Consider the following 67022-nt stretch of genomic DNA (forward strand, 5'->3'; position numbering starts at 1 on the left):
TTGCAAATTAAAGAAATCCATCTATGGGCTCAAGCAAGCTTCCCATCAATGGTATCACAAATTTCATCAGGTCATTATCTCATTTGGTTTTGAGGTAAATGTCGTTGATGATTGTGTGTATCACAAGTTTAGTGGGAGTAAGCATGTTTTCCTGGTTTTGTATGTTGATGACATACTGCTTGCCACTAACGATATAGGCATGTTGCACGAAACCAAGAGATTTTTATCAAAGAATTTTGAGATGAAAGATCTTGGTGACGCCTCTTTTGTATTAGGGATTCAGATACATCGGGATCGTTTTCGAGGTATTCTTGGACTGTCACAAAAGAGCTATATCGATAAAGTACTTAAGAGGTTTGGCATGCAAGACTGTAAACCAGGTGACACCCCTGTCGCTAAGGGAGACAAATTTAGTCTCAAACAGTGCTCACAAAATGACCTTGAAGCTAAGGAAATGCAGAAGATTCCTTATGCATTAGCTATTGGGAGTCTAATGTATGCTCAAGTATGTACACGCCTAGACATAGCATTTATTCTTGGAATGCTAGGCAGATATTTAAGCAACCCTGGGATGGATCATTGGAAGGCAGCCAAAAGGGTTATAAGGTATCTAAAGAGAACAAAGGATTATATGCTCACATATAGCAGATCAGATCAGTTAGAGATCATAGGGTACTCCGATTCTGATTTTGCTGGATGCCAAGATAGTAGAAGATCCACATCAGGTTATATTTATCTGCTAGCTGGAGGAGCTATTTTCTGGAAGAGTACCAAGCAGACATTCATAGCTTCTTTTACCATGGCAGCAGAGTTTGTAGCATGCTATGAGGCATCTAATCATGGAATATGGCTGCGAAATTTTGTCACTGGGCTGCGCATTCTGAATGGCATAGAAAGACCACTAAAGTTGTATTGTGACAACAACTCAGCAGTTCTATATTCTAACAACAACAGGAGCTCATCTAAATCAAAACATATTGACATTAAGTTCCTGGTTGTGAAGGAAAGAGTACAGAGTTGACAGATTTCTATAGAGCACATTGGAACAAACTCCATGATTGCGGATCCGCTTACTAAGGGATTACCACCCAAGGTCTTTCATGAGCACACCGCTCATATGGGTGTTGTACTTTTTGAGGATATCATGTTTTAGTGAGAGTTTGTATTCTTATTGCTTTATATATCTTTAGTTCTTTGAACACATTTATGTATTTGGATATTTTCTGTACAGAAATAAAGTATTCAGTTCATTCCACTCTATTATTATGTTCAGTATTGATCTCACTTAAGAAATAAGGTTGGACCAGTTGGAAATAGACATGTTCGGATCACATAACATGTAATTTCCATGCTACACTCCCATAATTGATCTATGTCATTTGGTTGTATGGGTATACGTGACCATTGATGGATTTAGTCACGCTAAATGTGACGAAAATCGCTTTGATCCTACATCGATGTAACTAATGGACGAGATTGTTTGGAAATACCTTTAATAACTATAGCACAATTTTGAGCTCATAAGTCTGTGCACATTTATAATGTAACATGTTTGGCCCAGTGGGAGATTGTTGGAAAAAATTTCAACTTTGGGGGCCACACATGTACATTTATTAGAATGTGTGGTGCTATTTTAAAGTAAATATAGTCGATAAAGTGATCCATTGAATTTAATTTTGGACTAATGAGTATTAAATTTTATGGGATTAAAGTGTAGAGACCATAAGGTGTTATTTTGAATTGATGAAGGGCCGATTTGAAATAACTTAAAGTTAATAACTGCCAATAGCAGTTATTTTAAAAGTGGTTACGGTCCCCAATTTGAACGTGATTCTTTTTATGGTATCTCTGCATCCCCATCAATTCAGACTTTTTAAGAAAACCAAAAGGAAGGAAAATCACGTATCAATTGGAAGATCAAAACCCAATTAAAGCAGTAAGATTCATGGATCAAGGTATGTTTCCGCACTTTTTGTTGTCTCTTTGATTTCAACATGGAATTTATGATTTTATGAAAGGATTTTATGAATATAGTTCCTTTCAAATTTATGCAACATATTGAAGATAATGGTGAGGAAGAAGCCGATTCATTGCTTGGACTACGACTATTAACCATATCTTTTTGAATCAAATCCTGTAAACCCCTTTGTTCATTTGATTGACCCTTTGCAAGAGGGCACTTGCTGCATTCATTGGCAATGGTAGGAACTTCTTCCTAAGTTCAGAATTCGACGCCAAAAGAGAATGCAACTGCATAATCAAACTAATTGCCAGAGCCTCTCTAGTTTCGACACTCAATTTTTCAAAATAAAAAATTTTCTAGTTTGCTCACTATCGGGTTGAACTGAAACGGGATATCCAATTTCTCTGCTTCTTCAGTCAATATGTAAGCCATTTGTTCCAAAACTTCCTTTTGTTGATGAATCCTCATTATTCTCAAATGCTGCGGACCTTCCGACGGCCGGAAGTAGCAAGCTTAGTTTTGGAGTGAGTAAGATGAGGAAGACGATGATTTTAAATTTTATTTCTTTTCTGTTTTTTATTTTATTTCTAGTTTTTAAAATTATTTTATGTGTGTAATAGCAAATTTACCATTTTACCCATTTCAGTTTGGTCAAAATCAATCAAAGTCCACTTGTCTTGGTCAACTAACAGTTTTATCCATTTGAATTTCAGGTGCATATTTTTGAAATGTTTGGAACTGTGGGTAACACAAGTTGAGAGTTAAGGTAAAGTTTGCTAAAAAACAAAGTTTTGGGACCGCTGCTGCAATTATCCCTTTATATTTATATTGTTTCCCCTTTTCTGTTGAATTCCTAATTGATTTGTAGACTTGATTTTCATTTTCTTAATTCATAACATTGTGATTGTTCATCTAGTTTATATAGCTGTGTAATTTTTGTAGACATACATGATGATTGTTTTTAAAATCTTATCATATAAATATTGCATTTAAAAAAGTTTTGGATTTTGGTTCTATACTAAAATGAAATTTTCATGTTAGTCTTATTTTATTTGGTTTCTTAACATTCCAGAAATCTATTATGGACCTTTATTAAGTTGTTTCAACCTTTGTTTTATGATTTTATTTTAGTTAGTATTGTTTTTAGACATTTATCTTTTTAATATATTTTATAATTAATATTTAATAGAATCTTCCCATCCTCAATTCGATTCAAGATTGCGATCTTGACAACCTTGATAATCTATATGAACATTTGTGCTTTTAAATTGTGAAGTTTATTAGTTGACTTGTAAAAGAAAAATATTTTAAAAATTATAATAACTCATACTGCACTGTGCAATGTTTAAGATTCTCATAGTCGAGCATAATGCCGAGCAAAACTCCTGAACCGAACTAAACCTAGCAATTCTTTTTAAATTAAATATTCGACGGGTATTTGAATCGAGAACCGACAGATTCGATTCAATTCTCGATTCTAGATCAAGAATCGAAGAACCAAATAAGAACATAATCTTCCTAATTGTTTTAATTTATTTATTTTAAATAAGTCAAGTTATTTTATTTTTTCTAAATAAATTTGATAACTAGTTAATTTAGCTCAAACTTAAAAATATGATTTTCCTATTTTTGATTTTCACTCTAAGCCCAACTTAATCAAATTGACATAAATTTTACCTAAATCTGTTATTCTACTGTAGTGTCATTTCTACCATTCTGAAAAAATCGAATTGAAAATCAACAACACATCTTTTAATTATTGTGAGCTCGTTAACTTCCTCTTCTTATGATTTTAACAATTAAAATTATGAAAAACTCAGCAAAAAGAGACGCATAAGATTTGACTACATTATTTTGTAAGAGTTAAAATTGAGCATGTCATTGGTAGAATTATAGAAGCTTTGCAAATATTAAAAAAATTAATTATAGTACAGGACCTGAAAACCGAACCAAACACAATGGAACCAAGCCCGAGTAGCTCCATAATTAAATTTGAACCCGACGATTTCACTTACTAAATACCTGAAAATTTTGAATTTGGTTCGATTCTCGTTAAAATGGAACCGAATGGGACTATATCCAGTCCTAATTGAGCATGCCAATCCTCACTCTGGGGGAGGCAGCCTTAACTATATGGCATACCTATATTAAATGAGCCATGATGTGAAAAGTGGGACGATTTAAGAATGAGAAGAAATCATAACTACCATATTCTAAGAATTTATTTTCAAAAATATGAAATTTGTAGAATAAGTTCAAAAATCAGATCATAAATCAATTCTTTATTTAAATATATGAATTTATATAAAGAATAATGTGACTTAAATAGAGATTTATCAAGGGATCGTTGAGGATATTTTCTCTCATCTTATCACTTTCTGGAACCAAAAAAAAAAAAAAAAAAGATGATTAATTATCTAACTTTCCAATCTTCTCACACATCATAAAATAGAAAACAAAATCTCGTGCATCCATGGCGTGAATTTTTCAAAAAAGATAAAGAATTTGGCCACAATTTTCCCAACGTGATTTCTTCAGGATAAAATTTCCATCTTGTTCCAACAGTTCTTCACCGTTTTTCCTTTTATTGGTGAAACGAAGAAATGAATAAGCTTTATAAGCAATTATTTTGGTCATCGACATCAACCACTATTTTTAGGTCATCTGAAAAACTGAATTGCACTTAGATCTCCCCACAATTTGTAGCCTTTATTTTTAATACCTTATATGACTGTCACTATCGTATAAAATTTGTGACATTCTTTTGTCACGTATATCTCTAATGCATTTGTGCAAAAATTATGACTCGATTTGAAAGGAGAAAACTTCATTTAAGGCCTGTTTGGGAGGAATTTTGAGAATTGATTTTTTGACCGTTAGAATAAAAGTAGGGTCCACATGTGAGAGAAGAAGTCAAAAATTATGACTGGAATAGTGAAATAACGGTCAAAAAATCAATTTTTTGAGATAAAAAAATCCCTTCCAAACAGGCTGTTTAGAGAAGGAAAATATTAAATGTGGTTGCAAAATATCCATCAACTAACGAATGAATTCTCTCCCCTAATATTTTTTGATCTTGAGATCAGATAATGACGATAATTAGCCTTAAAATTCAAGATTAGTTTGATAATTTACATGCTTATAATACATATATTATTTGATAATACAGTTTTAAATATATTAAAATATTTATTTACAAAATTATAATTATTTAACATCTAATTTTTAAATAAAATTGTAATGACTTGATTAATGATAATGAAATCTTAAAACTACGATTTAACTAATTTCCTCTCTAAAGAATTCTTCCATATTTCTCATCTTCTTCAACCATAGGTATAAATAGAATGCATTAATTCCGTTTACCCAGTGCGAACTCGAAGGGTAGGCTGTGGGTTCACTCGTCATAAAAAAAAAAAAAAAAGGGATAGAATGTATTAATTCCATCGAATGTGGCCCGTCACACTTTTATGACTACTTAAATTATATGGATAGTGTATCAAATAAATAAATAATTTTCTAAAAAAATTCTATAAATACCTAACTTCATCCTCATTTAATTTATCTTTTGCTCTGCCACAAGTCAATTATTTGTTAATGAATATATAGCAATATTTTGTGGAGCTTATTAAATAAAATAAAATAAAAAAGCCATAGAAGAAGATCGTGTGCCTCCCTTTTGTATGTGATAGAGCTGTTAATCATGATTTCAAAATTAATGTACTTGTAACATAATTCTTAAAATAATGGCGTCTGATGACATTTGTAGGTTCTCTTTTAAAAGTCAAGATAATTACAATTTGTTTGGTGCCTTTAATCAATGCGTTGTGTTTGAAAAGTCAAAATAAACTATTCATAAAGAAAATGTGACACAGTAAATCTGGAAAACGGTAAGAAAATAGGACATTCCAAATAGAGAAAATTACGTCCTTGTCCCCCAACTTATTATTCCAATTCCAAATTGGTCCTAAGCTTTAATTATAGTTAGACAATCATTCTTCAATGACTTAAAAGTGATTCAAATTTTCATTAAATCATAACATAACAATCGTGAAAAAGCGTCTTGCAATGAATTTTAAAGGACTTAACTTCAAAATGGTGGGCATGCATGTTGATTTTTGCCATTATCTAGCAATCAACTGTACGACAAATCAAAAATCGAAATTTGCAATTTTTCCTTCTAGGCATTCCATTTGATTTTTGGATATACATTCGAAACTCATGAACGCATCATCAAAGCACAATTAAGTTTACATTATTATTAAAGTTTCATAATTTTATACCTGCCCCAAATGATTTTTAGAGGCTAGGAAGTTAAAATCTCTTTCTATAAGGTAAGAAGAACAATTATCAAATAATATGATTCATCCATAGTCAGGGCTCCACATAAAGATTTCAAACATTTGAAATATTTTTTACTGTAAATACAAGAATGGTGATTAACAATTAATGACAGCACGATGCTTAGCTGCCTTAGACTTTAATGAATGATTTTAATGCACGATACTGTCATTAATTGTTAATTATTAATGTAAAATAAGATCGGTGATAATATTTTTCATTGAAAAATGCTATAGATACATCAATTTTCACAATTTTTTTCACAGTACACACACTTGCAAGTGGGTGGGAGTCCATAATTTTAATCGTGGACCCACCTTTGTGAGATAGCTGTGAAAAAAACTGTCAAACAAATGCTGTACAAACAGCAATTTTCTTTTTTATTAAATCCATGTAATATTAAGGTCAGTTTGGCATAATAAGTCAAAAGCTATTTTTGAAATTAAGAAATTGCTTTTAAATATGTTTTGATGATTTTTTGAAAGTACTTTTAGAGAAGCTAACAAAAGGTAGCTTTCTTTGAAAACTATTTTATCAAAAGTAGAAGCAAAAGTAGAAACAAAAGTACAAGTTCGAGAATCAAATGAACCCTTAAGCCAATTGTCAATGAAAACATTTCTAGCTAGTTAACTCATTTTTAGAAAATTATTCAATCATGTTCAAGCAATTTATTCAACTCATAAATAACTTCGAATTTTGTAAAAGCCCTGCCAAACGGATTGTAAGAAAACTTAGAAAACTCTTATACAATAGAGTAATATTATTCGTAATCACTCATCACAATAATCGCCCTATGTGATATATACATGGCAGGTGATTCTTTGATGCATTAATGTGGTAGTATTTTATTGAATCGTGCATCAAATAACATATCTCCTGTAATAAGTGAGTGCTAATAGCATTATTCTATACAGTAAGTATAAGCAAAAACAGAAACTTCGACAAACGGGCAACATATCAAACGTGCAAGAAAAAATTAACTTGAAACAAATCAAGATTCAATTAACCATGCTCAAAGAAAATTGAACCACAAAATATCAATCCCACAAAACTTTTCATTTCCAAATATCATTTATTTCTTCCATCAACTTAATGAAAGCACTGGACTCCGACCATCGATAGTGTTTCCATCTCCATACATCACTACTCCTTAATTAAATGAAAACACAAAATTTGCTGCTTCTTCATCATATGATCCTCATATTTAAATAGATGTAGGTATAGAGAGTGAGAGAGAGAGAATAGAGAGAGATATAAAAGTTTTAAAAAATACTGCGTTTTCCGGGATGATCAGCAACCTTGAGAGTCTTGTCAATGAGCTGTCGAGCTTTTTTGCTGCGGATTTCAACCTTAACACTGGCACTCTTGTCCATTTTTACATAAGGCTTCTTCGATTTCTTTAAGGATCTTACCTTTGACTTTATAGACTGCACCAAATTCTCCAACTGAATAGCCATGTTTCACCTCAAAACCCACAAAAAACTGGGTTCTTGAATCTGAGGAGAATATCTATGTAAAGTGATTGTTTTTCTTTGGTTTCAAGTATAAGTACTATGAAACTTTTGTGGGGTTTTCAATTCAAAATTAAGGGGGTTGGGTAGGTCGGTTGCGTGGGGCTGCTGAAATCTGATGTGTGCAGCTGTTGAGATTAATGATTTGATGATTTCAAGGAAGAGAGAATTCACACAATTAATGGGCAGTTTCGTGTTCAGATTGACTGATGGAAAATGGCTAACGAGGTTTAGTATTTGATGAATTTTCTAATGTATCCGCTGGCTGCTATTTTTCATTTTTAAATTTCAGTGATTGTTTGAATAAAATTTACTCCAATTATTATTCTCTATTTATTTTCAATATAATTTTGCATGAAATATAATATTGGATAAAAGAACTAATTTCTTTCTATTTAAAATTTTGTGAATAATAAATAATAAATTTTTCGTTAATATGACTTCTGTTAAATTTTAAATATTCAAAATAGTGACGTGTACTTGAATATAAGCCAGTTTATATAGAGAGTCAAATAAGAAACTATATTTTTAAAATTATTTTTCTTGAGTAGAATAGATTTATTTCTTTTTTTTTATTATTTCTCCATTTTCTCCCAGGAGGCTCAAATTCAAATCAATGACTTTTATTCTTATCTTGACCTCAACTTAGAAAAATATTATTTGTTGGATAAATGAAAGAGAAAACTAAGCCTAATTAATTAATTGAGTGTACAAATATTTAAGGCCATATGAAGAAACTTAGTTAAAATAAATCATAATTTTATTAGACAATGAATCAGGGATTCACTCTCATCAAATATGAGTGATAAACCTACTAGTGATGAATAACGTTATTCATTTGAAAGAGGGTATAACGTTTTATTATTGACCTTCTTTTTGGAGTATATTTTGTATATTTAAGCGAACAACATTGCAAGTAAACACTACGCAGTACGAAGGGTGTAATCAGTATCGACAACTTCGTTAAGCAATGCTCAGATGATAAGATTTTAAGCTACTTATTAGTTAAATTTCTGGAAATTTTCATAAATATATATTTACGTTATAATAAACAATATCTCACATAATAAAGTCAAATTAAAGACCTTGAAATCACTATCGAAATACAATTTTAATTTCCAGACTTATAATTTTTAAGGCAGCATAAATAAATTGATAATGAGAAGTCAAATTTGACAGCCACAAATATTCAACTTTGTGCTCATCTCAACAGTGTCACAAGTGCAGTGCCGGTCAACAATAAAACACATAACAAACAAATTAACTTCACACCAATCCATCATTCTATGCAGAAAATATAATTATGTATGCACATATTTATAAATAATAATAGAGAAAATTTAAAAAGACATTTATCGAGGTAACTAATTATTACATATGCGTTTTCTTGAATTTTAAAAATTCTTTTTTGAAATTTATTTTGCATGACATTTTTCCTAAATAGATTTTCATTTATTCATGAGATGGAAGAGTACGTTGAATGAATTCCTCGTTAAGATAATAGACTTTTACAGAGAATTTTATTATTTAAAATGAGCGTGGAGATTTCAAAAACAATAATAAGTCATTGTTCGGTTAGGATTAAAATTAATTTTTTAATAGATTTTGATAAAATTTAATAAAATGTGTTTAAAAAATTATGAGTCTCATGAAATATGTGGTTGAAATCAATTATTAATTTTGACTTAAATTAAAATTTTAATCATCATCAAATAGGGACTAAGTATTTAAATCGTCATTAATTATATCAAAATGTCATTTTCTATGTTTAGCTAGTTGTGAAAAAGATGAGACCATTAGATAATCACCTTATCATTATTTCTTACTTCTTAGTATGAACCGAATCTGAAAAACTGGCAAAGTCAAATCAATTCCGCTATGCGTGCACACTTGACCACGGCATCGTATCAAAGTTTGAAAAGTATATATACGTAATCATTTTCATGAGAATGAAAAATATAGTTGTTATGGGATCCCAAAAAAAAATAGAAAGTCAAATATAGTGATTTGATGTGATGAATAACGATTATATTTTTCATTTTGTAGCCAAAGAATAGAAATCAAACAGGAACATAAATTTCCTTATAAGTAAAAGTATAAATTTTCGAAATAATAATTTTATATTGTTGAAAGTTCAAATAAAGTAATTTTTTATTTAAAAATAAGCTATTCAAATACGTTGGAGGATAACATGCTACTTAAAAGCAAATTTACTTCTTGTCTAAGTTTAGCCAAAGATTATCATAGTTTCTTTAGTAAAATGGATTACATGATACTGGGGTATGACGACTAATTTTAATTTTAATTTATTTTTTTTTATCTTTTTATGTTCAATATTTTATATGCAATTTCTGTGGGACAAATTTATGTTCAATAAGAATTGTACCAAATGGACAAGAAAAGTAGTGTTCAAAGGATAACACTCTTAATTGGTTGGAGAAATGAGGGTTCAATAAGTTAAAACAAAGTCAACTGGAAATAATCATTTGATACTAAGTCCAAAGATTACTACAAAATGGCCAAATTACATGCTAGTTATGGTTAAATAAAAGGTTAAGAATACTTTCACCTCTAGCTTAAATTAATCGACAATTTCAATGCTTATTTGGTAGAGATTTTGATAATTAATTTTTTTTTACCGTTAAAAATAAAGTGAGTCCTACCTGTGAAAGAAAAATTCAAAAATGACAATTGGAATAATGAAATAACGATAAAAAAATTAATTTTAATTGACTTAAAATCTGTACCAAACATGCACTCAAATGTATACAAAGTTTTTATTTTGTTTTTCAATCTCACTATTGGTGACATGCAGTTTATTGGTGTCTTAAATTTAACTAAATTAAAAAGGAATATTGATTTTAGATAGATAGGCAGAGAGAAATTTTGTCCAATCGGAATCTTAATATCCTTCTTGTTGAAAGTGTTATGGTTGTTTTAGATCTTCTAGTAGATCATCAATGAACATAACGGAGTTATCGAGAAGATTTGTGTAGTTGATCTTAGATTTGAGGGGGAAAAAAAAAGAAAGTGTTAGTATTTTAAGTTATCTTTCTTATTGAAATAAACATTTACATTTCAGTTACCATAAATGTTTTAAAAATCGTTTTAAGCATTCATTAGAAAAGAATTAAAGGTCTAAACTTGGAAGGGTCGAACTAGAATGTATATATAGTTCTTTTCGTTCTTAGAAAGCGATCCAATTTTACCGATTCCCGTTAACGTAGTTTTCAAGTGAATTGGCATGTTTCAAAATATGATCAGACTTTATTTTTCAATTGTGCACATATAGTTTGATCAAATTTAAAAACCTATTTTCAATTGAACTGACCATTCAGTAGGGTTCATATAACATTAATTATCACTAGAAGCAAAATAGGGTGAGATAAGCACGTGAAATACATTCCGTCACAGTTTTCAATTTTCACCATAAACAATAAAAACAATAAATTGGTAAGGTTAAATTAAAAATTACAAGATAAACCGGGGATCTTAAGTCAATTAATAAATACATATATGGAGGACGGAAATTTTAAAAATTGCAGATTTGACCACAAAATTATTTTCGCCCTTGTTTGGCCTCCATTCAAATTGTGAGATGAAAGACCGGTCAACCTTCCCCAGTAAAGCCTACTATTTTTTTACTATAAAAGCAAAATTTGTCAATCTTTCAAAGTCAATGAGAGATCATTATACCTCTTGGCAAACTTCTGAAGGAAAAGTATGAAAATTTATAGAAAACAAATTGGTCTAAGGCCATATTCAAAGTTGTACCAAAATTTGAGTTAAATTTGACACAATTTTACATCAAATTTTGCATTAAACTAAACGGCGTCTTCTTTTATTCGAAACGCCCCATGACAGCCTACAATCGGAACTGAGGACGGGTTTTTGGGAAGAATATTCTTGGAAATTATGGCTACTGAGTATATAAGCAGTTATTTCTGTTAAAGAAACTGACAATCAGCAGTATACCATACAAGAAGAGGCGTGATTACTTGATTACATCATAACTTGATTAGAGGAAGACTTGATTACAACATAATTTTCCTCTGTCATTCCTTAATTCTTTCCCCTTAATCTTGATTCTTTCTTTGTACAATATGTAGACTTCACTGTAAAACTCCTATATAAGGATATGTACTTCTGGTCTTGGAATTTATGAAATCAACACCATTTTTATACAATTCTTTCATGGTATCAGAGCTCCTATAGCTCAAGCTAAAACTATTTCCTGTCTTGTTGTTATCAATGGCTTCCGCTTCTACCGTTCCTTTGGTCTTCTCTCAATCGAACTTTTCTCAATTGGTTTCGGTGAAGATGGATGGTACCAACTAACTTAACTGGGTCTCACAGCTGCAACCTGTTCTACATAGCAATGATTTACTCAGATTTGTGGATGGTTCTGAACCCTGTCCTGAGAAATTTCTTCATGATTCTGAATGAAAGCCTACTAAGGATATTAATCCTGAATATGTTATGTGGATCAAGAAAGATCAGTTTGTCCTAGGATAGCTGAATGCTACTCTAACAGATAAAGTTCTTCCTTCTGTTTTTGGTCTCACCACTGCCAAACAAGTGTGGGACTCTCTGGCCAAGCGTTATGCATCTCACTCGCTTGCCCATGTCGCGCCAATTACAGACACTGCAGCAAGGAAATAAGAAATGCACTGAATATTTAGCGACTGCAAAATCTCTTGCTGATCAACTTGCAGTTATTGGTAAGCCAGAAAGTGAGAATGATTTTCTCTCTTACGTGATGGGTGGATTAAATTCAGTTTTAATTCTTTTGTCACGGCCGTTTCGTTTGCCTTGCGATACAGTGCCATGAGTTTTGATGACTTCCAATCAGAATTACTTTCTTATGAGATAATGATTGAAAACCAAGCTCACTTATCCTCCATGGAGCAATCGACATTTGCTATGATTGCTGGTAAAAATTCACATGAAGGAGGGCAGTGGCGTAACAAATCAAATTATCCTCCTAAAAGCTCTCCAAGACAAAATTCATTCAAGCCAAAATTTTCAAAGCCTCGTCTGCAAGGAAGACCTTTAAAGGCACAAGAAGGACCATCAAATCTGATGCCCATTAGCAATGACAATTCTCATACTCGCACTCCATGTCAGATTTGTGGAAAAATAAGTCACCAAGACTTGGACTGCTATCATCGCATGGATTACAGTTATCAGGGACGCCATCCACCATCTCAACTTGCTGCAATGGTTGCTCAAAGCAATCATATTTTTGAGGTGTCCAATGTGTGGTATGCTGATTCGGGGGCAAACCAACATATTAGTAATGAAGTTACCAATTTATCTTTGCAGGAACCTTATGCTGGTGAGGATTTAGTGGCTGTAGGTAATGGATCTGGTCTCTCCATTTCCAATATTGGTTCATTCTCTGTCCAAAATCCTTAGAAAGAATTATCCTTTAAAGATGTCCTACATTGTCCTAATGCCTTAATTGGTTTGCTCTCTATAAATAAATTCTGCATGGATAACAATTGTTATTTCATTCTAACAGATACTCATTATTATGTCAAGGACAAGAAAATGGGAAAAAGTCTTCTGGAGGGAACAAGTGAAGGTGGTCTCTATCCTATCAAATTAAATTAAGTTTCTCCTAATAACTACAGTGCTAGTGTAGCTCTCTTTGGGATCAAAGCTCCTCTTGATGTGTGGCATGCTCGACTTGGCCATCCTTCTTCACAAGTGACCAAGCAAATCATTTCCTCCTTCAAGCTTCCAGTTGCTGGATCCTTATCTCAAGAGTCTGTTTGTCTTCATGTCAGCTAGGGAAAAATAAACAATTACCATTTAATCAGTCAAATAGAGTGTCCGTTAATCTGTCAAATCTTGTTCATTCCGATCTTTGGGTTTCTCCTATTCCTTCTTCGAGTGGTTGTCGATATTATGTTATTTTTATTGTAGATTATTCACGTTTTACTTGGATGTATCCTATTACCACTAAGTCAGAAGTTTTTAATTGTTTTCTCAAATTTAAACTATTAGTGGAAAATCTTTTCTCTTGCAAAATTAAACAATTTTAGTCCGATAATGGTGGAGAATATACTTCAAATCAATTCATTTCATTCCTCAATTCTCATGGTATTCTACATCGGCTTACATGTCCATATACATCCCAACAAAACGGAGTTTCCGAAAGAAAACATTGCCATATTGTGGAAATAGGATTATCTTTATTAGCTCAATCCAATCTTCCAAAAGAATTTTGGGTCGATGCTTTCTCCACTGCCATATCTCTCATATATCGACTTCTAACTCCTGTTTTACATTCTAACTCTCCTTACAGTCTTCTCTTCAAAAGATCACCTGACTACTCTCAACTAAAATATTTTGGATGTGCTTGTTACCCTCTTCTTAGACCCTATAATACAAACAAGGTCGCCTTTCGTAGTAAACAATGCATCTTTATAGGTTATTCATCCAATCATAGAGGTTATCGATGTCTTGATCCCATCTCAAAGAAAGTATACTTATCACAACATGTAGTGTTTGATGAGAAATTTTTTCCAGCCAAGGATAAGTCCATTGTCACTTGTCCACCGGAAGATCCTTCACCCGTTACGTGTCCAAGATTTCCTCCAAACAGCTCCTTTGAACACAATCACTCTTTCCCCCATCGAATCCATATCTCCTACCATCGATTCTCATTACTCCCCACATGACCAAGTATCCAACTCCAATAATTTCGACTCTCCTCGTATCTTACCTCCTTTGGACGATTTTTCTCACTTGGTGGAAAATTCTTCACCCATTCAATCAGTCATCTCTCCCATCGAACCCATAGTCACGGATTCCTCTCACCCTTCCACATCATCGTCCTTACCTTCAATTGATTCAATTCCACCTCCCAATCAAATTATGACAAGATCATAAACTGGTTCTTCACGGCCTAAGCAATTCCCAGATTTTGTTACCCACTACTCGACCCGACATCCCATATCTGCCTTGACCACGATTTCTTTACCTAAAGAACCATTGAATTTCTCACAAGCAATAATTTCTACAGATTGGTAAAAGACAATGGATGAAGAATATGCTGCTTTACTTGCCAATAACACATGGACCCTTTGTCCCCGACCTACTGGCCGTAATATTATTGACACTAAGTGGGTCTATAAGACTAAACAGAAGAAGGATGGTTCTCTTGATCATCGGAAAGCACGCTTGGTGGCTAAGTGATATAATCAAATTAGTGGCATTGATTTTTCTGAGACCTTTAGTCCTGTTATCAAACCTGCCACTGTTGGCATTGTTTTGACTCTTGCTGTACACTTTGGATGGGATATCAAACAATTAGATGTGTCCAATGCCTTTCTTCATGGTACTCTTGATGAAGAAGTTTATATTTCTCAACCTCAAGGCTATGTTGATCCACAACATCCACATTATGTATGTCGACTTAATAAGGCCCTTTATGGATTAAAACAGGCTCCTAGAGCTTGGTTTAATCGATTCTCTCAATATCTGGTGGAACTCAGATTTATAGGATCTATGGTTGATCACTCTCTTTTCACTTATCGCCAAACTGATGTCAATATTTTTATTTTGGTCTATGTGGATGACATCCTTATTACAGGATCACATAACTCATTCATTGCCTCATTGATTCAACAATTAAAATCTGAATTTGCCTTGAAGGATTTGGGGTCTCTCTGTTACTTTCTTGGAATTTAGGTCACCCGTGACTCCCATGGCCTACATCTCCGTCAATCCAAATACATATTAGAGGTTTTAGATCGTGCTTATATGATTGGTGCCAAGCCATATTCAGCACCATGTACCTCAAGTTCAAAGCTTGCTACATCTAGTGGTGATCTTCTTCCTCGTGCCACTGAATATCATCAAATTGCTGGTGCTCTCCAATATTGCACTCTTACCCGTCCAGAAATTGCTTACTCTGTCAATCAGCTTTGCCAACATCTTCACGCTCCTACTACTACACATTGGATGGCCGCCAAACGGGTCCTTCGTCATCTTAAAGAAACGATTGATCATGGCCTTTCTTTCATCAAGGAAAATCTTCACTTACAAGCATTTAGTGATTCTGATTAGGTGGGTGATCCAGATGACCACCACTCCACCACAGGCTTTGGTATCTTCTTAGGTCCTTGCTTAATTTCTTGGTGTGCAAAGAAGCAATCGGTCGTTGCTCGATCAAGCACTGAGGTGGAATATCGGGCTTTGTCAATGACTATTACTGAACTCTATTGGATTAGGATGGTACTTAAAGATTTACTGGTTCATCTTCAACGTGTTCCAACTGTTTGGTTTGATAATTTGGGTGCTATTGCCCTTGCTTCCAATCCCATTTTTCATGCTCGCACTAAGCATGTAGAGGTGGATGTTCATTTTATTCGGGAGAAAGTTTTAAATAAGGATGTTACTGTTAAGTTTATCTCTACATATGACCAAATTGCTGATATTTTCACAAAGGGCCTGACTTCTTGCCTGATTTCTTCTCGGTTTCTCTACCTCAAGGCCAAGCTCATGGTTCGTCTTCCCCCTATTCGCTTGCGAAGGAATGTTAAGGAAACTGACAATCAGCAGTATATCATACAAGAAGATGAGTGATTACTTGATTACAACATAGCTTGATTAGAGGAAGACTTGATTACAGCATAATTTTCCTTTGTCATTCCTTAATTCTTTCCCCTTAATCTTGATTCCTTTTTTGTACAATATGTAGACTTCACTATAAAACTCCTATATAAGGATATGTACTTCTGGTCTTGGAATATATGAAATCAACACCATTTTTATACAATTCTTTCAATTTCAAATCCAGAGGTTAATCATAAAAATTATCTCCAACTCATTACAACAAATAAATAATGTTTAATCATTGTCTTCATTTTTTTTTTTAATTCTTAACAATTCCATGTTTGAGTCCTATTTATATTTTATTTTTGGTCAAAGTGCATGTTGGAATTGTTGGAGAATGTGTGGTTAAAAAATAAAGAAAAATTTTGAATTTATGTACAAAATTATTTTATGAGAGAATATTGATAGGCCACAAATTAAGTACACATATTCTAGAAGAATCAAGAATAAAGGGGGAAAGGATGACAGCAATTAAATTCTGTTAGGAAGCCAGTAATGTAACCAAATTTTGTTTTTAGTGCACTTGTAAATACTAGACGAGACAATAGGGAAAGGGATCTTCTCAAGTGAGGAAAATCAAGAGTAGGAGAGAATTTTAGCCCTCTCGAAAGACTGTAGACACTTTCTATTTTCTGTAATTCAGCATTCCATCAATAAAAAACTTCTTGATTCCATACATATCTCATTTTTTTTATATAATACTGATCGGATCTTACCAAAGTGGTATTAGACCATCCAATCTTCATAGCATGACTCTTACGGACAAAATGGGAGAATTAGAACAAAAGGTAGAGAACAATCAGCAGGAGTTGGAATCTGGCATCGAAGTCCTAAGGACAGAATTTAGGTCGATACATGCCAAGTTTGATCTATTGCTACGTACATGGGAAAACCAAGAACAAGAGCAAAAGGAGAAGGGCCCAGCAGTTGAACACTTTCCCGTAACACATTTCGAATTCGAGCTAACATACTCAAAGCCCGGAGAGAGCCAGATGAGTACGGGAACAGCCAGTGAGTGGAGGATGGAACCGCGTATCAGATTGCTGGAGATGCCCATTTTTGAAGGGACCGAGCCAAATGGATGGGTTTTTCGTGTGGAATGATATTTTCACCTTAACAAGTTGACTGAGGAAGTGGCCGTCGCAGTATGTTTCGATGGAGAAGCACTCACCTGGTTCAATTGGGAGGAGAAACTAGACCCATGAAAAATTGGAAGGAGGTGAAGGTTCATCTACTAAGGCGGTTTCAGACCTCACAGGAAGGGTCACTTTTTTCCCATTTCTTGTCCCTCAAGTAGAATTCTAGCTTGAGAGAGTATCGCCGGAGGTTTAAGACCTTGGCATCACCGTTGACGGGAGTTTTAGAGGAGATTCTGGAGAGCAACTTCCTCAAAGGGTTAAAACCAGAGTTCAGGGCCGAGGTTCAATTGCTTCGACCAGTGGGCTTAGAACAAATAATGGAGGTGGCCCAAATGGTGGAAGACCGCAATCTAATTATCATTCAAAGCCCTAGCCCAACTAAACCCAAGAGCATCCCATACCACAGCCCAAATCTCCCTCAACCCATTATGACCCAAAACAGAAGCACTGTCTCTTTCAATCTATACCCACCACAACGCCCTAACTATTTTTCTAGAAATTCTACGACCTTCGAGAGGCTGACCGATGCAGAAATTCAAGCCAAAAGGGATAAGGGCTTGTGCTACAAATGTGACGACAAGTTCACGATTGGCCACAAATGCAAGAATAAGGAGTTGCAAGTGTTATTTATCAGGGAGATGGAGGAGGAGACGAGGAGGGAGAAGTACTACAGTCCGACGAACTGAGCTGCGACACCGACGGGGTAGTGGCGGGCGATGGAGAATGAAGCTAGGGGTTGGGGCAACTGGTGAAGCTATCCATTAACTCTGTAGTAGTGCTCACTGCCCTGGGGACCATAAAACTGACCAGAGAAATTGGCCAGAAGGAGGTGATGGTGTTGGTCGACAGTGGAGCCTAGAATAACTTCATTTCAATAGAGTTAGTCCAGCAGCTGGGAATCCCTTTATCAGGCACCACTAGTTATGGTGTGATAATAGGGACTGGATTAACTGTAAAAGGGAAGGGCATTTGCAGACAAGTGACTTTGAAGCTACCGAGGCTAGAAGTGGTCGAAGATTTTTTGCCCCTAGAGCTGGGTAGTTCTAATGTCATACTTGGAATGCAATGGTTACGAAAATTAGGGAATGTAGGTCGACTAGAATAGTTTGACAGTCTCCTTCACTATGGCAGGAATGACAATCCACTTGCAAAGGGATCCATGCCTCAGTAAAACTCCAGTGTTGCTTAAGACTATGTGGAAGGCCTTCAAAGAGTAAGGAGAGGGGTTGCTACAAGAATTAGGATCCATCACGGTCTCTTCCACCTTCTCTGATCAGCGTCCGCTAGTGATCTTTGAAGATGTCCTGGAAGAATTTAAGGGAGTCTTCAAGGACAGTACGCAACCACCACCAAGGAGAGGGTAGGACCATGCGGTGACATTTAAACCTGGAGCATGACTCGTCAATGTACGACCATTCAGATAGCCCTACTTCCAGAAAAATGAAATCGAATCCCTAGCTAAAGAGATGTTAGCAGCAGGCATTATCCAGCATAGCTTGAGCCCATTCGCTAGGCCTGTGCTTTTGGTAAAAAAGACAGATGGAAGTTGGCGATTTTGCATTGATTATCGAGCTCTTAACAAGGTAACCATTCCGAATAAGTTCCCAATACTATTCATTGATAAACTATTGGATGAGCTAAATGGAGCAATGATATTCTCAAAAATCAACCGTAGGTCGGGGTACCATCATATTCGGATTAAGCCAGAAGATGTACCCAAAACTGCTTTCCGAACCCACAAGGGACATTATGTGTTCCTTGTCATGCCCTTCGGCTTGACTAATACATCGGCCACCTTTCAATCCCTTATGAATGAAATCTTCATAAAGTTGCTTCAAAAATGTGTGTTAGTGTTCTTTGATGATATATTGTTGTACAATCGAACAGAGCTTGATCATAAGAGCCATTTGTGCATGGTGTTATAGATCTTGGAAGACAACCAGTTATTTGCCAACAAAAAGAAGTGTTCATTCGGTCAGAGGAAGATTGAATATCTTGGGCATATCATTTCAGAACAAGGAGTATCAGCGACCAAACTAAGGTGGCAGCCATGACCAACTAGCCTTCACCCAAGAACCTTAAAGAGCTGCATGGTTTCTTAGGATTAACGGGCTACTACTAGCATTTTGTAGAGGGATATGGGAATATGGATTGGCCTCTCACTCAATAATCAAAAAAAGATAACCTCGAATGGAATAACAAAGCTGAGGAGGCATTCATTGCACTTAAGAAAGCTATGACGACAGTTCCTGTGTTGGCTCTGCCCAATTTTTCTCAACCGTTTGTTATTGAAATGGATGTCTCTAGAATTGGCTTAGGTGCGGTATTGATGCAAAATCAACGACCCATCGCTTATTTAATCACATTCTTCTTCCTAGAGCTCAAGGAAAGTCGATCTATGAAAGAAAGGTAATGGCTATTGTCCTAGCAGTACAAAAGTGGAGGCATTACCTATTAGGAAGGCGATTTGTAGTAAGGACGGATCAGAAGAGCCTCAAATTTCTCCTTGAGCAAAGGGTCGTAGATACAGAGTATCAGAAGTGGTTAACTAAGTTGTTGGGGGTATGACTTTGACATTGAATACAAACTAGGGCTGGAAAATAAAGCCCCCGATGCATTGTCCCGGAAGAGGGGTACAGTTACACTCATGTCCCTCAGCATCCCAAGTGTTTTGCATATTGAAGAGGTGATTAAGGCTGAAACAGAAGATCAGGTTTTATGCCGCATTCAGACTGCTATAAAGGATAATCCATCTTCGCATCCTGGTTATACCCTTGTGTAAGGGGTCTTATTATACAAGGGCAAAATTACCTTACCCAGGGACTCTTCCTTGGTATTACTGGCTTTACAGGAAGGTTACGATAGCAAAGTAGGCGAACATGGAGAATTCCTTAAAACTTATAAAAGAATAGCAAGCACATTTCATTGGATTGGAATGAAGAAAGATATTAGAGATTACGTGGCTGCTTGTGAGGTTTGTCAACGGTTCAAATATTCCACTCTTAACTCCAGCCGGCTTATTGCAGCCATTTTTGATTCCGGAGTAGGTATGGGAAGATATTTCAATGGATTTCATAGAGGGGTTGCCTAAGTCAGAGGGTTTTGACTCTATTTTGGTAGTTGTGGACCGCCTTAGTAAGTATGCTCATTTCATCGCCCTCAAGCACCATTTCACCGCTCCCTCAGTTGCATCGATTTTCATTAAGGAGATAGTTCGATTACATGGGATGCCTCGCTCAACTGTATCTGATCGAGATAAGGTCTTCTTGAGCAAATTTTGGAGCGAAATGTTTCGCTTACAGGAGACTAAGTTAAAGTACAGTTCAGCCTATCACTAGCAAACCAATAGTCAAATAGAGGTGGTTAATAGGGGAGTTGAGACTTATCTGCGTTGCTTTGCCACCTTCCGACCGAAAGGGTGGCACCAATATTTATCATGGGTAGAACTCTCATATAATACTTCTTTCCATGTCTCCTCACAACTTACACCCGTTCGCATCTTATACAGGAGAAAACCCCCATCTCTGTTTACTTTTAAGAAAAGCACCACTGTGGTTTCTTCCCTTGACCAACAGCTTGTGGATCATGATAGGGTCTTAGAGGAGCTCAAAATACACTTGCATCGAGCTCAACAACGCATGGTGGCCTCAACTAACAAACACGGACGAGCTGTGGTTGGTATATTTAAAAATGAGGTCGTATCGATGCAAATCCCTAGCCCAGTAAGTCAACGAAAAATTGGCCCCCCACTACTATAGACCCTTCCAGATTCTAGCAAAGATTGGAAATGTTACTTACAAATTGGAACTGCCACCTAGAACCTTAATTCACCCGATCTTTCATGTGTCACAACTAAGAAAAGCTGTGGGAGAGCACCATCTGACAACTCAGCTTCCAATTATACTGGGTAAGGATTAGGATTTATTGGTGGAACCAGAGGACGTGCTGGGAGTTAGTGCTACCTTATCAAGGAATGCTGATGACAGGGAAGTGTTGATCAAATGGAAGGGACTGTCTCCAATGGAAGCCACATGGGAACTATATAGCCTGATCAACCTACAGTTTCCTACTTTCCACCTTGAGGACAAGGTGGCTGAATTGGGGAGGGTAATTGATAGGCCACAAATTAAGTACACGTATTCTAGAAGAATCAAGAAAAAAGTGGGAAGGATGACATCAACTAAATTTTGTTAGGAAGCCAGTAATGTAACCAAATTCTGTTTTACTGCACTTATAAATACTAGACCAGATAATAGGGGAAGGGATCTTTTCAAGTGAGAAAAATCAGGAGTAGGAGAGAATTTCAGCTCTCTCGAAAAGTTGTAGACACTTTCTATTTTCTATAATTGAGCATTCCATTAATATAAAACTTCTTAAGTCCACACATATCTCACTGTTATTTTGATAATACTGATCGGATCTTACCAAATATGCAGTTGGAAATGAGTTTTTTGAAAAAAAGGGGGGCCAAACATAGGCTTATTTATTTAAAAACTTATTTATATATTTATTTTACAATTACATTAATTACTAAATAAATAATTAAGTCAAATTAGAGATAATATTAGATTCATTAAAAAATTTAAAAGATAGAGTACAATTAATAGAAACACTGAAAATAAGAAAATATTAAATCATGTCACTAAATAATCGTGTTTGTTACTCTCTCAAATTTTTTGAGTATTCTTTTTTTAATTAATTATGTTAACTATTATTGATTACAGTATTAAATTTTAATACAAATGCTCAAAATAATAATAACAACAACAACAACTTATTGTATTAAAAATGTATAACAAAAATGGATTCGAACACTCTTAATCGATTTCTTTACAAAGTGAACGAAGGGGCAAAATTGTACTTAACCAAAATGGTGCAAAGTGAATATTGTACACCATTGATGCCAAATGGTGTTTGGTGCACACATTAGAGCTGCTCTAAGAAAATATAGAAAGGCATGTAAATTGACTAATGATGAAGATATAGAATAGAAATGAATTTGTTTCATATGTGAAATCTCAAGTTGCTTAGATATAAAAGTAAAAATTTTGTTGTTTGTACATAAAAGTAACCCAAAGAAGTGGCTGAAATGATGTGGAGGATAAACATTGAATGAAAAGGCTAAATGCATTTTAAATTGACAAATAATATAGTACCATATTACATTGTGTAAGGCATCATGTAAGCCTTGATATACATGTAACACTGTCCTAAAAATAATGAATATATAAGAACTAAACAGTTAGTACCATAATTATCAAACCCGGCCCGAACTGGCCGATCGGGCTGGAAAACCAGTAACTCAGGCCCCTGATCGGGTCTGGTAGAATGTTTTTATAAATATGCAACTCACTCGGTAAAAATCGAGTTGACTCGTCGAGTTGATCGAGTTAACCAGCGATTTTTATATTAACTCAATCAGTTGACTGGTTTGACCAAGATTTAAATGCTTGTCCATAAATTTTTTGTTCTCAAAAGGACTTGAACTTTAGACCTCTAGACTAAATGAGTATCACCTAACCACTAGAGATCAAGAGTTTATTGTTATGTATTTGCAATAATTATATATATGTAAATCATTTATAGTTTGTTAGAAATATTTTTAAAAAAATTATAGTAACTATTTTGATTAACATGAATTGAATATTTAACAAAATAATATATAAATAATTAATAATAGATATATTTTTTTTCTTTTTGTTTTATCTAAAAGAAAAACTTTATACTTTAAAAAATATTTTATAATTATTAAGTATTGACCCACCAGTTTAACCACTAACCTACCGGTTCGACCAGCAACTTGAGACCCGATGCCTTGACCACATCAATGGTCGGGGTCGGGTTTAGTAACTATGGTTAGTACAATCTAATTCTTTCAATAAGCTATGTTCTTTAAGATAGTAATCCAATACTCGATAACTTGAACTATCGCACATGATGATTGAAATGACCCTATCAACTTTGATCGAGTATAAAATAAATTTACGAATAAATGTACTTCCCTTTTGTAGCAGATAATATTACAAGCACCAGGTAAATTCATATGGGCCAAAGTGAAAAAGAGAAAATGGTAGAGAAATTTGGCACTTGTTCATTGAATTGCAATATTTGGGTGGACTAGTCTAATTTGATTTGATCGAGGAAAAGTTGATCAATCCTTGAACCCACTGAAGGATGAACAAATTTCCAAAACTCTTGATTCAAAATTCTTTAAACTCATCTCCTCAAGATTGATTTTTATATTAATACAGCAAGGAACCAAGTGTAGTGTGCAAAGAATCATAAAATGAGCAATTTTACCAGTCTAAAGTTCAAACTAATATTCAGATTCCAAGATTCATCGGTTACTCATTGTAACAAGGTAGATCTTTCAAAATGAAACTTTAAATCTTAATAGCCGTGTAAATTTGCCTGCCCATCACAACCTGTTGACTTCTTTACCCGGGACCCTGACTTTGAAAAAAGTGTGTAATCCCAAATTTCTACGAGGAAAGTAATTGATATCATGTGGTTCAAATAATTAATTGGGACGACTGGTAGAAAGAGGATGATCCTCGCTATGTCGGGTAGCGCCTATCATGATATGACGACTACTGTAGTGTCAGCTCGACCGATGCTACCTTTGCTTGCTCGTAAGGTACAGACAGCTTTGGCATATTAGGTGACGCTCATCATATTAGAGTGGTAATTGCTATGCTAGTCCGACCCCCGCCACGCGCGGAGCGACTGCCGTCTACTCGAACAATATTGGAATCGGCCAACAACCATCCGAACGATTATCATTAAACCCACTACCCGGATAACCGAATAAATGAAAAAAATCTTCTGAGGAGCGGGCAGGTCTCATGGGGACACATGGATGACAACTATCCAGCAGTTACGTGACGTTAGACTGAAGGGGACACGTGGATGTCAACTGTCCAACGGTTACGTGATGCCAAACGCCTATAAATATCCCATGGGCGAGTCAGATAAAAAGGTTCTTTCTTTTTCCAGAAAAAATACTTCTCTCTATCACTATTGCAATTCTAAAATCTTTTATCTAAAAACGATTACTGATTCTCACGCTAGAGATAAAACAGGGAAGGGAGCCCTAGCCTTTTTTTGCAGGATCACTGGAGGACAAGAGACCACTCTTTCACTAAAAAAGACACAGAGTTACATCAGAACTATTTCAGTAATGAATGTACAAGGAAGAAAGGATTCTTCATTTTTTATTCTAACGCGCTTCTCTTGACAACATAAGTAGAAAATGTATAGAAAAGTAAACCAATTTTGCACTCTTAAGAAAAGTAAACGACACTATAAACTGCCTTTCCTTCTAAAGGGAAGCCAAAAACATATGGCAAGACAAGACAAAACTCCACCTACATTGCCTCAAATGTCAAATAATAGATAGAAATTTATACTAGAAGCACGAAGAGAAAAAATGCAATGTAGTACTCGACTACACTTTGTAGTACAATAGAATTTATTTTTTATTTTTTATTTTTATCCTCCAAGGTGCGTCCTTCCAAAATTATCAAATATCTATATGCCTTTCAACTGTTGACACATTTAACAGGGATTCCACAAAAAAGGATCCAATTTTGATTTTGATGAATAATACTAAAATTCAGCTTCAACATGAGATATATAATCTCACTAGCAGGAAGTCAAATAATCAAATCAGAAATGAGTAAATATCAACCAATTTTAATTGTAAAAATTGCATGGAAGGAAACTGTAGTTGGTAGATGCATAGGGGAGGGTGTGTTGGGAATCTACTTAACGTGTGCAGCGAAAAATAAAAATGGTTTTTGATTTCCACTAGAATTCATCTTTGTGTTTAGATAGGAATTGTGATAAAAGATGTACCTTTAAAATTCTGCAAACCTTTTGTCATTCTTTTCGTTCCAACAACTTCGATATGTCACCCACGGCTGTCAAATTGTCCAACCTTCAACGGTGATCTACACAAAGAACAAGATTGCGGATTAGGGTTTTCTTCCTGTGCTAGCAAGAATAAAGAATTTTCTATAGAATTGTAAACCCTAATCAGTTGTATATATAAGCCCAAACGGGCTTGGCTTGATCCGATCCAATATTTAATTAATCTATTTAATTAAATTCGGTCCGTGAATTAATTAATTCGGGTCTATAAATAACCAACTCAATTAATTAATTTATCCAACGTTTGTTAAATTAATTAATTGACAAATTGCAATCTTTCAATTTTCTTTGTGTGCGACCCATCAGATTTCCCATCACGATACCTAATGACGTAAAATATTATTTTGATTTAATTAAAATTGATAAATTAAAACACTATTTTAATTTATCACCAATTCACACTCGCCGTCCCAGATTGACATCTAGTAATGTGTCAGGGCAATATATGTGACAAAAAATGTCATATGGTATAACAAAATCAAACTCGTTCGTTTACCGTGAAACTATAATCCCTTCGTCAATATGATTCGATCAATTACAAGATATAAAAGTGTGTCAATCTCGATTATTGATCATATCTTTCACTCCACTATTAAGTTAATATAAGTCGAAAACTCATTGAGTAAACCTTGGCCAAAGATTTCGTTATCGACTTAATTGAATAAAATGCAGATCATAATATCTTACTATCTAAGAGTGACGAATCCTCTATTAGTCATTCACAACCTTCATATGATTCTTGATATACCCGAACGATACTGTATTAGCGGCTCTTGGCAGAACAACATCCAACACCGTGAAAGCATGATTGTCATCACATAAGGTACGATGATGACCTCAAGTTAAAAGACTAATCTCACTACCGAACGTTAGAGATTAACCACTGATACTTAAGATAGTTATCCATGTGGAATCTCTAGGTGAATCTCCAATGTTTTATTCTATAACAAAGTATCCACGTATTCATTCAAGTGTCACCACATTTTAGTTTGTGAGATCAGCTACTTACTTCAGAAGTAAGAAATATCACACGTGATGGTCTATTCGTAATAACGATATCCATATCTCATTATTACTTATGACCACAGACAATTTAAGATTCAATCATATATAATTTATATCTCACAATCACAACTCCTTGTGATTAACAAATTATGAAGATTTGAATCTACGAATTCTATTATTTAATTTAATTGTCTATTAATTAAATAATAGATCTGTCATTAAATCACATTAATTATATATTAGAAGTACTTATGTCTAAGGTTGATTGGACCTAGGGCATAACATTTACAAGGGGAAAGTCTAAGTAACAAAATAATATATGTTGATACAAACGAAAAGGAAACTAAAATAAGTAAACAAAGAATAATTAAATGCTCAAGGAAGTTTCAATCTGCCTTAGATATATACAGGAAGGCCACACAATGCTCACTTTCTTCTCTCTAACCTAAAGGCAGATAAAATGATAATAGAAATAATGTAGGCATTGCCACTACTTTACCCAAAAGCTACAGCTCAAGGAGGAGGTACATTCTACCCTATATCACCCAAAATCAAATATGGGAATACACCAAAGCCCACTCCCATTGTGTCTACCTCGTTTCAAGCATGCTCCTGCATTATATGGTCTTTCACTTAGCATATGATCCATTTGATTTCCACAAGTGAACGGTATCGCAAATAAAGTAATAAAGAGATGAATGAAGTATCGTTCCCAGGAGAACTTTGTACCTAATCAAAGATCAATTAATTTTAACTCTAATCGATTAGTCAAAGTTGTTTGAATGATTTATACTAATTTATCTAATTAAATTAATAATTACAATGAGAAAGTTTGAAAGTTTTGTAAATTTCAATTGAATGTTATAAGACATAGAATCCCGTTTATTAATCCATTTTAATGCAAATTAATAATATGACAATAAGTGCAAATTCTTATTGATCAATTTTTCTAAGTTAATTAAAAGCATCTTTCGATGTCAATTAAATATATCATCTCATATGATCTTTATATATCTCTATAAAAGATGCGAGCACGAGAGCATGCATTAAAAACATTAGAACCCCTATAGAAATCATGCAAAGCATAGCAGTATATATTTATTCCTTAGCAGACTTTACAATAATTGTTATAAAGTGTTATCTATCCTATTGCTTCTCTCGAAAATGTGGCGTGTATGATAGCCATTTTTTGACGTCCCTGAAATCTTGAAGTGCATGCCACGTGATTTTTCTACTATTTTTAATTTGTGATCCAATCGTCCAACGGGTTTCAATTAACCAGAATCCAAAAGTGAGAATCGAAGTTATTTGCTCCGATGAGTTCTCTGTAGATTCTATCTTTGTTTGATATTTTAGAAAGCTCTTCTTTTGTAGATTCTATCTTTGCTCTGATGAAATTATTTGAGTTTTCTCTTTACTCAATTTTTTGATTGTTTATATTTTTAAAATTCTCTATAGATTCTATAATTGCTTCGATGAAGTAATTTAGAGAGTATGGTAACTGAAAATGCGTTATTTTAGATTTTATTTTATATATAATATTTATTAATTACCACCTGAATTTTGAAATTCTAAAAGTTTTCTCTAAATTGAATTGAGGTATAGTTAATGCCTAATTTATGTATTCTTTTCAGAGAGTGAACCGTTGAAGTGTTTGGGCTTCTAATAATTTTGCCCAAAAATTTATGGGAACAATTTACATATACCTCTATCGTGATAACTTATAAATAATAATAAATGGATAAATTTTATTTTCAATCCCACATAATAATAAATTTATAATAATTATCTATTTGTCCATAACTTATTTCTATTTATTTATAAATTAAAACTTTACTAAATTTAAACATATTTTAAAATCTTTTAATTCCCAAGATATTGTATTTTTTTATTTTATTTTTTATAATAATTTTGTAATGCAATGTATTGCACTTTGTTGAATTATGTTTGACACTCTTTTATCATATGTTTCTATAGTCATCGTCTCCACATGTAACAAAATGTGTTATATAAGGTTGTAATGTTGCTTTATTTTCATTGCCACTACTTGTACTTTCACCCCTTTTGACACCAACCATGTTACCTTCAGCCCAAAGGCACCACAAGGCAAACATCATGGAGCTCAGGCACTGCATACCAGCATTTAGGTGCCGCGCCGTTTGTCTTAGGATTGCACCGTTTTGGCCCGTTAAAAGCTCAGAAAGACTTCAAATTCGGGAAATGTTAAGGGAAGTATAAATATAAGATGGAGGCGCTTTGGAAGGGGTTCTACACATTGAGAGAAAAACAAATACAACATGGAATTGAAAGAGCAAGGTCAAAGGAGAAAAAACAGGAAATCAAGAGCTGGGATTTGAAATCAAGATTTGAGGCAAGAAGAAAAACCTGGTGCAAAATTTATCAACTTTTCCACATATCAATTCAAAACCCGGTAATGTATTTCAATATTGTTAGTTGTTTTTCTTCTAACATTATGAGTAGCTAAGATTTTCATTAGGGCAAACAATGTAATTTATTGAGACACTTTATTTCTTTTATTCAATGTTCAAAATTCTTTTGTTATATGTGTTGATTTTAATCATGTATTTAATACTTTGGATTACTTGATCACTAATCCAATGATTTTGTGAATTAGTTACGAACTGTGATGTGAGTTTTAGATTTAGACCACATATTAAAATTCGGTAATTTAGTATGACATGTAAAGTTACATATATTAACTATTGCGGTCGTTATATGAATTCTTAGAACAAATAATGCGTTTAACTAAGATTGATTCACTAGAGATATGAATTGAATTAGTTAAATAGGCTCAATGAGATCTCGAGATAGATAAATTGAATATAATAGAAGAATTTGATCAAACACTATAGTTGATTATCTAATCTTGGATTAATATTTAAAGGTGATCAATAAATTATAATTAAAAAAAATTAATTAAATACAATAGTCCCTGAAAATGGTGTCAAAACTTGATCCGTTTGATCTTTCGCAAGTGAACGGTATCGCGAATAAGTAATAAAGTAATAAATAAAGTATCGTTCCTACGATGACTATGTACTTAATCAATGATCAATTAATTCTAACTCTAATTGAATAGTCAAAGTTGTTTGAATAATTTATATTAATTTATCTAATTAAACCAATAATTAAAATGAACAAGTTATGAAAGTTTTTGTAAATTTCCATCGAATTTTATCAAGACCTAGAATCCCCCTTATATTATCCGTTTTAATACAAATTAATAACATGACAATATATGCAAATACTTGTTGATCAATGTTCCTAAATTAATTAAAAGCATCTCTTGATGTCAATTAAATCTATCATCTCATGTAACATTCTTATAACTTTATAAAAGATATAAACATGAAAAGCATGCATTAAAAACATTGGAACGTCTATAGAAATCATGCAAAGTATAGCGGCACATCTCTATTTCAAATCAAACTTTACATTAGTTATTATATTGTGCTATCTATCATATTGTTTCTTTCGAAATCAATAAAATTCACAATCAATTAAGTTAGTAATCAAATAATTGAAATGTCATTAAATCCTATAACAATCATTCAAGAATAAACACATATTGAACAACAAATTATCGAATTTATATTAAAACATCTCATCAATGTCTTAATAATTAAAACCACAATCTAGCATTACAAAATTACATGAAAACATGTTTAATTGGAATAACATAACCCGAATTTTAGATAAATGAAGGAGAAGATGGATCTTGAAATCTTGAATCTCTTCAATAATTTATTAATGAATCCCCAATATATCTTTTTTGTTGTCTCTCCAAAAATCAAGGTTGAAACTCCAATTTCTTGAAAACTTGTAATTTCCCTTTAATTCTCACAAGAATAATAGATTGACCTCTTTTTGATAATTTTAATTGATGAATAATGGTATATAGGCCTTGTTTGAGCCATATTATTTGAAAAAAAAAAATACATTCTTCAATAGTAATTTGACATTATTTCAACTACGTATTTTTTAATAAAATAATATTACATGTAAATTCAAAACATTTCCTTATTTCTTAACCACACATTTCCTATCAACATATTATTCAAAAATACATTTTCATTCCAATAATGTGGCTCAAACAAGGGCATAATATGTATATGAGAGGCGTCTCTAATGCATTATGCCGTTAGGTATTTGTAGGAGTGAAAAATTAGTTGAAAATCATGTCCAAATGGTTTCCAAAAAAATTTCGATAGAATCCGGAAAGTTGCCTTCGAGAACCCCATGTTTTTTACTCTGTACAATTTTCAGAATGTTCATAATTTTCTCTTTCATTATTCGATTGAAACAATTCAAAGTGCATTAAAAAACTCATTCAAAGGGCTTCAACTTTGATAAAAATAGAAATTTTCCAAGTCAAACGTTTAATATATTAAAAATGGAATCAAGTCTTGGTCTAAAAATTTGGAATATAACTTGTGCGATTAAAAATTGATTTGTAATAATATTTTGATCACATTCATTTCCTTTATTACTTCTAATTGCATCAAATTGTCTCATAACAATCTTCAAACTATTGAAAATTTGTAATTTGATCCTCAAAGCTTTGGACTTTGCCATTTTTCACATTTTTCTTTCAATTTCACTTCCAATTATCAATTTTTACCTAATAAATGAAGTGTACAATAAATTAGACTACAATTGCTTAAAAGAACTATTAAATGTTTATATTTTTAAGTTCAAATAAGTGTATAAAATACACTTATCAGCATACAACAAAGCGATTACAAGTTCACTTTAAACTAGTGAAATATGAACATGTCTAAAAACACTAGCTGCTAGTTTCTTTCAAAATATAGGACCCGTTTGTTTCCTATTTTTGTAAGAATGAAAATGAAAAATATAGTCACTATGAACCCCACACGAGATAGAAATTCAAATTTGGTGACTTGATGTGATAAATAATTATCATATTTTTTATTTTAATGAGAAAAGAATGAGAAACAAACAGTTGCATAAGACCAGTGAAGATTAAAGAATTGAGGGGCAACACGTCCACTATAGATTGACAAATTGAGTTGAATTCTATTTCGTATCCTTGGACATCGTAAGCATGGGAAGGCCTCAATTCAACACAATACAATTCACCAGCATGAAAGCAAGGAGCACATTTGAACTCAAGACCTTTGCCTTCTTACAGGTGCATTTGTTTTTTCAGGGGCCCGAGACATAGAATGTTCTTAAATATGTAGTACCGAGACTTGAACTCAACATCTTTGCCTTCTTCAGTATCACATTGAATAATCAAGTTATTTAAAAGTTTAAGCTATTTTGACAGAGCAACAACATACTTGAAGTTTAACAACTTGGTGCATTGCAATCTAAATACACACAATTACACATTTTGAAATAGGAGAGAAATGATTCTTTGAGATTACATCTCAGTTACATAACAAAAGTTTTTCATCAAAAACAAAAATCAATCAATTGCCATGCCACATTGGCTAGAACAGAGAAGCACCAATGCAAATTCATTTTTTCTCGTAAATACCATGGAATGCACCTAATCTAGACACTGAAAATAATGGTTAAGAAAACAGTAAATAAAAATAAATTATTTGCAAGTAAACTCAAGGTTCTCAGTTAGTGCCAAAGATTTCTTCAATTCTAGTTCCATTAAATTAACAAGAAGGGAAGTATATAACGAACATTAGGCAAATAAAAGTTTACAACAAATATTTATAGCCAAAAAATACAAGGATGCTTATTACATAAGTAGCATTGCTCTTATAGATCTAGATTGCAGCTTTTTCAAGCCCTAAAGCTACAATATCTGCTATCTAAGTAGAATGGACTTCATTCTGAAATTTATTTGTCGTTGGACCAATCGAAAATGGATTCTCGGATGGTTTTCCAGTTGCTTGTTATTCTTTTCAAGTTTTACCGGGAACAGTGTGTGAATCTCCAGAGCTAGTGTTCATGTTATCACTTCTTGATAACAGTTTTGGTCATCAATATATCAACTTTAGAGTTCCTTAAAACAATCATTTTAAATATATTATGCAAGCTTGCTGGGGAAGGAAAAATGATGTCTTAAGAGATGAACTGAAACTCTTTAGATTCTTAAATCCCTTTCTATTAATTAGCTCTAACCTTGCAAATTGCATATTAAGACACGAATCATAGTAAAAAGATGTAAAAACACAAATGATTCAGTGTTGCACATCTTTGGATCGAAGAAACGGAATCCTGTCATTATAAGCAATTTTGTAAATTGGCACAAAGCCCTTCTATTTCATGCCAAGTTACAGGCAGAAAATGAAGAATTCATATGGATTCTCATATTTATTTATGGTAGTTTATTCCTTCATTGTTCTGTTAGTAAAATTCCCTTCAACTCAACATTCGCTCTAACTAAAAACCTTTGAAACAAGTACTCCAAAACAACTTTTTCCATCAACTCACCCGACAGCCTAAATAAGATAGACATTCTACTTAACAACAATGAATCTATCACTTATTTCTAGAAGTAGGATCACTGTTCTCTCCATTAAACCTCCTTTAATATACCTAAATATACTAAAACCTACCAACTATTAAGCAACATCGACTGCACAAAGCAAGTCCAGTCATATTCGAGAAAGCGTTCATTGGAAGTGCACCATACAGACCACTGATCCTCTTGTGAAGAAAACATTATTAACTAGTGGAAGCCATGCTTTACTCCTATATACAGAAACTTGCTTCTTTTTATCATCAACATTGTTGAGCTAAAACGTAAAAAACCTTTAACTTCTTCACATTATATGGTTGCATAAATACGAAACGGTAATATCCAAGTAAGAACTATAGGAAAGTGTGAAGTACCTATTGTCGATCCTTAATCTAAGAACTTTCCAATGTATGCCAGAATTCATCACACCTTCCATGCACACCACACCACCCTGCACACTATAACACAAATACTTGAACCACTATTTGCAAACCAGTCAAGTGTTTATAGACATATTTACGCATTACATATATGTACATAATAGCAAGCAAGGCTTCACAAGACCGATTAGAGTAATCTGATGAAGCTGAGAATCATCTGCACTTGAGCTTGTTATTCAAATGCAATGATGCCACAAGGGGGCATCGAACTAGGGGTTGCATTAATGAACCTGAGTTCCCCCACCAAAAAATTGTCTTTATATATACTTCCTTTTCAACTTATCACCTCGTTGAAAGTGAAAACAAGTCAACCTCCTCTGACTTCTCATACCCAACTCTTCATAAACCCCTCTAATAGAGTAGAGGTGAGTCACCTGCAACAGAGGTGAAGGCAGAGAGGGGGATAGGGGTCTAGAAGTGGTTGTGACTAGAGGGTTAGGAGGAGGCAAGAAGGGTTTGGGTAGAAGAAGGTCGTAGTAGAGTTGTGGCACAATAATTTTGGGAGAGAGGCGATGTAGTTGTAAAGATGGAAAATGGAAGGAACAAAATTTGGGTAAAATGGTGTTGTGATGCAGGGTGGAGGAAAAAGAAATGAAGTACACGAAGAATTTCCAAACACAAGATTAGTCTAAATGCAAATGGCAACGTGGAAGACATATAAGCACAGACCTTGTTTCTTTTTCATCACTCTCAACACTAATTTGTCCAAAAATCCCAACAATAGCCTTTCAACGCAATCAGGACTTCCCATAAATTCTATTCTGTGGATTGATTTGAACACTATCCATAGTAAACAATACATCTCTCCATGTAAAATAACAAACAAAACATAAACCAGAAGTAAATTTCTCAAAGTCTCATCACTTTACACATATTATATTTAGTTTCATCACCCACAGTGAAGTAAAGCAAAAATAAGTTTTCAAATCTAAGTAATATAAATAGGCAGATTTTTATCCTTAAAATCAATCATTCATTCATCTCTAAGATGCAAAAATAGCTTAAAGTTCCTTGATTCCAACCATCATATCACACATTATAGAAGATTCATAGCCAAAATAAGGATGTTGCTAGCCTAAAAGTACCCTTCCAAAAAGCAGGGATTATAACTATTAACATATCCCCTTTGCTACAAAATATCAAACACATTTAAAGCATATCCCCCATAGCCAAAATAAAGAAACTGCTAGCCTAAAAGCACCCCTTCCAAAAAGTCAGTGGTTATAACTATTAACATATCACACACCTTTAGAGCACCCCCCTAATCACCATTAAGCATACTGACCGACTGACCGTCATTGTCCCCATCATATCCACCACCCATTTCACATACTTTTCTCCAAACATCTTCCTCCACCGGAACAACCGACAACCTTGGCTGCCTGAACAGACCAAACTCCACCCCCTTCAGCTCCCTTTTCATCTCAGCCAAGCCCACCGGCCTCCCCATCTCCCCTACCTTCTTCACATCAACCGCACCACCACCATCACTGTCGTCTTCATACCACTGACGCTCCACGCAGACCACACCAACCACGCGACGTGCTTTCGTGCCCGAATGGTAAAAAAAACAGAGGTCCCCTATTCGCATGGATTTCATATTCTTCTGGGCTTGCTTGTTCTTCACCCCGTCCCACTTTGATACACCTTCATTGGCCTCTTGGTCCTCCCATGACCACTCTCCTGGTTCCGTTTTCAGTAGCCAGTACCTTTTCGCTTTACCCATCTACTATTCTGAATTTTTTTCGAACAAGAAGGAAAGTTCGGGGGTTGGTTCGACGTTCCAGGGTTTTTGTTCATTTAAATTAGCCGACTTTTTCCATATCTTTCATTTATTACAGTCCTCATCCCTAATATTTTTCAATGTTGCATGTGAAGTCTTTTTGGATGATTTTTGTCAAAAATTCTTTCAGTTGATTATTATAATAAACTTTAACCACATTTTAATTAATTTTAAAAGAGTAAAATGACAACTTTCTATTTACCACATTAAACAATTAAAAAACTTAAATAAAAAACCAAAAAGGCAAAAAAAAGAAAAATGGATCTTCTTCTTCTTCCGCCCCTCAATTTACAGAGCTTTGCTTGTTGACAGTGACGACACAAAACAGCAGGAAAATGGCTTGTTGTGGTTTCCTTTCCAGATCCCTTATTTCCACTGCGAGGGCTTTTGCTTTCCGCTCTTCTTCGTCGCCTGCCTCATCCGTCCTCCCTCGTTATTCGCCCTCGTCATTTCTCCTTCTCCAATCCTAGGTCCCGAATCCCAATTTTGATTTCCTTTTTCTAACTAGTATTGATGTGTGGTTTGTATACTTTCTCTGTTAAAATGAGTCAAAATCTTAGAAAATGGAACTGATTTTGTTTTGGTTTTCTAACCCTCTTTCAAGTCTTATATTTTTCAAAGTTTGGGTTCTGAAACAAAATTTTACAATGTCTTACAAATTATTTGATTTTCACTTATGGGCTTCTTTCTTTTATTCGTTTCTCTGCAATTTATTCGTTTTGGGTCATTTTTCAATTTTGAGGTGGTGAGAGAGGTGGCAAATTTATTATTGTTGATTTTAGATCGAGGGAGTGGAGGGAGATCCATTTTTCTTTTTCTGTCTGTTCCTTTTTGTTTTTGATTTAAGTTTTTTAATTATTTAATTTGGTAAATAGAAAGTTACCATTTTGCCATTTTAAAATTGATTAAAAGGATGTCAAAGTTTATTTTGATGATCAACTGATGAAATTTTTTATTGAAAGCATCCAAAAGGCTTTACATGTAAAGTTTGAAAATTTAGAGGTGATAATTGTAACAAATGAGATGTTTGAGAAAAGTCTGTTAATATTTCAAAGATTTGGGACTTCTATTGCAATTATCCCAAATATATAAAATTATTTAAAAATTTTGCCCTCAACCTTCAAATTATGTGCGATTTTAAAATCAACATTAAAAATTTGTAACACTTGGCGTCTTATATTCAAGAATTTAAATAGGTTCAAATCTAAAACACTTGGCGTCTTATATTCAAGAATTTAAATAGGTTGAAATCTAAAACCTCTCTTTTGAAGGTTGGAGATATTACACTATGGCCATGTTTGATAGACTTATATTCTTCATGGAAATTTTGATCTTTTATATGTTTGATGGCACAAATTTGGCATGTAATTCATTTTCCATCTTTTGTTGCCACATAAGCAAATTCCACCAAAATGATGTGAACTGAAATTGCACCTTTTGATGTATTTATTTTATATTTTTATTTTGCAATTGAAACAAATTTTAAGAATTATTGTAATGAATTTCTTCTCTTTAATTGACAATTTTTATGTAAAATAAAGTCAAACGAACACCAAAAGAAGATAATTTTCTTGAAATTTTTTTTTTTTTTGACAATGAAAACAAATTTCATCCCTAATACCAGTAAATTTTATCCCTTTAATTGACAATTTTCATGTAAAACAAAGTCAAACAAACACTAAAAAATACTTTTATATCAACATTTTTCACATGAAAAATTATATCAATCAAACACAATATTTCACAATTTCTAGGAAAATACTTTCTAGACAATTCAATTCCTTGAAATTCGTTTTCTTTCCACCCAAATTTCATCTTTGCAATCAAACAGACCCTAATTGAAATATAAGGGAGTCCAGTCCTAAATTTGGTTTGTTTGACAATGTAAGCTACACTTACATCAAGGTTGATATCATGTGAGTTGGCATATTTTTACACATTAATTTTAACAATAATTTTTTCAATCGATGGTCGAATTTTCTACACAGGAAAATGTCAAGTTTGATGTCAACAATTAATGTACAAGAAACATAATTTAACCATTACTCCTATGTGAGCTCCATTATAATCAAAGAAAATGCTACACGGACATAAGGGTGGAGGGTCCGCTCACAATAAATCATGTGTATAAGTATCATTTTTTTATATTCAAAATGTATTTCTATTTTATTTTCAATCACATTCTCCAATAAAAAATATTATATGTAAATTCACATATTTTTCTTTTTTTTTTAACCACATATTCTTTAAAAAATCACTATTCCAAAATACATTTTTTTTTCCAAAATTTAATTTTAATAAAGCCCAAACAAGGACTTAAATTAACAAGATGTTTTCATTTTTTTTTTATATCTAATTTCATTAAAATTATTTTGAGTCCTAAGTTGCATTTGTCTTAATTAAAATGCAATCTTGCTTATGTAACATGTTAAAGTTGCACTTTAATTGTAAAAGTTTTTCTCACATCAAGTTACCCATTAGTTACCCATGCATTATCGCTTATAAACAATAAACGTTGCGAAAAAATTAAAATAAAATTATAAGGTCAGTGACCAAATAAAGACAAGTGACTAAATCCAATTTGCAAAAAGTAGGTTGATAACATGGTTTTTAAAACCTATTTAAAAGGGGTCTTACATAATCTCCCAATACGAGCAAAAAAATTGTACAAAAACAAAATTTAACGTGAAAAAATGAAATTTATATATTATAATTTACATCTTTCCATAATTCCATTAGAGTAGGATTTGAATTTAGATTTACCTGGATGTAAATGAAAATGCTAATATGTGATTTCAATTTTACATTAACATTGAAGATGCTCTCGAAGATGATCGTTCTAAGAATCAAATGTTAGGGACCATTCAAACAATGTAGAGGAGAAAGGAATTTCATATAATCTAATCAACATATGGTAGGAAGAAGGAAAATGTGACACTAAGGATGTGTTTTGGTACGCTTCGGACAAGTCTAAACTGTACAATTGACAATATTTTAGCTTCTTAACAAAAATGTATCTGAATCAACTAAATTACTGACTTGCATCTAATTGAAGATTAGGAAGGGGCCTGTTTATAAATTATAATGAATTAAATTACTTGCACATTGAAAATTTACAGATGCAGTGTTGACATATGTTAAGGGGGATTTTCCCTGTACATATAGCAAAGATCGATGGTGCTATTTGTACACAGTGATTTACATGATGTAGTACGATATGATTGAATCAAATTATCGCAAACTATATAAAAAAAAATAACTCCCCACTCTTTTTTTAACAAACCATCTGTATGTAAATCATTATGTAACTTCATTATCTACTAGTAACATTATTCAGCAAAGTTATAGACAAACAATATGCATAAACACGCAACAAATATGAACTATGTAATGTAAACTTTCATAAAATTGATACAGTTATCGAATATAAAACGTTAAATGAGTTTAATGTTACAAAACCTCAGATACCAAACATGACTAAACAGGTTTAATTAACAAGTTATTACCATTATCCAGATAATTAAATTTGTGCTCTACCAGTTACAAGACAGAATTTGGAACAAAGCAAAATTTGTTGCCACCATAATCCAAGTATATCAACAGGCGAAGAGACTCACATGGTGCAAGGAAGCATATGGAGGTACTAGCACAAAAACATTTACCGAACTTCTCCATCCTCACCAAGCTCCATCTCCTTGTGCTCCTCGGCATCACTACTCCTATAAGAATGTTTCCGATCCCTCCTGTGTCTTTTGTGTTGGCTCTCGGAATCTGTGTCTGAAGTCTGCGTAAAAGAAAATAGTCTCTTTAGAACGAAAATACGTATACATATAAAAAGAAAAATTCCTTTTTCCTACCATCACACAAAGGTGGAGTATTCATTCATACTTAAAGAAAAATCACAAACAAAGGGGGTGACACACAATGTAAAACTATGATTCAAGAAAAAATTAACCAAACCAAAAGACTGGATTTAAAAGATTAAGCCCTTGTTTGAGCCACATTATTTTCATAAAAATGCATTTTTGAATAGTGTAATGATGGGAAATTTGTCGTTAAAAAATAAGAAAAAGTTCTTCATTTGCATGTAATAGTATTTTATTGAAAAATGTGTGGTTGAACGATGTCAAATCACTGTTTAATAATGTATTTTTTCCAAATAATGTGGATCAAACAGGCCTAAAAGAGATCAGTTCCACAACTTGTGTATATTCAAAGTCAATAGCATGATACCTGCTTTGATTTTTTGTGCTCGACACTACGTCTGTGGGGATTAAACCAGTCTTTCTCATTGTCATCAAAAGAATCCCTATGCCGCTTCCCATGTTTCTTATCTTTGTCTCTTCCTGACCTTCTACGCTCTTCCAAACTGTAAGACTCACTTTCATCACTTTCTGTTCCATCTTTCTTAACTCTATCTCTCACCTTTCTGTTATCAACTCCTTTCTCTCTACTTTTCTTCTCCCTTTCCTTCCGCTTCTCCTTGTCCTTTCTCTCTTTTTCCTTTTTGGCCTGCAAACAATACATTTTGGTCCTTGAATTGAATGATCAGTTCAATATTAAAAATCCTAATATTGACATTATTTTTCCATTTTGAAACTTAAGATTGCACTTGGTGCACCGGATTAGACTGTACAAGGGAATAAAGCATAACATTATTTAGAGGAGATGGTACTAGGTGGATACTATCAAGGGGTGGATAAAGTTGGACAGTATTCCCAAGTTTTCATTTAAAATAGTGGGCCCAAATGCATCTCTTCCCCCGTATTATTTAATTTGGTTAGCTGAAGAAGGTGCAAATAACTTTCTTTTTAATGAAAAACTAAAGAATACTATCCACCCTAATATGTAGTACCATCTACTCTAGTCCACTGTGCCAAATACAACCTAGTTGTATAATTGAAGATAAATAGATCAGAAATTCTTCCAAGACCAAATTGATGCAACGGAAAGTTTGAAATGTACTACTAGTGATTCCATAGGGGGTCATTTAATACCTTTTCCTCCTTCCGCTTCCGCTCCTTCTCTTTTGACTTCTCTTTCAGTTCTGCTATCACTTCATCAAAGATTTCCTGGAAAAAGCCTTCATCACCTGTGAACCTATCGACAGCATACAGATCAGACTCGTAGGTTGAAGCTTTAGGGAGGAAACGGGGGAGCTCAAAACCATAAAAGCATATGAAGCAGATACACATTAATTGTAACTTACAATGCAACCTCCATCTGTGAAATTTTAAGCAAATGTACAACGATGTCTCATCATTAATAATCACATTACAGGGAAGGAAAAAGGAAAGAAAGTCTGAAACCATTACAGAGCTTTGTAATAATGACCTATATTTGTGTTACAGATAAATATTGTAGAGATCCTTAAAATAATTGTTGAAATGCCTTTACCTATCTTCAACGAGTGATTTGCAATCCTCCCATCTTGAAGATGCAGTAATTTCCTGCTTAATCACAAAAAAATAATTATATTAAAGATAAAGAATTAATAAATTTGTGAAATGGAAGAATTTGTATTGAAAATCAAAAACAGCTTCATATACCTTTGAAGAATATAAAAAATCATATAAATCGTCTGCTAGACGTTTACGCTTTTTAGCTTCTTTTTCCTCTTTCTCCTTGGCTCTTTCTAGTAATTCATCAAATATAAGCTGTCACGAGGCAATGCACACATTAGCTTTGCAAAGACGCAAACAATGGAAATCAAAATAAATGTAAAAGTAGGAATATATGCAAGGCAAGCAAGATGTTAACCAGGTTCAGATTATAAAGAGTAATTCAAGGATTAGTTGATTTATAATTTAATTTAAGATCAGTGTCAAATTAAATCATTCAATTACTACATCAAATTGCCTAAAATGATACAGAAGAGTAGCCCGTATGCCAAGAGGTAGAAAATCACCAAGGGCAGCTAACTGAGCACAGTAGCACATGCCTAGCAGGAAGAACCATAAGAAAGTACCCCTACTGGCGTCGCCTGACAGTAAAGATTGATGGGATTTTAAGATTTATACTCCGGTTTAGAGGTTCTTCCCATTGACTTACCTTCTACATAGCTCGATATCGAGAGCAATGTAGCATGAGAAGAAACACACAGAAGAAAAAAAAAACGAGGATTCAGAACAACTATTGATAAACAAAGTATCTTTCATCAACAGCATAAATGTTGAATAGTTACTCCAGCTGATTCAATTTTAAAAATGAACTGTTTCAACTGTTTTTTTACCGGTGGAGAAACTCATTATATGATCAGAATATAATTACTGCCCAGCCTGAGCATTGTCACATATCATTTTTGGCAGGAGACAGGCAGTGGGTGTGTGTGTGTATTAATTTTTAAAAATCAACGAAAAAAGAAAGGAAGAAAAAGCTGGGAAATAGTTGACTTGGCTCTGGAAAGACCCGAAACTCTAATAACCTCTCTTTAGATTTAAAACAGAAAACTGAATTCAATAAAAGACAATCTAGAAGCTACGAATTAGTTTGTACTAAGAATTCTCATCTTCGCAACGATGAGAGGTAATTAAAACAGAATCAGACGTAAAATACTGGAGGCAGGCCAGGCTAAACCTCCAAGTAAAAGGAAACAAATTTCAACTTTCTTTAAGGGACAACCTACCTCCACATGTAATGGAGGTATCCCCTCCCTTACAAGTCCAATCCTCCCAAGTGATGAAACTAAACACAAAATTATGGTAGAAATGGAGTTCATCGGGAGGGTAAATTCTGGACATTTATGCAGAATAATCCAGAAAATCACTATTCCAAAATACATTCTCCCCTAAAACCTCATTAAAATGGAGTCCAAAGAAGGTTAAATAAACTGTGATTGACAATTTGTCAATGCAACAAAACATATAATGCAAATGAGTTTGAACAAACTAGAACTTAAACTAAGCACTTAACAGTAGATATTTCCTCAACATATGTCATATGTGATTTAAATCTTCATTATTCACCCAAAGGATTTAGAATAAGAAGAAAACCTCCGACTCTCCTACTTTCACCAGTTGGTGGAAGAAACTGTTTGCACTAAGACGAAGATTGAAGCATATTTCTCTGGGATTTTGCATAGGTCAATTTTTTTATTTTATTAATTTTTGAAAAGGGCATTCTGTTTGAAAATGTCCTTCAATGACAGAATATCTCCTAATGCATAACTTGCATACCCGTAAGTTAATATCTGATATTCCTGGCGAGCTAATGTCCTCAAGAATTGCAGCCTTGAAGTCTTCAAGAGTCGAGGTGGATGACAAGGAAATCTGAAAGAAGGAAATATTGGGCATATTGATTGAAAAAAAAGGCACCACATAAGGATAAAAGGATGACAACAAGTACCTTTTTCATCTTTATTTCATCTTTTATCTGCAACTTATCATCATCGTACTGCAATTGATGTGAAAATGAAAGTTAAGTATGCATGGCATGTATCAACAACTAAACGATAAAAGAATGAAAGAAAAGCAAGAATAACTAATCCTTTGGCTAAATATACTGCATGGCCTCCTTCCAAAGGAGGGTACCCTCAGCAATCAAAGCATAATAACTTAAAGATGCACGTGGGGTAATTGATATTCAAAAGATGTATTGCGTGAGTTGTCATTACATCTATACATATGAAACTAGTACTAAAAGATATTCTTTCAATCCACAAATAATGGGAACGAGAACCAGTGTCAGTGCACACATACATAGAGAATTAATTTCACTTGGTGGAATATACTTCCTTAGTCTACGATAGACAGGGTGAGGACAAAGTTCATCCGTCCATCCAGATACTGATCGAGTAGATTCTATTAACCAGATCCATGCAGAATAATATAAAGAGATCATGTATCCAGAAATTTAATGAAGGATTAAATCTATTGACCATAACATTACAGAACACATAAAGCAGATCAAATATGAATATTTTTATTACAAATTGTTTGCAAACAAATCGAGTAATTATCTTTTATCTTATATTTTTCTGCTGTATCATTAAATTATTATACTTTAACTTTTAGTTATAGATGAGCTTATGAGACTCAGTGAGATTTCTCGGAGCATGCTATTCATAATGACATACTTTTAGTTTGTGAGACAAGGAGGGTTATAACTTGTAAGTTAGAACTTTGAGCAAATACTAAGAAAACTAAAGGTTTTAAGTTAAGTTGAACTAAGATGAAAGACAGAGGCTTCTTTGGTCTTGCGGATAAGAACAATAGTGGAGTCAAGTAGAGAATCATATCGTCCTAAATGGTAAGTGTTTTAAGTATCAAGGTTCAATTATTAACACTAAAGGAAGACTTGAAGAGGATGCAATGTATAGGATTACAGTTGGTTAGACAAAGTGGAAAAGTACTAGAAGGATACTATGTGATATGAGGTTACTTATAAGGTTAAAAGGAAAGTTATGTATAGCGGTTATTTAATCTGCTGTGTGCTATGGTACTAAATATCGGGGCATTAGAAGGAAAAATGTCAATGAGAAGGACAGCAAACATCAGGATGTTAATAGGGACATGTGGCCATACTAGAATAGATAATAGAAAAAAATAAAAAGTACGTCATAAAGTTGGGGCATATTTTATGTAGACCTAATAAAGCTCCTGTCCAAAGGAAAACGCTGCCATCAATTGGCAGCGCTTGGTATTTTGCTGAAGATGAGTAATTTGAAAACTCCCAACCTAATTGTAACATGTAAAAGTTTTCTTTTTCTAAGTAGAAAGCATCCTTCAGCTATGAACTCTCGTCTTTCTGTGTTCAGCTTAGCTTACATTCATATTATCCTCATAATATTTTTCCCATTTAAAGTATTTCTCTTTCCCTCTCTCTTATATTCTATGAACTCCCATCTGTCTATGTGCAGCTTAGCTTTATTCATGATATCACATTTGAGTGCAGCATGACTAAAAAAGTTTGGGATACAGTAAAGAGGAGCTATCTTGATGTTTCTTACTCTTTACAAGTATAGGAATTGATATAGTGTTTCCAACTGCATCAATGTGGTCGGCCTCCTGCTGAAAACTACAATGAACTTAATTATAACATAACTTCTGCAGCCGATATTGAGAAACAAAGAAAGTGTATTGCTGAAGATCAGGTATTAATGTTTCGGGCAGCCCTTGACCACAACTTGGATCAAGTTAGTAGTCGAATTCTGGCTACCTCTCCTCTACCAAGTCTCGAAGAGACCTATTTACTGAGGCAAGTTCCTATAGGGGCGTATGCTATCTCTGAGACTTCAACTTTGGCTATCCTGAAGAATAGATCACGACCAGCTAGTTTAGCCCCTTCTATAAGCCTGCACCTACTAGGGCACTACCACAACACTACACGCACAATTGATATTTGTTGGAAACTACATAATGATCTGGAGTGGTTAAAAGATAAGCAAGTTGAAAAGAAGAAATCTGCTCAGATTGCTACCACTGATGCCTCTCTGTCTTTTGCTTCTCATGCATCTCAAGTAACCCCTCATAAATGACAATCTAACCAAGCTGATGATTGAATTGGTAGAGAGGGGGAGGTTTTTACTACTTGGAGTTGCAATTAAAGTCGAGCATCATTTTTGAAGTAGTAGGCAGTTCTATACTTTGCCATCCAAGTTGGGCATGACTGACATTGCTGCACCAACATGAATCCACATTTGGCATATTTCAAACATATTTTAATTTGAAATAAGAAAAACTATGTGAAAGTATTGGCCATCTGTAGCCCTAAACGCAAGCAATACGTTCCTGTAGCACATAATTTTCCAACATATAAAATGCCACCAGTAAAAGTGAGTTCATAACGAGCTATGTAGAGCTTGAGCTTCTGAGTAACTGATAGGTGAAAATCAAATTTCAGCAACATGGTAAGGAGATCATCAACCAGGAATCAAGATAACATGTTCCCAGCCTCTATACACCATAGGTTAGATGAATACTTAACTTTCAAGAAACATATCCATATAGCCAACAGTTAGATGAAATAGATAACTTTGTGTACCTGCTTTCCAAGGTCCTCTATGACATCTTCGAATAGATCTTTAGCTGTAGAGCCAGAGGTATTTGAAGAGACCTCCAGATATGCAGGTGAATCTTTAACCTGAAACCATGATGTAAGTTCAGATACAATGTACAGCAACTTCTATGTCCAAACAGTTCCCGTGAGAAAAACAAAAATAACCTTTATGCAATAGTCACGCCAATGAGTTTTGGCGGAGAGTATGCCATTAGCAACATGCTCATGCATCAGCTTCCGGAATTCATCACGATTTTTTCGCTCTGCCTTCCTCATTTCCTCCTAGTTTTAGCATAAGTGCACAAGAGAGAGGTGAGTATGAAGAACCAAACTCAAAAGAAATTTCGTTAGAACCACAGAAAAATCTCACTAAGTTACCATTCGTAATTTTCTTTGTTCCTCCTCTTCTTTCTCTAAATCACGTATGTATTCCTGACACATGCCAGTCCAATTACAGTAATTACAAATATGATCACAGTAATAGTGAAACGACAGTTAAATACAGTTAACAGAATTAAAAGAACAACTAATACTTGAAAAATTTCCAAGCGTTCAATTTTTTCAAGGCGAGAGCATCTTTCATCAGCTTCTAAGCGATCTTGAACTTTTCGCCACTGGCTGCTTGCCTGAACAGAAAGGTAATCCATAAGCAAAACTATGATCTTCATATGAAAAATTTGAGGACTTACAAGAAAGTTAGAATCCCTCAACAAAAGATACCTTGATAAAGTCGCACGATTTCAAAAATTCTATATATTCAACTCTATGGTGTTTGTGCTCCTCCAAAGCCTTAGCCCGCTCCTAACCAAAATTGCAATACGAGAAAAGAAAGAAACAGGTTTTTCAAAGCGTAAATAAATTTGTGATGCAACCAAAAGCGGTCACTTTTTTAAACAAATGCCCACAAACAAGAAGTACTCGTCTTTGGTCATCAGCTGTCAGTACCTCCCATGGATCAAATCTAGATAAATTGCATGCACATAATTGAAAGGCAAAGAGAGAAAAAAAATATTAATCTCTCTCTCCAACCCTGGAAGTCCCCCCAACCTGCAGCCTCCAACCTCCCTACCACCAAAACCCCAGCAGCAGGCATCTCACCCCCACCGCAGTTGAATTATATATATGATCATTGGGCAGACCCTTTATTACAAAATTGTGGTGATTTCTTGATATTGGGTCAGTTTGTGCTGATTTATTGAAGACAGACAGAGTGGGAAATCTGAAAATGGGGGACTAATTTTTCTATTTTTCTTTATTTTGAAATTTCATTTGAGGCAAGATTCGCTCAAGGATTCGATTGGGGGTTCGGCATTTCATTTCTTCAGATGCTGGGCCCTCTGATGCTGGACTTGTGGTAGTGAGATTCCAAGTTGTTGCAGTCAGTTGTGGTACAGGGTTGTAGTGGTGCGGGTAGGAGTGACTACAGTGGTGGTGGTGGGGCTGCAGGGGGGACAGGTTGGTGGCAGGTGGGAAAGGCATGTGCAATTATCTGATTAAATTGTCTAGAGTCTCAAGCAAGATAGGTTTAAATTGGAATTTAACCAGCACAGGCAGTAGTAGTAATTAAATTCCCCAACCTCCACCCCCAAACCCCAGCAGGGAATAAATTTCCCTCTTCTAGGATAAAGCAGAGGGAAAAATAGCAACCCAGTTCAATTTGAATAAAAATGCCATCCCCAGTATAAGAGAAATGAAAAATTACATGTACATTTATTATCCACGTTTTAAAAATCATATCAATAAGAACCAAAAAAACGTGTATCATTTAGAGAGAGAGAAAAAAAAAAAAAAAAAACAAACAAACAAACAAACATTTTTTATAAGAAATTGAGTAGCATCTCCAAGATCTTTTGAAAATTTTAAGAAATTTTGGTTCAAAAGCCAATATTTTATGTGATAAATGAAATATTACATGTACATTTATTATCCACGTTTTAAAAATCGTATCAATAAGAACGAAAAAAACGTGTATCATTTAGAAAAAAACATTTTTTTTAATAAGAAATTGAGTATCATCTCCAAGGTCTTTCAAAAATTTTAAGAAATTTTGGTTCAAAAGCCAATATTTTGTGTGATTTTTGCAACAAATGAAGGAAGCAGACCAGTTCAACAAAATGAAATTGAACACTGAAATTCAATATCCAAGCATATCCAGGCCAGCTTTTCCCCTCAATATCCACTACCTTTTTCCCAAGTTCCTCCATAAAGTCTTTAAGGAGGTCTAAACGTTGCGAAAAAATTAAAATAAAATTATAAGGTCAGTGACCAAATAAAGACAAGTGACTAAATCCAATTTGCAAAAAGTAGGTTGATAACATGGTTTTTAAAACCTATTTAAAAGGGGTCTTACATAATCTCCCAATACGAGCAAAAAAATTGTACAAAAACAAAATTTAACGTGAAAAAATGAAATTTATATATTATAATTTACATCTTTCCATAATTCCATTAGAGTAGGATTTGAATTTAGATTTACCTGGATGTAAATGAAAATGCTAATATGTGATTTCAATTTTACATTAACATTGAAGATGCTCTCGAAGATGATCGTTCTAAGAATCAAATGTTAGGGACCATTCAAACAATGTAGAGGAGAAAGGAATTTCATATAATCTAATCAACATATAGTAGGAAGAAGGAAAATGTGACACTAAGGATGTGTTTTGGTACGCTTCGGACAAGTCTAAACTGTACAATTGACAATATTTTAACTTCTTAACAAAAATGTATCTGAATCAACTAAATTACTGACTTGCATCTAATTGAAGATTAGGAAGGGGCCTGTTTATAAATTATAATGAATTAAATTACTTGCACATTGAAAATTTACAGATGCAGTGTTGACATATGTTAAGGGGGATTTTCCCTGTACATATAGCAAAGATCGATGGTGCTATTTGTACACAGTGATTTACATGACGTAGTACGATATGATTGAATCAAATTATCGCAAACTATATAAAAAAAAATAACTCCCCACTCTTTTTTTAACAAACCATCTGTATGTAAATCATTATGTAACTTCATTATCTACTAGTAACATTATTCAGCAAAGTTATAGACAAACAATATGCATAAACACGCAACAAATATGAACTATGTAATGTAAACTTTCATAAAATTGATACAGTTATCGAATATAAAACGTTAAATGAGTTTAATGTTACAAAACCTCAGATACCAAACATGACTAAACGGGTTTAATTAACAAGTTATTACCATTATCCAGATAATTAAATTTGTGCTCTACCAGTTACAAGACAGAATTTGGAACAAAGCAAAATTTGTTGCCACCATAATCCAAGTATATCAACAGGCGAAGAGACTCACATGGTGCAAGGAAGCATATGGAGGTACTAGCACAAAAACATTTACCGAACTTCTCCATCCTCACCAAGCTCCATCTCCTTGTGCTCCTCGGCATCACTACTCCTATAAGAATGTTTCCGATCCCTCCTGTGTCTTTTGTGTTGGCTCTCGGAATCTGTGTCTGAAGTCTGCGTAAAAGAAAATAGTCTCTTTAGAACGAAAATACGTATACATATAAAAAGAAAAATTCCTTTTTCCTACCATCACACAAAGGTGGAGTATTCATTCATACTTAAAGAAAAATCACAAACAAAGGGGGTGACACACAATGTAAAACTATGATTCAAGAAAAAATTAACCAAACCAAAAGACTGGATTTAAAAGATTAAGCCCTTGTTTGAGCCACATTATTTTCATAAAAATGCATTTTTGAATAGTGTAATGATGGGAAATTTGTCGTTAAAAAATAAGAAAAAGTTCTTCATTTGCATGTAATAGTATTTTATTGAAAAATGTGTGGTTGAACGATGTCAAATCACTGTTTAATAATGTATTTTTTCCAAATAATGTGGATCAAACAGGCCTAAAAGAGATCAGTTCCACAACTTGTGTATATTCAAAGTCAATAGCATGATACCTGCTTTGATTTTTTGTGCTCGACACTACGTCTGTGGGGATTAAACCAGTCTTTCTCATTGTCATCAAAAGAATCCCTATGCCGCTTCCCATGTTTCTTATCTTTGTCTCTTCCTGACCTTCTACGCTCTTCCAAACTGTAAGACTCACTTTCATCACTTTCTGTTCCATCTTTCTTAACTCTATCTCTCACCTTTCTGTTATCAACTCCTTTCTCTCTACTTTTCTTCTCCCTTTCCTTCCGCTTCTCCTTGTCCTTTCTCTCTTTTTCCTTTTTGGCCTGCAAACAATACATTTTGGTCCTTGAATTGAATGATCAGTTCAATATTAAAAATCCTAATATTGACATTATTTTTCCATTTTGAAACTTAAGATTGCACTTGGTGCACCGGATTAGACTGTACAAGGGAATAAAGCATAACATTATTTAGAGGAGATGGTACTAGGTGGATACTATCAAGGGGTGGATAAAGTTGGACAGTATTCCCAAGTTTTCATTTAAAATAGTGGGCCCAAATGCATCTCTTCCCCCGTATTATTTAATTTGGTTAGCTGAAGAAGGTGCAAATAACTTTCTTTTTAATGAAAAACTAAAGAATACTATCCACCCTAATATGTAGTACCATCTACTCTAGTCCACTGTGCCAAATACAACCTAGTTGTATAATTGAAGATAAATAGATCAGAAATTCTTCCAAGACCAAATTGATGCAACGGAAAGTTTGAAATGTACTACTAGTGATTCCATAGGGGGTCATTTAATACCTTTTCCTCCTTCCGCTTCCGCTCCTTCTCTTTTGACTTCTCTTTCAGTTCTGCTATCACTTCATCAAAGATTTCCTGGAAAAAGCCTTCATCACCTGTGAACCTATCGACAGCATACAGATCAGACTCGTAGGTTGAAGCTTTAGGGAGGAAACGGGGGAGCTCAAAACCATAAAAGCATATGAAGCAGATACACATTAATTGTAACTTACAATGCAACCTCCATCTGTGAAATTTTAAGCAAATGTACAACGATGTCTCATCATTAATAATCACATTACAGGGAAGGAAAAAGGAAAGAAAGTCTGAAACCATTACAGAGCTTTGTAATAATGACCTATATTTGTGTTACAGATAAATATTGTAGAGATCCTTAAAATAATTGTTGAAATGCCTTTACCTATCTTCAACGAGTGATTTGCAATCCTCCCATCTTGAAGATGCAGTAATTTCCTGCTTAATCACAAAAAAATAATTATATTAAAGATAAAGAATTAATAAATTTGTGAAATGGAAGAATTTGTATTGAAAATCAAAAACAGCTTCATATACCTTTGAAGAATATAAAAAATCATATAAATCGTCTGCTAGACGTTTACGCTTTTTAGCTTCTTTTTCCTCTTTCTCCTTGGCTCTTTCTAGTAATTCATCAAATATAAGCTGTCACGAGGCAATGCACACATTAGCTTTGCAAAGACGCAAACAATGGAAATCAAAATAAATGTAAAAGTAGGAATATATGCAAGGCAAGCAAGATGTTAACCAGGTTCAGATTATAAAGAGTAATTCAAGGATTAGTTGATTTATAATTTAATTTAAGATCAGTGTCAAATTAAATCATTCAATTACTACATCAAATTGCCTAAAATGATACAGAAGAGTAGCCCGTATGCCAAGAGGTAGAAAATCACCAAGGGGAGCTAACTGAGCACAGTAGCACATGCCTAGCAGGAAGAACCATAAGAAAGTACCCCTACTGGCGTCGCCTGACAGTAAAGATTGATGGGATTTTAAGATTTATACTCCGGTTTAGAGGTTCTTCCCATTGACTTACCTTCTACATAGCTCGATATCGAGAGCAATGTAGCATGAGAAGAAACACACAGAAGAAAAAAAAAACGAGGATTCAGAACAACTATTGATAAACAAAGTATCTTTCATCAACAGCATAAATGTTGAATAGTTACTCCAGCTGATTCAATTTTAAAAATGAACTGTTTCAACTGTTTTTTTACCGGTGGAGAAACTCATTATATGATCAGAATATAATTACTGCCCAGCCTGAGCATTGTCACATATCATTTTTGGCAGGAGACAGGCAGTGGGTGTGTGTGTGTATTAATTTTTAAAAATCAACGAAAAAAGAAAGGAAGAAAAAGCTGGGAAATAGTTGACTTGGCTCTGGAAAGACCCGAAACTCTAATAACCTCTCTTTAGATTTAAAACAGAAAACTGAATTCAATACGCATTACAAAATAAAGATATATATATATACATATATATATATATATATATAAACACATATATATATATGTATATATATATGTATGTATGTAAGTGTGTGTGTGTGTGTGTATTAATTTTTAAAAATCAACGAAAAAAGAAAGGAAGAAAAAGGTGGGAAATAGTTGACTTGGCTCTGGAAAGACCCGAAACTCTAATAACCTCTCTTTAGATTTAAAACAGAAAACTGAATTCAATAAAAGACAATCTAGAAGCTACGAATTAGTTTGTACTAAGAATTCTCATCTTCGCAACGATGAGAGGTAATTAAAACAGAATCAGACGTAAAATACTGGAGGCAGGCCAGGCTAAACCTCCAAGTAAAAGGAAACAAATTTCAACTTTCTTTAAGGGACAACCTACCTCCACATGTAATGGAGGTATCCCCTCCCTTACAAGTCCAATCCTCCCAAGTGATGAAACTAAACACAAAAATATGGTAGAAATGGAGTTCATCGGGAGGGTAAATTCTGGACATTTATGCAGAATAATCCAGAAAATCACTATTCCAAAATACATTCTCCCCTAAAACCTCATTAAAATGGAGTCCAAAGAAGGTTAAATAAACTGTGATTGACAATTTGTCAATGCAACAAAACATATAATGCAAATGAGTTTGAACAAACTAGAACTTAAACTAAGCACTTAACAGTAGATATTTCCTCAACATATGTCATATGTGATTTAAATCTTCATTATTCACCCAAAGGATTTAGAATAAGAAGAAAACCTCCGACTCTCCTACTTTCACCAGTTGGTGGAAGAAACTGTTTGCACTAAGACGAAGATTGAAGCATATTTCTCTGGGATTTTGCATAGGTCAATTTTTTTATTTTATTAATTTTTGAAAAGGGCATTCTGTTTGAAAATGTCCTTCAATGACAGAATATCTCCTAATGCATAACTTGCATACCCGTAAGTTAATATCTGATATTCCTGGCGAGCTAATGTCCTCAAGAATTGCAGCCTTGAAGTCTTCAAGAGTCGAGGTGGATGACAAGGAAATCTGAAAGAAGGAAATATTGGGCATATTGATTGAAAAAAAAGGCACCACATAAGGATAAAAGGATGACAACAAGTACCTTTTTCATCTTTATTTCATCTTTTATCTGCAACTTATCATCATCGTACTGCAATTGATGTGAAAATGAAAGTTAAGTATGCATGGCATGTATCAACAACTAAACGATAAAAGAATGAAAGAAAAGCAAGAATAACTAATCCTTTGGCTAAATATACTGCATGGCCTCCTTCCAAAGGAGGGTACCCTCAGCAATCAAAGCATAATAACTTAAAGATGCACGTGGGGTAATTGATATTCAAAAGATGTATTGCGTGAGTTGTCATTACATCTATACATATGAAACTAGTACTAAAAGATATTCTTTCAATCCACAAATAATGGGAACGAGAACCAGTGTCAGTGCACACATACATAGAGAATTAATTTCACTTGGTGGAATATACTTCCTTAGTCTACGATAGACAGGGTGAGGACAAAGTTCATCCGTCCATCCAGATACTGATCGAGTAGATTCTATTAACCAGATCCATGCAGAATAATATAAAGAGATCATGTATCCAGAAATTTAATGAAGGATTAAATCTATTGACCATAACATTACAGAACACATAAAGCAGATCAAATATGAATATTTTTATTACAAATTGTTTGCAAACAAATCGAGTAATTATCTTTTATCTTATATTTTTCTGCTGTATCATTAAATTATTATACTTTAACTTTTAGTTATAGATGAGCTTATGAGACTCAGTGAGATTTCTCGGAGCATGCTATTCATAATGACATACTTTTAGTTTGTGAGACAAGGAGGGTTATAACTTGTAAGTTAGAACTTTGAGCAAATACTAAGAAAACTAAAGGTTTTAAGTTAAGTTGAACTAAGATGAAAGACAGAGGCTTCTTTGGTCTTGCGGATAAGAACAATAGTGGAGTCAAGTAGAGAATCATATCGTCCTAAATGGTAAGTGTTTTAAGTATCAAGGTTCAATTATTAACACTAAAGGAAGACTTGAAGAGGATGCAATGTATAGGATTACAGTTGGTTAGACAAAGTGGAAAAGTACTAGAAGGATACTATGTGATATGAGGTTACTTATAAGGTTAAAAGGAAAGTTATGTATAGCGGTTATTTAATCTGCTGTGTGCTATGGTACTAAATATCGGGGCATTAGAAGGAAAAATGTCAATGAGAAGGACAGCAAACATCAGGATGTTAATAGGGACATGTGGCCATACTAGAATAGATAATAGAAAAAAATAAAAAGTACGTCATAAAGTTGGGGCATATTTTATGTAGACCTAATAAAGCTCCTGTCCAAAGGAAAACGCTGCCATCAATTGGCAGCGCTTGGTATTTTGCTGAAGATGAGTAATTTGAAAACTCCCAACATAATTGTAACATGTAAAAGTTTGCTTTTTCTAACTAGAAAGCATCCTTCAGCTATGAACTCTCGTCTTTCTGTGTTCAGCTTAGCTTACATTCATATTATCCTCATAATATTTTTCCCATTTAAAGTATTTCTCTTTCCCTCTCTCTTATATTCTATGAACTCCCATCTGTCTATGTGCAGCTTAGCTTTATTCATGATATCACATTTGAGTGCAGCATGACTAAAAAAGTTTGGGATACAGTAAAGAGGAGCTATCTTGATGTTTCTTACTCTTTACAAGTATAGGAATTGATATAGTGTTTCCAACTGCATCAATGTGGTCGGCCTCCTGCTGAAAACTACAATGAACTTAATTATAACATAACTTCTGCAGCCGATATTGAGAAACAAAGAAAGTGTATTGCTGAAGATCAGGTATTAATGTTTCGGGCAGCCCTTGACCACAACTTGGATCAAGTTAGTAGTCGAATTCTGGCTACCTCTCCTCTACCAAGTCTCGAAGAGACCTATTTACTGAGGCAAGTTCCTATAGGGGCGTATGCTATCTCTGAGACTTCAACTTTGGCTATCCTGAAGAATAGATCACGACCAGCTAGTTTAGCCCCTTCTATAAGCCTGCACCTACTAGGGCACTACCACAACACTACACGCACAATTGATATTTGTTGGAAACTACATAATGATCTGGAGTGGTTAAAAGATAAGCAAGTTGAAAAGAAGAAATCTGCTCAGATTGCTACCACTGATGCCTCTCTGTCTTTTGCTTCTCATGCATCTCAAGTAACCCCTCATAAATGACAATCTAACCAAGCTGATGATTGAATTGGTAGAGAGGGGGAGGTTTTTACTACTTGGAGTTGCAATTAAAGTCGAGCATCATTTTTGAAGTAGTAGGCAGTTCTATACTTTGCCATCCAAGTTGGGCATGACTGACATTGCTGCACCAACATGAATCCACATTTGGCATATTTCAAACATATTTTAATTTGAAATAAGAAAAACTATGTGAAAGTATTGGCCATCTGTAGCCCTAAACGCAAGCAATACGTTCCTGTAGCACATAATTTTCCAACATATAAAATGCCACCAGTAAAAGTGAGTTCATAACGAGCTATGTAGAGCTTGAGCTTCTGAGTAACTGATAGGTGAAAATCAAATTTCAGCAACATGGTAAGGAGATCATCAACCAGGAATCAAGATAACATGTTCCCAGCCTCTATACACCATAGGTTAGATGAATACTTAACTTTCAAGAAACATATCCATATAGCCAACAGTTAGATGAAATAGATAACTTTGTGTACCTGCTTTCCAAGGTCCTCTATGACATCTTCGAATAGATCTTTAGCTGTAGAGCCAGAGGTATTTGAAGAGACCTCCAGATATGCAGGTGAATCTTTAACCTGAAACCATGATGTAAGTTCAGATACAATGTACAGCAACTTCTATGTCCAAACAGTTCCCGTGAGAAAAACAAAAATAACCTTTATGCAATAGTCACGCCAATGAGTTTTGGCGGAGAGTATGCCATTAGCAACATGCTCATGCATCAGCTTCCGGAATTCATCACGATTTTTTCGCTCTGCCTTCCTCATTTCCTCCTAGTTTTAGCATAAGTGCACAAGAGAGAGGTGAGTATGAAGAACCAAACTCAAAAGAAATTTCGTTAGAACCACAGAAAAATCTCACTAAGTTACCATTCGTAATTTTCTTTGTTCCTCCTCTTCTTTCTCTAAATCACGTATGTATTCCTGACACATGCCAGTCCAATTACAGTAATTACAAATATGATCACAGTAATAGTGAAACGACAGTTAAATACAGTTAACAGAATTAAAAGAACAACTAATACTTGAAAAATTTCCAAGCGTTCAATTTTTTCAAGGCGAGAGCATCTTTCATCAGCTTCTAAGCGATCTTGAACTTTTCGCCACTGGCTGCTTGCCTGAACAGAAAGGTAATCCATAAGCAAAACTATGATCTTCATATGAAAAATTTGAGGACTTACAAGAAAGTTAGAATCCCTCAACAAAAGATACCTTGATAAAGTCGCACGATTTCAAAAATTCTATATATTCAACTCTATGGTGTTTGTGCTCCTCCAAAGCCTTAGCCCGCTCCTAACCAAAATTGCAATACGAGAAAAGAAAGAAACAGGTTTTTCAAAGCGTAAATAAATTTGTGATGCAACCAAAAGCGGTCACTTTTTTAAACAAATGCCCACAAACAAGAAGTACTCGTCTTTGGTCATCAGCTGTCGGTACCTCCCATGGATCAAATCTAGATAAATTGCATGCACATAATTGAAAGGCAAAGAGAGAAAAAAAATATTAATCTCTCTCTCCAACCCTGGAAGTCCCCCCAACCTGCAGCCTCCAACCTCCCTACCACCAAAACCCCAGCAGCAGGCATCTCACCCCCACCGCAGTTGAATTATATATATGATCATTGGGCAGACCCTTTATTACAAAATTGTGGTGATTTCTTGATATTGGGTCAGTTTGTGCTGATTTATTGAAGACAGACAGAGTGGGAAATCTGAAAATGAAAATTGGGGACTAATTTTTCTATTTTTCTTTATTTTGAAATTTCATTTGAGGCAAGATTCGCTCAAGGATTCGATTGGGGGTTCGGCATTTCATTTCTTCAGATGCTGGGCCCTCTGATGCTGGACTTGTGGTAGTGAGATTCCAAGTTGTTGCAGTCAGTTGTGGTACAGGGTTGTAGTGGTGCGGGTAGGAGTGACTACAGTGGTGGTGGTGGGGCTGCAGGGGGGACAGGTTGGTGGCAGGTGGGAAAGGCATGTGCAATTATCTGATTAAATTGTCTAGAGTCTCAAGCAAGATAGGTTTAAATTGGAATTTAACCAGCACAGGCAGTAGTAGTAATTAAATTCCCCAACCTCCACCCCCAAACCCCAGCAGGGAATAAATTTCCCTCTTCTAGGATAAAGCAGAGGGAAAAATAGCAACCCAGTTCAATTTGAATAAAAATGCCATCCCCAGTATAAGAGAAATGAAAAATTACATGTACATTTATTATCCACGTTTTAAAAATCATATCAATAAGAACCAAAAAAACGTGTATCATTTAGAGAGAGAGAAAAAAAAAAAAAAAAAACAAACAAACAAACAAACATTTTTTATAAGAAATTGAGTAGCATCTCCAAGATCTTTTGAAAATTTTAAGAAATTTTGGTTCAAAAGCCAATATTTTATGTGATAAATGAAATATTACATGTACATTTATTATCCACGTTTTAAAAATCGTATCAATAAGAACGAAAAAAACGTGTATCATTTAGAAAAAAACATTTTTTTTAATAAGAAATTGAGTATCATCTCCAAGGTCTTTCAAAAATTTTAAGAAATTTTGGTTCAAAAGCCAATATTTTGTGTGATTTTTGCAACAAATGAAGGAAGCAGACCAGTTCAACAAAATGAAATTGAACACTGAAATTCAATATCCAAGCATATCCAGGCCAGCTTTTCCCCTCAATATCCACTACCTTTTTCCCAAGTTCCTCCATAAAGTCTTTAAGGAGGTCCTCACGATCCTTAGCTCGTTCAACAGCTTTGAAACGTTCATCATTTTCGAAAATAGATATTGCTTTGCTGCGAGAATTATGAACACTTCAATAAGATTGTCAACATGTTAAAACATGTAAAATGCAGACCTCACTAAACATCAAATATTCTAACAAAACATTATCATCTGATATTCAACAGCAACAATAAGAAAAGGGGGAAGAAGAAGGACCTCCATCTTATTGATGATGTCAGATCTTTAGACTCCTGTAAACAAAAGGGAAGCAAATAAATTATTTAAGAAAATTAGAAATTCCTTGTGTGTGAAATTCATTCAGAAGCTCACAAAAAAGAAAATAATAACAATAATAATAGTATGCAGCAGCAATTTAACGTACTTCTAACATTTTTTTGAAATCTTCCCGTGCTTTTTTCTGCCTAGCACGCCTCTCTTCAGCTTCCTGTTTTTTCTTCTGTCCCATAAACTGAACATAGATCACAAATATTCTTAATCAAGCACCAGAATGAATACCAGTTGAACAATCGATGATCAACAAATTACAAGCAGAAATTTAATTCCATTGAAGAGGGGTACTGAGCAGGAGCTTTACCTCATTGAAAGCTTGTTTTCGCTCTCCAAGGGTTCTTAGAGCACCATATCTTCGATCATTTATTATTGCTCTCATGGCCTGATTGAATTCATTAATCGTGTAAAAAAGTTTTACTTAATCAATAAATATGTACATGGGAAGCAGCAAACCTGATCCCAAGTCCAGTCAGGCCCAACATTTGCTGTTTCCAGAAGAACTTTAAATGCATTCTTCGCCTCCTGAAGAAAAAACCCAGAAAGGAAGGAATTTTTGTGAGTACTTATCCTAACTGTTCATGCCATCTCCAACTAGATTTCCCAATCAAATTCAAAGAACTAATTATACAAAAAGAAATAGAACTAATCTACGTTACCAGTTTACTTTCATAGACTATAGGTCCCTGCTCTTCATTTTTCTCTTCTGGTACATTAATGCTTCCACTTCCAGAAATTCCTTCACTTTCCATTGCTTCCTGTAAATGCTTCTAGCAGATTAGTTTGCAGTAGATTATACATGGCACGAATGCATCTGCCTACTGTTTTATATAAACATAACAAGAAAAAAAGCCAGGATGCACCTCTATGTTCCCTGGAGAAGTTGCATCTGCAGTAGAAGTTGGAGCATCCTGAGATGGCGTATTATCAGAGGTTCTACTGCAAGGATCATTGAAAGTAAACTAAGATTACTGCTAATTACAATAATATAATGTCCACAATATACAAAACAAAAACATTCAATACATTGGCGTGTTGGCCTGAGTAGTCACAGCTGTGTCAGAGACAGCAGTTACTGTTGTAGCCTCAGAAGTCGTTTGCAGTCCAGTTGCATCTGCTTTCTCAGAAGCAAATTCCAGAGGTATGCCTGATGACCCAGAAGTCACTGGGCATTGTGGATTAACTGCAAGTGAAACTGGAATTGGAATTGATTCAACATTATCAGCTGGGAAAGGTGAATTATTTGCATTGTGGTTTGATGCTTTGACCCCAGAAACAGCTACATCAGCTGAAGAATTAGAATTTACATCCTTTACTGTTGGTGTTCCTTCATATGAATCCACTTTTGCTCTTTTTCGAGCCAACTGTCATTCATGTATACAAATCAAGATCAGATAAACCTCCAAAAAGGGATGGTACGTCTTTTTTTTTTTTCTTTTTTCTTTTTTGGTACTATTATATGACTACTATTAGGCTTGTTGGCCTTAAGCTACCTGTAGTTCATCTGGAATTGCCCATTTTGATTTTTTGGTAACATTATTATAGTAAAACCTGTAATATTCATAAACACAAAGAGGATGAGTGATTGTTCATGGCTTCGAAAACTGCACTATAAACAATTTAACCTATTAAACAAAACACTAATTTACCCACTTTCTTCCCTCAGGAGTTGTGAATTCTCTCCAGTCAGTAGATGCATCTGCCCTCTGTCATAATACAAATACAAACTAATTAAGTGGCAAGTGAAAAAAGAAGTCCAAAAATGAAAATTAGTCATTTCCTAAGCTTCAAATGCCAAGGAAAGGACTTGTATTCCATGACTAGAGAGGAAATGAGAGGAGGGAAGGGAGGGGAGGATGACAACAATTTATAAGAGCTTCACAAAGATAAGGTTCATATTTTTTACTTGTCTTCTTCATTAAATATGGTATTCAATGAATCAGTATGAGGCATACTTGCATATGACATCCGCACCCAAGTCCATGTATAATAAAACAAAGCAACTGATAATATCTGCCCTCTAAATAATATGCTTTTAAAATGGTCTGCACAACAAAGAAGTCACATCATGGAAACTAACACCTAAATAATAAAATCGTCTGTGCATCAAAGAAGTTACATCATGGAAACTTTTTTGCTTACATCTAATGCATAATTGAAACTAATAAAAATAACTGAGATACAATCACTATCTTTTTCCTGTTGTTTTAGACAAAGTTGCAAACTCGTAAGGGAAGGTGGGCTGACAAAGTTACGGACCCACTAGAGAAGACAAACCGCTTATAATTTTATTTTTTATTTTTTATAAGACAAACCGCTTAGAATAATATGGCTCAATAACAACTGGCAGTATCAAACAAAAATTGATTTGAATCTTAGAGCAAACCATTACAGATCAAAACACACGGGAGTTGTGAGCCAGAAGATGATGAGGATAACTATTATTATGAAGTTAAAAATGTTAAGGGGCAATATATTGTAAACTGGGCCAAAGAACTATATTGGCTCTTGAAGAATCTTACATTGTATGAAGAAGAAAGGGGGATCCTGGGGCCACCAAAATTAGGCATAAAATTACTTGAAATCGGCACATGATGCTGATGCTGTGGCGGGACAGACGTAAAATTATTTGGCTGGAAATTTGGTGGCGGAATTGGCTGTGGTTGTGGCAGGACATGTCCTCCCAGCCCAGGTCTTTCAGGTGGTGGTGGCACTGGTTGAGGGAACTGGCTATGTGAAGGGTGAGAGGGCATCCCCACGTTTGAAAGTCCAACGGGCTGAAACTGTTGAGATGGCACTGGAAGATATGGCTGTGGTGGTGGTGGAACCACCGGTCGAAACTGAAACAATAGTGTGTTTAGCAGAATTGTTTGTTTAGATTCTAATGCTAAATCTTTATATATGACCTCAAAAGAATTAGAAGCAGATAAACCTTACTTGCATTGAGATGGGCGGCACAGGACTTGGGGTAGGACCAATAGGACTGATCATACGAGGCCGAAATGGCTTTTCACCAACATCCATATAAACAGAAAACCACAGAACATCCAAAGGCTATATAAGTTCATAATTATTCATAAATCACAAAAACAAATTTCTCTTAGTGTGTGTGATGGAGATACTCTGACTTAACTATGGAATTCACAGAATGAGTTGAGAAAAACAACTATAAGGAAACGTCAAAAAATTGAGACTGTAAGCAGGAACATAAGAAAAATAAGTAGGAAGTTATAACCATGATGCAATGCTAAAAGAACAAGATATCACAAAATTCAGTTCCAAAAGAAGGAAAGATAACATGTATTGTGTGCTTATATGCCTCAATTGCAAATTCCAGGAGAAGCCCAAAGATGACGTTATTGAGTGGCTCTTTACAATGTTACATGTTCAATGAAAACACGTTTTACTTCAATTACATAAACAGTTTGACTCCTCATCTCAATTAGTAGAGCTTCTACTTCCCCACACTATGAGTGTTGGTCATGTCCTAGAGTGAAATATTTGCCTTATGTTTGGACACGAGTCAATACATAAATTTGTCAAGGTATCACATGTGAAAGCATGAATAAAGGTCCATCAAATTAATGAGGGCCCATCATGACGAACGCGGATGAGACTTTTTTTTTTTTTTTAATAAGTAATCAAATGTTTTATTAATTAAAAGGTAATACACGGGAAGTGTATTATACACTTAAACAAGAAATAAACGTCATGAAATTAGGCAGTCCATCTATGTGACTAGAAGTTACAGCATTAAGCCAATTATACAGTGTCAAATAAAATAATTCTCTAAACTGCTCTAAAGTCTTTATCTAATCATCAAAACAGCGCCCGTTTCTCTCTCCACACACACCAAACAATGCAACCTGGACGTCACGAAACTTTCTCCTCCAAGCCTTCAACAAATCTTTCATACGTCGTGGCATCACCCAATCCATATGTTGAGAAGCCAGAATATCATTCCACAGCAAACGGGTGCCATCACAATGCAGGAACAAATGGTCAACCGTTTCCCCATCCTTTCTGCACATATGACACCAATTTATAATATAAAACCCCCTCAATCGACGATTGTCCACCGTTAAAACTTGTCCTCTCACTACCGTCCATAGTAAAAACGCCACCCTTGGAGGCAATTTACACTTCTATACCATCTTCCAAGGGAATAAATTCTCCGCAGATCCTAATAAGGATTTAAAATAAGTGCTAACTGAGAAAATGTCATCCCTTGTCGACATCCACCTGATGCGGTCACTCTCTCCAACCTTGATATGCACTTCATACAAAGAGGTCAATAGCACTGCGTAATCATCCACTTCCCAATCTTCTAGTCCCCTCCCAAAAACAATGTTCTCATTATGTGTATCTAATACATCATTCACCATAGCAGATGACATCACGACAATACAATACAAAGAAGGAAATCACTCCCTTAACGGTTGATCAGTACACCAACAATCATCCCAAAAGCTAATAGTATTGTCATTCCCCACACCGAAGGTCACTCTATTCCAAAAGTCACTCCACCCTCGTCGAATATACCGCCATAAATTCACCCCGTAGGTACCACGGATCTCAACTGAACACCATCCACCCTCCAAAATGCCATATTTCTCTTCTATAACCCCAAACCGCCATAACCACTTACCCAACAAGGCCTTATTAAACAATACAAGGCTCCTCAATCCGAGTCCCCCAACCTTTATGGGAGAACAAACTGCACCCCAATTTACTAAATGAAATTTCCTCTCCTCTCCAAAGAAACTCCCTTTGGATCCTCTCTAGTCTCTTAGCCACTGTAATGGGAATGGGAAATAAAGACAAGAAATAAGTGGGGAGATTCGAGAGAGTAGACTTGATAAGAGTAAGGCGACCTCCCTTTCAAAGGTACATACGCTTCCAACCCGCTAATCTTCTCTCCACCCTTTCCACTATACTGTCTCAGATGTGTTTACCTTTGAACCTTGCTCCTAATGGGAGCCCAAGATATGTCATAGGCAACTGTGCAACCCTACAGCCCAATGTAGCAGCCATCATTTCCACATTATCGACCTCTCCAACAGTGATGACCTCAGACTTCCCCAAATTTATCTTCATTCCAGATACGACTTCGAAGCACAGAAGCAAACGACGCAAATTCCTAAAGTGCTCAACGTCTGCGTCACAAAATATCAGAGTATCATCTGCAAATAGCAAATGAGATATCTGCAGTTGACCAATCCTAAAGCCCTTTAACAAACTTACCCCCACAGCCTTCTCAACCATTTTATTGAATGCCTCCATTACAATAACAAACAGTAATGGAGACAAAGAATTCCCTTGTCGCAATCCCCTACGACTTCGGAAATGGCCTTCAGGAGTGCCGTTTACCAGAACTGAAAAAGAGACAGTAGAAATACAAAATTGAATCCACTGGCACCACATGGCCCCGAAACCACGTCGCCTGAGCATATACAATAGGAAACCCCAGTTCACGTGATCATAGGCCTTTTGAATATCAAGTTTACATAGCATCCCTGGAGCCCCTTGACACAGTCTTGAATCAATGCATTCATTTGCTATGAGAACTAAGTCCAAGATCTATCGCCCTTTGACAAAAGCATTCTGATATTTAGACACCACTTTTCCCAGCACCTCCTTTGATCTATTAGCCAAAACCTTTGCAATAATCTTATACACCTCACTTACCAGACTGATAGGTTAAAAGTCCTTAATGTCTGTCGCTCCTAATTTTTTTGGGATCAGCACAATAAATGTGGTATTAGAGCTTTTCAAGAATCTGCCACACTAGAAAAAGTAAGCAAAAACATCCACAATGTCCGATCGTATCACATCCCAACAAGTGTTGTAGAATACGAAGGAGAATCCGTCCGGTCCTGGGGCCTTGTCATCATTCATACTGAACACCACCTCCCTAATCTCGTCCTCCCCAAATGGTCTTTCTAACCAACTGACATCCTCCTCAGAAATAGTGGAAAACTCTAGCCTCTCAAGCTCTGGCCTCCAATCAAACTGCTCCTTATAAAGGTTTTGGTAGAAACTCACCATTTGGATACCAATATCCTGTGGGTCCTCAAAAGTTACCCCATCCACCTCCTGCATGGAGATACGATTGTTGCGCCTGTTGAAATTGGCCACCCTATGGAAAAACTGTGTACACTTATCTCCCTCTCTCAACCACTTGACCCTAGATTTCTGGCGCCAAGAAATCTCCTCCATCTCCACCAACCTCTCCAGGTCACCCCTTAATTCTTGACGTTGCTCCCTCTCGTCCCCTCCCAATCCTCGACTTTCCTCCTTCCTATCCAATTCCTCTATTTCTGAGGAGCATTGATTTTTACGCGAGTTAACATCCCCCACCTCCTCCTCATTCCACCTTTTGAGGTCTCCTTTTAAAGCCTTTAATTTCTGGTCCAACACATAACTGGGGGCCCCCCTGAACTTGTAAGAGGCCTACCAAGTCCGTACTCTCTCCCCAAAACCGTCCACTTTAAGCCACATCTTTTCAAACCTAAAAGGCATTCTCCCGCTATATCCCATATCCCCAGATAATGAAATTGGGAAATGATCTGAATACACCCTCCCTAGTCTCCTCTGAGCGACGTCCGGGTAGTTAGCCTCCCACTCCACACTAATCAAGAACCGATCTATTCTAGAATGAACAGGTAGCTCTCAATTAGATGATCAAATAAAATCTCCCCCCATCAAAGGCATATCCACCAACATATTCTCCTGATAAAATCTAAGAAGTCCTCCATAGCCCCTGTTAGTCTCCCGCCGCTAGATCTTTCGGTAGGAAAGCGGACCACATTAAAGTCACCCCCTATGCACGTTGGAAGGTTCCACCAAGCCATCATTCCTGCCAATTCATCCCACAATCCGCCTCTACTTTCATCGACATTAGACCCATAAACTCCTATAAACATCCAACGAAATCTATCCCCAATATTTGTAAATGAAAGGGATAGGAAAAATAGTCCTTCACTAACCTCCTCCAACTGAAAGACTCTAGTATCCCACATAACTAGCACCCCTCCTGAAGCCCCCAATGACCCCACAAATTGATACCCAACATGCTGTCCCCCCCCATAAGCTACTTACAACAGCCCTCAAAACGATCTCCAACTTTGTCTATTGTAAGCAAACAATGTCAGTCTTTCTTGTCTTACCTCCTGGTGTATCCATCACTTGTCCCTTACTCGTCTCCAACTCCTCAAATAGTTGCAAGAGCTTATGTTCATACCCATCGCAGGGCACCCCCACCATTTTGCTAAAGTCCAAAATTTTTTGAAGAGCCCAGCTCGATGGTAGTGGTTAAAGTCAAGCTCACTCATTTCCACTATCTCCCTAGAGGAAAGCTGATCATATTGTAAGTCCTCTTCTTCCACCCGACCTACATCCCTATTTATATCCTCCTTTTTGGCGCCCTCCACCCACACAACTAGCGCTTTATCAGTCCCTGATTCCCCCTCGTTGATTCCCCCTCGTTTATAGACTTAGAATATTTCCTACAATAGGTATTCGTGACCATCTTTGCCAAACCTGTTGCCTCTTGTTGTTTCTCAATTGCCACATCCGGTCTCTCCGACTCCAAATTCATCAAACTCGGTTCCCCTTCCTCGTCCCTTACTTCCACCTCCGCCCCTCTACTTTGTACTTGGGCCTCGCCACTTGGCTCAACCATCACCTCTGTAGTGTGAGCCCTCTTCGATCTCTACTCTTTAGACACCTCATTAGCTACTACATTTCCGTTTGCTGTATAATCATCTGAGCCCACTCCACACGCATGACAATACGTCTGCCTATAACTCATTGTCTTCCCGCTATCCAATAACCTCATTAGTTCATCCAATTCCCCTTTCAGTCCCTTTATGTGTGCCCTTATGTCAGCATAGTTTGCAAAAATATGGGACGTTCCTTCTGTAGTCTTATTGCTGTCCTTATGCGTCGTTAAATGGCCTTCCTTGTTTGGTCCCCAGTTTTGTGGATCACTCCTCTCATTTACCGGTTTATCCTTCTGCGTCCGTACCCATTGATCAGCATTCTGAGAGGCCCGTGCCGTAACTGCAACATAGGTCATCCCTTGCAGGCTCTGATCTTCCACTACTCGATGCTTGGCCTTATCTTCGACAACAAATGATTCTATAACTGCTTGAAACACGCGAGAGATCGTTGCCCATCCCACTCCATAACGCCCTTCAAGTACCATCACTACACCCTTTCGACGTCGCTCCCCATATTGCGCTATTATGAGATACCTTCCACGACTGTGAGTACATCGTTGTGCCAAAAACGCTCGGGGGGTCTCATTAAATTTAGCTACAAAATCCTCCGACACACTAGCCATCCTTAACTTATCCATCATATTAACCATCCAAATAGCTCCAAATCTTCCCATGTGAATAGCACTGGAGATCTTAGCTCCCCATTCTGATATCTTGACCATGCCTGAATCAGTGACAAACACAACAAATTGTTTTGCCTCAATTCTGAAACTGGAGCTGAAGACCAACATGCCATTAGGAACCCTCTGTCTCCCTAGATTCCGTGCAACCGAAGCATCATACGAAGAAATAGGATAGTTATTTGTCCCTGGCGAAATCTGCACGATCTGAGCCCTCACCGGCGGCGGCGCGTGGCAAGCACGTGCCCAGATTGGTGCGTCCACCGCGCAGCCTCTCCCCCGTGGTCGGAATGCCCTAACCCACTCTCCTGTCAGGCGCGTGGGCCGGAAATCTGGCCGGATCTTGAGGCATCTGGGCTCAAATCCCAGCCGATTTCTGCCTGTGAACACTCGCCACCCGCCTAAGTCGCCGTCGCCTGCTTCAAAGGTGGCTGGGTCGTCGGGCAAAACAGTAGATCGGGCAATGGTGCTAGGGTTTACACCCAGGGCCGTCGCCTGCGATTGTGGCTCGTTATGTGGCGTGAGGCCGATTTTGTTGGGTCCACTGGGCGCCTGCAATGTTGCCGTTATGGTGGATTTGGATATTAGGGAGGGATGCTCCATCACACAAGAGCGGGTTCTTCAACTTGATCAATTCGCCGCAGTTGTTCTTTAACACGGATGAGACTTATTTAGAATATGCTTAATAATTGATTTAGATGTGATTGTTAGATCACTATGGTTGACAGTGACAATATCATCACCATGTTACCAGAAATAAAGTATTAATTTTTGTGGTATCTGACATTATATTTTACACATAGCACATATAACGTGGAAGATACATATGTGTGCACGCATGTGAGTGTGGAGAGAGAGAGAGATTTGTATGTCCCCGCATAATCATCCAAGTCTTTATACTTCAACAACTATCATAAGATTTACAGTGGCAACGTTTGAATGATATGCATGA

At 35.1% G+C, this 67022-nt stretch overlaps 4 protein-coding genes across 4 annotated transcripts; all 4 read right to left on the minus strand.

Annotated features, from left to right (window-relative positions):
* Nucleotides 1-7147: 7147 nt before the first annotated feature.
* On the minus strand, nt 7148-8025 carry LOC111394651. The gene has a single exon (XM_023020569.1). It carries the CDS (start codon nt 7759-7761, stop codon nt 7567-7569), a length of 195 nt encoding a protein of 64 aa, XP_022876337.1. The 5' UTR covers nt 7762-8025; the 3' UTR covers nt 7148-7566.
* Nucleotides 8026-34387: 26362 nt separating this feature from the next.
* Nucleotides 34388-35209, minus strand: LOC111394652 (thymocyte nuclear protein 1). Its single transcript, XM_023020570.1, has one exon. It carries the CDS (start codon nt 35152-35154, stop codon nt 34690-34692), a length of 465 nt encoding a protein of 154 aa, XP_022876338.1. The 5' UTR covers nt 35155-35209; the 3' UTR covers nt 34388-34689.
* A 3381-nt stretch (nt 35210-38590) lies between these two features.
* On the minus strand, nt 38591-47423 carry LOC111394653 (pre-mRNA-processing protein 40A-like). Its single transcript, XM_023020571.1, has 13 exons — nt 47391-47423; nt 45928-46008; nt 45741-45833; nt 45586-45639; nt 45373-45489; nt 45193-45291; nt 42556-42603; nt 42387-42479; nt 40761-40868; nt 40609-40661; nt 40209-40311; nt 39445-39723; nt 38591-38995 (listed from the first exon to the last, which is right to left on the minus strand). Exons 1-13 carry the CDS (start codon nt 47409-47411, stop codon nt 38870-38872), a joined length of 1275 nt encoding a protein of 424 aa, XP_022876339.1. The 5' UTR covers nt 47412-47423; the 3' UTR covers nt 38591-38869.
* An 874-nt stretch (nt 47424-48297) lies between these two features.
* LOC111394234 (pre-mRNA-processing protein 40A-like) lies at nt 48298-60747 on the minus strand. The gene is made up of 26 exons (XM_023019993.1): nt 60604-60747; nt 60189-60506; nt 60053-60104; nt 59641-59711; nt 59320-59372; nt 59160-59217; nt 58693-59030; nt 58530-58605; nt 58326-58424; nt 58123-58191; nt 57974-58051; nt 57761-57847; nt 57595-57629; nt 57344-57449; nt 55875-55955; nt 55688-55780; nt 55533-55586; nt 55320-55436; nt 55140-55238; nt 52503-52550; nt 52334-52426; nt 50470-50577; nt 50318-50370; nt 49918-50020; nt 49154-49432; nt 48298-48704 (listed from the first exon to the last, which is right to left on the minus strand). The coding sequence occupies exons 1-26, from the start codon at nt 60688-60690 to the stop codon at nt 48579-48581; spliced, it is 2781 nt and encodes a 926-aa protein (XP_022875761.1). The 5' UTR covers nt 60691-60747; the 3' UTR covers nt 48298-48578.
* Nucleotides 60748-67022: the final 6275 nt, after the last annotated feature.

Source organism: Olea europaea, chromosome 5 (genome assembly GCF_002742605.1).
Source record: "Olea europaea var. sylvestris chromosome 5, O_europaea_v1, whole genome shotgun sequence".
Lineage (NCBI taxonomy): Eukaryota > Viridiplantae > Streptophyta > Magnoliopsida > Lamiales > Oleaceae > Olea > Olea europaea.

Coding starts and splice junctions, on each gene's coding strand:
- LOC111394653 (XM_023020571.1), bottom strand. CDS start 47,411: ATGGAGGAACTTGGGAAAAAG. Junction 40,312..40,608: donor AAATCACTCGTTGAAGATAG/GTAAAGGCATTT, acceptor TGCTGTCGATAG/GTTCACAGGTGATGAAGGCT. Junction 38,996..39,444: donor AGCACAAAAAATCAAAGCAG/GTATCATGCTAT, acceptor TCTTTTACGCAG/ACTTCAGACACAGATTCCGA.
- LOC111394652 (XM_023020570.1), bottom strand. CDS start 35,154: ATGGGTAAAGCGAAAAGGTACTGGCTACTGAAAACGGAACCAGGAGAG.
- LOC111394651 (XM_023020569.1), bottom strand. CDS start 7,761: ATGGCTATTCAGTTGGAGAATTTGGTGCAGTCTATAAAGTCAAAGGTA.
- LOC111394234 (XM_023019993.1), bottom strand. CDS start 60,690: ATGGATGTTGGTGAAAAGCCATTTCGGCCTCGTATGATCAGTCCTATT. Junction 58,425..58,529: donor CTTCTCCAGGGAACATAGAG/GTGCATCCTGGC, acceptor AAGCATTTACAG/GAAGCAATGGAAAGTGAAGG. Junction 57,630..57,760: donor ATTTCAAAAAAATGTTAGAA/GTACGTTAAATT, acceptor TTTTGTTTACAG/GAGTCTAAAGATCTGACATC.